The following is a 72,089-nucleotide window of genomic DNA, read 5'->3' as shown; positions in this document are numbered from 1 at the left end:
GGAGAATCCCAGGGATGGGGGAGCTTGGTGGGCTGCTGTCTATGGGGTCGCACAAGAGTCGGACACGACTGAAGCGACTTAGTAGCAGCAGCAGCAGCAACAGCTAATGATTTTAAACATTATTTTGTGTGTTTTTTGTGTTTATTTGCCATTCTTATGTCCTCTTCGGTGCATTGTCTGTTTGGTCCTTTGCTTGCTTTTTAATTTAGCTGTTAATTTTCTTATTGTTGAGTTTTGAGGGTTCTTCATATATGCTGTGTGTTTTGGATCTTAGTTGGATGTGTAATTTACAAATACTTCATTGTGAATATCTGTTCGTCTTTTCATTATCTTAATAAGCTTTCTCAGAATAAACGTTTTAAATTATGATAAGATAAAATGTAGCACCTTTTTTCCTTATGATTTCTCTTTTAAATTTTACTTATTTATTGATGTGGACCATTTTTAAAGTCTTTATTGAATTTGTTACAATAATGCTTTTTGTTTTTGTTTTTTTGGCCATGAGGAATGAGGAATCTTAGCTCCACAACCAGAGATTGAACCCACACCCCCTGCATTGGAAGGCAAAATCTTAACCACTGGACCGCCAGGGAAGTCCCCCTTACAATTTCTTATTGTTCATGCTTTTGGTGTAATGTCTAAGAATTCTTCATGTGTACACAAGTCATGAAATTTTCTGTTTTCTTCTAAAAATATTATAGCTTTATGTTCTACACTTAAAAATATGATCCATTTTTCCTTTATTTTTTCTTTCAGTTTTATTGAGATATAATTGACATACAGCATTATATAAGTTTAAGGTATATTAATCATAAGATTTATTTACATACATCCTGTAATGATTACTATAGTATAATAAGTTTAGTGAACATTCATCATGTCATATAGATACAAAATAAAAGAAATAGAAAACAAATTTTTTCTTTTGAGGAAAACACTAAGGATTTACTTCTTAACTCTCATATATAAAGTCGTTATAATACAATATATAACTGTATTAATCATGTTGTATATTGCATCCCTGCTGCTGCTGCTACTGCTGCTGCTAAGTCGCTTCAGTCGTGTCCGACTCTGTGCGACCCCATAGAGGGCAGCCCACCAGGCCCCGCCCTCCCTGGGATTCTCCAGGCAAAAACACTGGAGTGAGTTGCCATTTCCTCCTCCAATGCATGAAAGTGAAAAGTGAAAGTGAAGTCACTCAGTCGTGTCCGACTCTTAGCGACCCCATGGACTGCAGCCTACCAGGCGCCTCCATCCATGGGATTTTCCAGGCAAGAGTACTGGAGTGGGGTGCCATTGCCTTCTCCGATTACATCCCTAGTACTTATTAATCTTATAACTGGAAGTTGGTAAGTGTTGACTGCATTTATCCCATCCCCTCTGTTCCCACCCTTGCCTCTGATAGCCACAAATCTGATCTTTTTCTATGAATTTGTTTGTGTTTGAGGTATATTAGACCAACAGCACTATGTTAGTTTCTGGTGTGCAATACAGTGATTCAGTGTTTCTATACATTTCAAAATGATCGCCACAATAAGTCTACCATCTGTCACAATACAAAGATATATATTTATTGACTATATTCCCTACACTGTGCATTTCATACCCATGATTCATTTACTTAGTAACTGGAAGTTTGTACCTCTTGTTCTTGTTTAGTGGCTAAGTCGTTTCTGACTCTTTGAGGACCCATGGAATGCAGCACACCAGGCTTCCCTGTCCTTCACTGTCTCCCCAAATTTGCTCAAACTCATGTCTATTAAGTCAATGATGCCATCTGACCATCTCATTCTCTGTCGCCCCCTTCTCCTCCTGCTCTTTTTTCCTGTGGCTCCTCTTTTCCAATGACTCGGCTTTTTGCATCAGGTGGCCAAAGTACTGGAGCTTCAGCTTCAGCATCAGTCCGTCCAATGAATATTCAGGGTTGATTTCCTTTAGGATTGACTGGTTTGATCTCCTTGATGTCCAAGGGACTCTCAAGACTCTTCTCCAGCACCATAGTTTGTAAGCATCAATTCTTCAGTACTCAACCTTCATGGAACAACTCTCACATCCATACATGACAACTGGAAAAACCATAGCTTTGACTATGCAGATCTTTGTTGGCAAAGTGATATCTCTGCTTTTTAATACACTGTCTAGGTTTGTCATAGCCTTTCTTCCAAGGAGATATCATCTTTTAATTTCATGGTGGCAGTCACCATCTACAGTGATTTTGAAGTGCAAGGAAAGAAAATCTGCCACTGTTTCCATTTTTTTCCCCATCTATTTGGCATGAAGTGATGGGACTGGATGCCATGATCTTTTTGAATACTGAGTTTTAAGCCAGCTTTTTAACTCTCCTCTTTCACCTTCATCAAGAGGCTCTTTATTTCCTCCTCGCTTTCTGCCATTGGGGTGATATCATCTGCATATCTGACATTCTTGGTATTTCTCCCAGCAATCTTGATTCCAGCTTATGATTCATCCAGCCCTGCATTCTGCATGATGCAGTCTGCATGTAAGTTAAATAAGCAGGGTGACAATATATAGCCTTGACAAAATCCTTTCCCAATTCGAGACACTCTGTTGTTCCCCAGTTCTAACTGTTGCTTCTTGACCTGCATACAGGCTTCTTAGGAGGCAGATAATGTGGGTCTGGTATTCCCATCTCTTTAAGTATTTTCTACAGATTTTTTGTGATCTACACAGTCGAAGGCTTTAACGTTGTCATTGATGTAGAAGTAGATGTTTTTCTGGAATTCTCTTGCTTTCTCTACAATCCAACGGATGTTGGCAATTTGATCTCTTGTTCCTCTACCTTTTCTAAATCTAGCTTGTACATCTGGAAGTTCTTGGTTCATGTGCTGTTGAAGCCTAGCTTGTGGGATTTTGAGCATTACTTTGCTAGCATGTGAAATGAGCGCAATTGTACTGTAGTTTGAACATTCTTTGGCATTGCCCTTCTTTGAGACTGGAATGAAAACTGACCTTTTCCAGTTCTGTGGCAATTGCTGAGTTTTCCAAATTTGCTGGCATATTGAGTGCAGAACTTTAACAGCATTATCTTTTAGGATTTGAAATAGTTCGGGTGGAATTCCATCACCTCCACTAGCTTTGTTTGTAGTATTGCTTCCAAAGGCCTACGTGACTTTACACTCCAGGATGTCTGGCTCTAGGTGAATAATCCCACCATCGTGGTTATTGGGGTAATTTAGACTTTTTTTTTGTATAGTTTACCTCTTCTTAGTCTCTTCTACTTCTGTTAGGTCCTTGCTGTTTTTGTCCTTTATTGTGCCCATATTTGGTTCCCTTTATCTTCCTCATCTATTTCTTTCATCCCTTACTCCTCTCTCTTCTGGAAACCATTTGTTTGTTTTCTGTGTAAATAGCTCTCTTTTGTTGTATTTCTTCACTTGTTTTTAGATTCCACATATGAGTGAAATCATATGCTATTTTTCTTTCTCTGTCTTATTTATTTCACTTAACATAAAACCCTCCAAGTCAATCCATGTTGTCACAAATGGCAGAATGTGATTATTTTTTATGGCTGAGTACTATTCTGTCATAGGTATATACCACTCTTCTTTATCCATTCATCCATAGATGGGCATTTAAGTTGTTTCAATATCTTGGCTGTTTTAAATGATGTTACCATGAACATAAGGGTTGATATGTATTTTTTAATTAGTATTTTTGTTTTTTTGGATAAATAGCTTGGACTGGAACTTCTGGATCATATAGTAATTCTATTTTTAATTTTTAAAGAAGCCTCCACACTGTTTTTCATAGTGGCTGCCTGAATTTACATTCTAAGCAACAGCACATGAGGGTTCTTTTTTCTCCACATCCTTGCCAATACTTGTTTCTTGTATTTTTTATAATAGTCATTGTGACAGGTGTGAGGAGATATTGCACTGTGGTTTTCATTTGCATTTCCCTGATGATTAGTGATGATGACCATATTTTCATTCGCCTGTTGGCCACCCGAAAAATGTCTGTCCAGGTCCTATGCCCATTTTTCAGTAGGGTTGTTTTTTTTCCTCTTTTATTTTGAGGTATATGAGTTCTTTGTATATTTTAGATATTAACCCATTGTCAGATATATCATTTGCAAATATTTTCTTCCATTCATTAGGCAACCTTTTAGTTTTGTGGATAGCTTGGTTCACTGTACAAAAGAGTTTTAGTTTGATGTAGCCCTACTTGTTTATTTTTACTTTTGTTTCCCTTGCCTAAGGAGACATAGTGAAAAACAATATTACTAGGACCAATGTCAAAGAGCATACTACCTATATTTTCTTCTAGAATTTTTATGATTTCAGGTATTACATTTATGTATTTAACCCATTTTGAGTTTATTTTTATATGGTGTGAGAAAGTACTCTAATATGATTCTTTTACATGTAGCTGTCAAATTTTCCCAACAACATTTATTGAAGTAGCAGTCTTGTCTCCACTGTATATTCTTGCCTCACTTGCCATAGACTAATTGACCAAATAAGAGTGCATTCATTTCTGGACTCTATTCTGTTCTTGTTCCAGTACTATACTGCTTTGATTACTGTAGCTTTATAGTACAGTTTGAAACCAAGGAGCTTGGTACCTCCAGTTTTGTTCTGAACCTTTCTAAAGATTGTTTTGGCTATTCAGGGTCTTTTGTGTTTCTATACAAATTTTAGAATTATTTGCTCTAGTTGTGTGAAAAATGCCATTGGTATTTTGACAGGGATTGCATTGAATCTGTACATTGCTTTGGGTAGTATGGTCACATTAACAATATTAATTATTCCAATCTGTGAGCAGGGTATATCTTTCCATTCATTTGTGTTGTCTTTAATTTCTTTCATCAGTGTTTTATAGTTTTCCAACTACAGATCTTTCACCTCTTTAACTAATTTATCTTGGCTGTCTTATTCCTTTTGATGTGATTGTAAATGAGATAGTTTTCTTAATTTCCTTTGCAATAGTTTGCTGTTAGTGTATACAAATGTGACAGATTTATATAGATTAAATCTCTTACCCTGAGACTTTAGTGAACTCTTTGATGAGTTCTGGTAATTTTTTTGATGGTGTCCTTAGGATATTTTAAATATAGCATCATGTCATCTACAAATAGTGACAGTTTTAGTTCTTCCTTTCCAACAGAGATCACTCTTATTTATTTTTCTTGTCTGACTGCTGTGGCTAGAACTTGTAACACCATGTTGAATAAATGTGGTGAGAGTGGGCATCCTTGTCTTGCTCTTCATCTTAGAGAAAATGCTTTTCACTATAGTGGGCTTATCATATATGGCTTTTATTGTGCTGAGGTATATTTCCTTTATACCCACTTTGTTGAGAGTCTAAAGCTTTTTCTGCATCTATTGAAATATTTAGATAATTATATGGTTTTTATTATTTAATTTGTTATTGTGCTGTATCACACTGATTGACTGGTGATTGAACCACTTGAGCATCCCTATTGTTAATAGCACTTGGCCACAGTGTACGATCCTTTTTAATGTATTGTTGAATTTGGTTTATAATATTTTATTGAGTATTTCTGCATCTATGTTCATCAATGATATTGGCATATAATTTTCTTTTTTTGTGGTGTCTTTGTCTGGCTTTGGTATCAGAGTGATGCTGGCCTTGTAGATTGAATTTGGAAATGTTCCTTTCACTGCAACCTTTTTTGGAATGGTTTGAGAAGGATTGATATTAATGCTCCTTTAAATGTGTGATAGAATTCACCTGAGAAACTATCTGGTTCTGGACTTTTGTTTGTTGGGAGTTTTGTTTTGTTTTTTTTTTTTTTTTTAATAGTGATTCAATTAACTTACTGGTAACTGGTCTGTTCATATATTTTACTTCTTCCTGGTTCAGTCTTGGGAAATAGTGCATTTCTAGGAATTCATTCATTTATTCTATGTTGTCTATTCCATTTTATTGGCATGTAGCTGTTCATAGTAATCTTTTATGATCCTTTGTATTTCTGTGGTGTTGATTGTGACTTCTAGTTTTTTTATTTCTGATTTCATTGATTTGGGCCCTCTCCCTCTTTTCTGATGAGTTTAGCTAAAGGTTTATCTATTGTGTTTATCTTTTCAAAAAACTCTTAGTTTCATTGCTGTTTTCTACTTTTTTTGTGTGTGTCTACTTCATTTATTTCTGCTCTGAATGTTTATGATTTCTTTCCTTCTACCAACTTTAGGTTTTGTTTGTTCTTCTTCTCATTCCTCTAGGTATAAGGTTGTTTACTTGAGTTTTTTCTTGTTTCTTGAGGTAGACTTTTATTGCTATAAACTTGCCTGTTTAGAACTGCTTTTGATGCATCCCTTAGAATTTAGATCATTGTGTTTTAGTTTTCATTTGTCTCTAGGTACCTTTTGATTTCCTCTTTGATTATTTTAGTGATCCATTGGTTGTTTGGTAACATATTATTTAGCCACCATGTATTTGTGGTGTTTTTTTTTTTTTATTGTAGTTGATTTCTGGTTTCACAGTGTTGTGGTCCAAAAAGATGCTTGATATGATTTCAAATTCCTTAATTTAGTGAGACTTGTTTTCTGGCCTAGCATGTGTTCTATCCTGGACAATGTTTCATGTGCACTTAAAAGGAATGTATTCTGATACTTTTGGATGGAATGTTCTCAGTTCAGTTCAGTTCAGTCGCTCAGGCATGTCCGACTCTTTGTGAATGTTCTTTGTATATCTATTCAATCCATCAATATGATCTAATGTGTCACTTAAGGTTAGTGTTTCCTTATTGATTTTTTGCCTAATCTGTCCTTGATATAAGTGAAGTGCTAAATTCTTCTACTATTATTGTGTTACTGTCAACTTCTCCCTGGGTATTTGTTAATATTTGCTTTATGTATTCAGGTGCCCCTGTTGGGTGCATATCTATCTACAATTGTTACATTTTTTTCAGGATTGATTCCTTGATCATCATGCAATTAATGTCTTTCTTTTGTTACAGTCTTTGTTTTACAGTTGATTTGGTCTAATATGAGTGTGGCAACCCCAGATTTCATTTCCATTTGCATGGAATATATTTTTCCATCCCCTCACTTTCAGTTTGCATGTGTCTTTGGATCTGAGGTGAATCTCTTATAAGACAGCATATATGTGGTTCTTGTTTTTGTATCCATTCAGCCATTTAATATTTTTTATCGGAGCATTTAGTCCATTTCCATTTAAAGTAATTATTGATAGATATGTACCTAGTGCCATTTTGCTCATTGTTTTAGGGTTGCTTCTATAGTTCTTTTTCTGTTCATTTTTTCTTCTTTTGCTTTTTTCCTTTTTGATTTAATGATCATTGTTAGTGCTATGTTAGGATTCCAATCTCTTTTCTTGTGTATCTATATAGATTTTTTTTTGGTTTGTGATTACCATAAGGCTTATACATAGTAATATATATATATATATATATATATAAAACTATTTTAAGTTGTTGATCTCTTAAGTTCAAATGCATTTTAACAACTGTGCATCTTTATCTCCCTATGTTCAATGTTTTTGACATCATATTTTACAACCTTTTTGATTCACGTCTCTCTTAATCACTTGTTGCAAATAAAGATAATTTTACTCTTTTTTTCTTTTAATCTTATACTAGTTTTTTAATTGATTGGTCTACTACCTTTACTGTATATTTGCCTTTATCAGTGAGATTTTTTTTCCTTTTCGTATTTCCATGTTGTGGCCTTTTCTGCTTAGAGAAGTCCCTTTAGCCTTTCTTATAAAACCAGTTTCAGGGTGCTGAACTCTTTTAGCTTTTACTTATTTATAAGACTCTATCTTGCCTTCAAATCTGAATAGTAGCCTTGCCTGATAGAATATTCTTGGTTGTAGGTTTTTTCCTTTCATCACTTTAAATGTATTGCACCACTCCTTTCTGACCTACAGAGTTTCTGTTGAAAAGTCAGCTGATAATCTTATGGGAGTTCCCTTGTATGTGCTTAGTTGCTTTTGCCTTACTGCTTTTAAGATTCTCTTTAAATCTTGCCATTTTATTTATGTTTTTGTTATTTTTTTAAACTTTTTTTCTTTTTAAAGTTAATTTTTACTGGAGTATAATTGATTTACCATGTTATATTAGTTTCAGGTATATAGTAAAGTGAGTCAGTTATACATATACCTATACCCACTCTTTTTTAGATTTGTTTCCCACATAGACCATTACAGAGTACTGAGTAGAGTTGTCTGTGTTATGCAGTAGGTCTTTATTACTTATATATTTTATATATTGTAGTGTACATCAGTGTGTATATATATATATATACACACACACATACATATATGTCAATATATATATGTCAATCCCCATTTCCCAATTTATTCCCCCTTACACCCTGGTAACCATAAGTTTTTTCTCTATCTGTAACTTTCTGTTTTATAGATAAGTTCATTTGTACCCCTTTTTAGACTCCACCTTTAAGTGATATCATATGTTATTTGTCTTTCTCTGTCTGACTTTCTTTACTCAGGATGACAATCTCTAGGTCATTCAATGAAGTTTTGCCATTTTAATTACAATGTATCTTGGTGTGGAGTTCTTTGGGTTCATCTTGTTTGAAATTCTCTATGCTTTATGGACCTGAATGTCTCTTTAATTTCCCAGGTTAAAGAAGTTTTCAGTTGTGTGCTGAGCTTAGTCACTCAGTTGTGTCTGACTCTTTGCGACCCCATGGACTTTAGTCCTCCAGGCTCCTCTGTCCATGGGGATTCTCCAGGCAAGAATACTTGGAGTGGGTTGCCGTGCCCTCCTCCAGGGGATCTTCCCAACCCAGGGATCGAACCCAGGTCTCCAGCATTGCAGGCAGATTCTTTACCATCTGAGCCACCAGGAAGCCATCTTCAAATATGTTCTCTGTCCCTTTCTCTCTCTCTCTCTTCCTCCATCTGGGGCCCAAACAATGTGAACATTAATATGCTTGATGTTGCCCTAAGTATCTCTTCAACTATCTTAAGTTTTAAAATTCTTTTTTCTGTTCAGCTTGAATGATTTCCACTACTCTGTTTTCCAGCCCACTGATCCATTCCTCTGTATCATCTAGTCCACTGTTGATTCTTTCTGGTTTATTTTTTATTTCAGCTATATTCTTCAGCTCTGTTTAGTTCTTCCTTATGTTTTCTAACTCTGTTAAACTTCTCATTGTGTTCATCCATTCTTCTTCTGAGTTCTTTGAGCATCTTTATTGTTGTTGCCTTGAATTTTTTATCAGGTAGACTGCTTATCTCCACTTCATTTAGTTTTTCTGAGGTTTTATCTTGTTCCTTAATTTGGACATATTCCTCTGTATCTTCACTTTGCCTGATTCTCTGTTTTTATTTCTATGTATTATACAGATCATTAATGTTTCCTGATTTAGGAGAAGTGGCCTTATATAGGAGTCATCCTATGGGAGCCCAGCAGCTATATGGTCTAGTGTTGTGCTGTATGTGGGCTCTGTGGGCCCTTCTTTTGTGGTGAGGTTGATTACTGTGGGCATACTGGTAGGCCCTGCCTTCCAGGGAGGCTGTGGGCTGCTGATGGATGAAGCTGGGCCCTGGAGTGGCTGACAGTTGCCCAGGGAATCCTGATCCTGGTATTGGGCAGGTCGTCACAGGGTGGCTCACTGTGGGGCCCAGGAGTCCCTGATCCGGTGCCCACCCACTGGAGATAGCCAGGTCATGGTGCTAGTGCCAGCCCATTGGTAGGTGGAGTCAGATTCCAAAGCAGCTGGCTAAAGGACCTGGGGTTCCCAGAGCTGGTGTACCCAACCACTGGTAAGTGAGGTTGGGTCCCAGCGCTAATGCTAGCCTACTGTTGTAAGAGGCTGGTCCTGGAGTGCCTGGCAAACTCAGGGTGTCCTACAGCAGCTTACATGCTCATGGGTGGGGCTGTGTCCCCATGCAACTAGCTGCTTGGCCTGGGGGTCCCAAAGACTAGTGTCAACGAGTTGGTGGGTGGGTCCAGGTCTCAGCACTATTAAGCTAGAGGGAGGACTCCAAAATGGCACTTGCCAGCACTAGTGTCCATGTTGTAGAATGAGCTCCCCCAGATAGCTGCCACCAGCATCTATGTTCCCAGAGTGAGTACCAGTTATCTCTTGCCTCTCCAGGAGGTTGTCCAAGGTCAGCAAGTGGGTCTGACTCAGCCTTCTTTCTTTTTTCTCACTAGTTTACCTTTGGTTTTTAATATGTACTTATTTTTTAATTAAATTATATTATGTATGTTAACATTCACCAGGTTTTTCATTGTTACTTTTCTTTTTAAATTGATTTTATTGAAGTACTGTTGATTTACAATGTTGTGTTAATTTCTGCCGTACAGCAAAGTGGTTCAGTTATACATATACATTCTTTTTCATATTCTTTCCCAGTATGGTTTATCACAGGATATTGAATATAATTCCCTGTGCTACACTGTATGTAGAACTTGTGGTTTCCCCATTCGTATACAATAGCTTGCATTGGCTAATCCCAAACATCCATCCATCCCTCCCTCAACTCCCTTGGCAACCATAAGTCCATTCTCTATGTCTGTGAGTCTGTTTCTTTTTCTGCTTTGTAGTTAAGTTCATTTGTGTTAGATTACACATATGAGTAATATCGTATGGTATTTGTATGTCTATGTCTGACTTCCTTCACTTGATATGATAATCTCTAGGTTCATCCATGTTGCTGCACATGGCATTACTTCATTCTTTTTATGGCTGCATAATATTCCATTGTGTGTATGTACCGCATTTTCTTTATCCATACATCTGTCAATGGACATTTATGTTATTTCCGTGTCTTGGCTATTGTGAGTAGTGCTGCTATGAACAGAGGGGTGCATGTATCTTTTTGAGTTACACTTTTGTCTGGATGTATGCCCAAGAGTAGGATTGCCAGATTATATGGCAACTGTATTTTTAGTTTTCTGAGGAACCTCCATACTGCTTTCCATAGTGGTTGCACCAATTTCATTCCCACCAGCAGAGTAGCAGAGTTCCATTTTCTCCACACCCTCTCCAACATTTGTTAATTTTAATGATGGCCATTCTGACTGTTGTGAGGTGGTACCTCATTGTAGTTTTGATATGCATTTCTCTAATAATTAGTGATGCTGAGCATCTTTTCCTGTGTGACCCAGGCTCCTTTCTAATTACTGCTTTTGTCTTGGGTCCCGGAGTATGTAGAATTTTGTGAGTGCCCTTTAAGAGTGGAGTGTCTGTTTCCTACAGCTGTTTGGCTTTCCTGATATCAAGCCTCACTAAACTTCAAAGCCAAGCATTTTGGGGGCTTATCTTCCTGAGGCAGGACCCCTGAGCTGGTTGGCCCAATGTGGCACTCAAACCCATTGCTCATGAAGAGAACCTTTGCAATCATGATTATCCTCCTGTTTCTGGGTTGCCTACCAGGGGGTGTGGGTCTTGACTATACTGTATCTCTACCCTTCCTGTCCATCTTGTTGTGATTCTTTCTTTATGTCTTTATTTGTAGAAGATCTTTTCTGCTAGTCTTCAGGTCATTCTCACTGATACTTGTTCTGTAACTAGTTGTAATTTCTGTGCATCCATGGGAGGAGGTGAGCTCAGGGTCTTTCTCTGCCATCTTGGACACTTCCTCTCTATTATCCATTTTGAGTTAAGTTTTCTAGAAGCTGTGAGTTATAGGCTCAGAATATTATTATCTTTGCAAATGGATAGCTAAATGTTGCAATGCCATTTTTTGAAATGACTATGCCTTATTCAAAGAGCTTATTTTCTATCTATGGCAAAAATCAGTTGACAGTATTTGTTTGAGTCTATTTCTGGAAATATGCTTATTCTGAGATGGCAGAGTAGAAGGATGTGCACTCATCTTCTCCTGCTCAAACACCAAAATTGCAACTAGCTGCTGAACAACCGTCAACAGGAAGATGTTGGAACATGCCCCCCCCCCAAAAAAAAGATACCCCACATCCAAGGACAAAGGAGAAGCCGCGATGAGATGAGAAGAGGGGCACAATCACGTTAAAATCAAACCCCATACCTGCCAGAGACTCTTGAAGGGCACAAACAAAACCTTGTGGGCACCAAGACCCATGGGAAAGGAGCAGCGATTCACACAAGAGACTGAGCCAGACCTGCCTATGAGTGTTTGATGGTCTCCTGCAGAGGTGTGGGTCAGCAGTGGCCTTCCGTGGGGAGAGGGGAACTAGCAGTAGCCATCCTGGGAGGCACAATGTGTGGCACAAGTCCTCTTGGAGGTGGTTACCATTAGCCCTACCATAGAGCCTATAACCCCACCATAGAGGACCAGGTGGGCAAACCACAAACTGGAGAACAATTATACTGAAGAAGTTTTCATACTGTTGTGAAGGTTCTAGGCCCCACATCAGATTTCCGAACCTGGGGATCCAGCAAAGGGATTGGGAATCCCAGGGAATCTGACTTTGAATGTCCACAAGATTTGATTACAGAACTTCCACAGGACTAGGGAAACAGAGACACTTGGAGGGCACAAACAAAATCCTGTGTGTACCAGGATGCAGGAGAAAGGAGCAGTGACCCCACAAGAGACTAAGCCAGACTTGCCTGTGAGTGTTTGGGAGTCTCCAGCAGAGGCATGGATTAGGAGTGGCCTGCCACCGGGTCAGGGCCACTGGCAGCAGCAGTCCTGGGAGGTGTGGCATGTTGCCATAAGTCTTCTCGGAGGAGGTCACCATTAGCCCTACCACTGAGTGTACAGCCCTGCCATAGTGACCACAGACTCCAGGACTTGGCCACTTTAGGCCAAACTAAAAGGAGGTGGCACAGCCTCACCCATCAGAAGAAAATTGGATTAAAGTTTTACTGAGCATGGCCCAGCCCACCAGAGCAAAACCCAGTTTTCCCCACAGCAAATTTCTCCCATCAGGAAGCTTGCACTAATCTCCTATCATCACCCTTCAGAGGGCAAACAGAAGAAGCAAGAATTGCAATCCCATGGCCTCTAGAATGAAAACCACAATCACAGAAAACTAACCAAATGACCACATGGATCACAGACTTGTCTAACCTAATGAAACTATGAGCCATGCAGTATAGGGCCACCCAAGATGGACGGGTAATGGTGGAGACTTCTGACAAAACATGGTCCACTAGAGAAGGGAATGGCAAACCACTTTGGCATTCTTGCCTTGAGAACTCCAGGAACAATATGAAAAAGCAAAAATATAAGACACTGAAAGATGAATTGCCGAGGTCAGTAGATATCTAATATGCTACTGGAGAAGAGCGAAGAAATAGCTGTAAAGGAATGAAGAGGCTGAGCCAAAGAGAAAATTATGCCCAGTTGTGGGTGGTGTTGAAAGTAAATTCTGATGCCATAAAGAACAGTATTGCATAGGAATCCAGAAAGTTACGTTCATGATTCAGGGTAAATTGGGAGTGGTCAGACAGGAGATGGCAAGAGTGAACATCAACATTTTAGGAATCAGTGAACTAAAATGGATGGGAATGGGAAAATTAGTTTAATTAATTAATTAATTAAATTCAGGTGACCATTATATCTACTACTGTGGGCAAGAACCCCTTAGAAGAAATGGAGTAACTCTCATAGTTAACAAAAGAGTTCAAAATGCAGTACTTGGGTGCAATCTCAAAAATGACAGAATGATCTCGGTTGGTTTCCAGGGCAAAACATTCAATGTCACGGCAATCTAAGTCTATGCCCCAACTACTAATGCTGAAGATACTGAGGTTGAAGAGTTCTATGAAGACCTACAATATCTTCTAAAACTAACACCAAAAATAAATAAATCCTTTACATCATAGGGGACTGGAATGCAAAACTAGGAAGTCAAGAGATGCCTGGAGTAACAGGCAAATTTGTCCTTGGAGTAAAATGAAGCAGGGCAAAGGCTACCAGAGTTTTGCCAAAGGAACACACTGGTCACAGCAATCACCCTCGTCCAACAACACCAGTGACAACCGTAAATATGGACATCACCAAGTGGTCAATATCTAAATCAGATTGGTTATATTTTTTGCAGCCAAAGATGGAGAAGCTGAATACAGTCAGCAAAAACAAGACCAGGACCTGACTGTGGCTCAGATCATGAACTCCTTATTGCAAAATTCAGGATTAAATTGAAGAAAGTAGGGAAAGCCACTAGGCCATTCAGTGAAAGTGAAAGTCTCTCAGTCATGTCAGACTCCTTTGCGACCCCATGGACTGTACAATCTATGGAATTCTCTAGGCCAGAATACTGGAGTGAAGTATGAAGCCTTTCCTTTCTCCAGGGGATCTTCCCTACCCAGGGATCGAACCCAGGTCTCCCACAATGCAGGCGGATTCTTTGCCAACTGAGCTATCAGGGAAGACCAAGGCCATTCAGGTATGCTCTAAATCAAATTTCATGATTATACAGTGGGACTGATAAATAGATTCAATGGATTAGATCTGATAGCAGAATGCCTGAAGAACTATGGGCCAAGGTAAAGGCAAAATAGTTGTCTGAGGAGGCCTTACAAATAACTGAGAAAAGAAGAGAAATGAAAGGCAAAGGAGAATAGGAAAGATATACCTGTTTGAATGCAGAGTTCCAGGGAATAGCAAGGGGAGATAAGAAAGCCTTCCTAAGTGAACAATGTGAAGAAATAGAGGGAAACAATAGAATGGGAAAGACTAGCGATCTCTTCAAGAAAATTGGAGATACCAAGGGATCATCTCATGCAAAGATGGGCACAATAAAGGACTGAAATGGTATGGACCTAACAGAAGCAAAAGAGGTTAAGAAGTGGCAAGAATACACAAAAGAAGTGTACACAAAAGGCCTTAATGACCTGGATAACCATGATGGTGTGGTCACTCACCTAGAGCCAGACATCCTGGTGTGTGAAGGCAAGTGGGCCTTAGGAAGTATTACTACAAACAAAGCTAGTGGAGGTGATGGAATTCCATCTGAACTACTTCAAATCCTAAAAGATGATGCTGTTAAAGTGCTGCACTCAGTATGCCAGCAAATTTAGAGAACTGAACAGTGGCCACAGGACTGGAAAAGGTCAGTTTCCATTCCAATCTCAAGGAAGGTCAATGCCAAAGAATGTTCAAAGTACTGTACAATTGTGCCCATTTCATATGCTAGCAAGGCGATGCTAAAAATCCTTCAAGCTAGGCTTCAGCAGTACATGAACTGAGAACCACCAGATGTACAAGCTGGATTTAGAAATGCAGAGTAACCACAGATCAAATTGCCAACATTCTGCTGAATCATAGAAAAAGCAAGGAATTTCAGAAAAACATCTACTTCTGCTTTATTGACTATGCCAAAGCCTTTGACTATGTAGGTCACAAAAAACTGTGGAAAATTCTTAAAGAAATGGAAATACCACACCACTTTACCTTCCTCTTGAGAAGCCTGTATGAAGGTCAAGAAGCAACAGTTAGAACCAGACATGAAACAATGACATGGTTCAAAATTGGGAAAAGAGTACACCAAGGCTATATATTGTCATCCTGCTTATTTAACTTATATGCAGAGTACATCATGCAAAATGCTAGGCTGAATGAAGCTCAAGCTGAAATCAAGATTGCTGGGAAAAATATCAACAACCTCAAATATGCAGATGATTCCACTTTAATGGCAGAAGCAAAGAGGAACTAAAGAGGCTCTTGATGAAGGTGAAATAGGAGAGTGAAAAAGTTGGTTTAAATCTCAACATTCAAAAACTAAGATCATGGCATCTGGTCCCATCACTTCATGGGTAATGGTTGGGGGAAAAATGAAAACATGGACAGACTTTATTTTCTTGGGCTCTAAAATCACTGAGGAAGGTGACTGCAGTCATGAAAGTAAAAGACGCTTGCTCCTTGGAAGAAAAGCTATGACAAACCCAAAGAGCATATTAAAATGCAGAGACATCACTTTTCCAACAAAGGTCAGAATAGTCAAAACTATGGTTTTTCCAGTAGTCATATATGGATGTGAGTGTTGGGCCATAAAGAAGGCTGAGCTGCAAAGAATCGATGCTTTCAAACTGTGGTGCTGGAGAAGACACGTGAGAGTCCCTTGGACAGCAAGGTGGTCAATCCTAAAGGAAATCAACCCTGAAAATTCTTTTTGGAATGACTGATTCTGAAGGCCCAATACTTTGGCCACCTGATGCAAAGAGCCGACTCATTGGAAAAGACCCTGATGCTGGGAAATATTGAGGGCAAGAGGAGGAGGGGAGGACAGAGGATAAGATGGTTGGATGGCATCACCAACTCAATGGACATGAGTTTGAGCAAACCCTGGGAGATAGTGAAGGACAGAGAAGCTTGGTATGCTGCAGTCCATGAGGTCAAAAGAGCCAGACATGACTAAGCAACTGAACAATAACAACATGGTAAGGATTTGGCATATTGATTTCCAGAGTGGCCATACAATTCTGCATTCCCTCTATAAATACATAGAAGTTCCAGTTTCTCTCCAAACACAGTTTTACTTGGTATCATCAGTATTTTTGTATTTAGTCATTCAAATGAGGTTACAGTAGTATCTCATTGTGGTTTTTTATGTTTTTTTTTTTTTTACAATGCTGTGTTGGTGTCTGCCATACAACAACATGAATCATCCATAATTATACATACATCTCATTCCTCCCTAGCCTCCCTCCTCTCCTCTCCTCCCATCCCATCCATCCAGGTCATCACAGAGCATCAGACTGGGCTCCCTATGCCTCACAGCAACTTCTCACCAGCTGGTCATCTTACACCTGATAGTGCATATATATTGACACCACTTTCTCCATTCTTCCCACTCTCTCCCTCCCCTACTGTGTCCACAATTCCATTCTCTACATCTGTGTCTCCTTTCTTTCCCTGCAAATAGGTTCATCAATACCAGTTTTTCTAGATACCATAAGTATGCATTGCTATTTCAAATACTGTATTTGTTTTTCTCTTTCTGATTTACTTCACTCTGTATAAGAGACTCTATGTGCATCCACCTCACTAGAACTGACCCCATCCTTTTTATGGCTGAGTAATATTCCATTGCACCACATATTCTTTATCCGTTCATCTGTCAATGGACATCTAGGTCGCCTCCATGTCCTGGCTATTGTAAATAGTGCTGCAATGAACACTGGGGGTACATGTGCCTTTCAACTATGGTTTTCTCAGGGTATACAGCCAGTAGTGGGGTTGCTGGGTCATATGGTAGGTTTATTCCTAGCTTTTTAAGGGATCTCCATACTGTTCTTCATAATGGCTGTATCAGTTTACATTCCCACCAACAGTGCAAGAGGCTGCCCTTTTTTTCCATACCCTGCAACATTTACTGTTTGCAGATTTTTTTCATGATGGTCATTCTGACTGGTGTGAGGTAATACCTCATTTCAGTTTTGATTTGCATTTCTCTAATAATTAAGGATGTTGAATGTCTTTTCATGTATATATTGGCCATCTGTATGTCTTCTTTGGAGAAATGTCTGTTTAGGCCTTCTGCCCATTTTTTACTGGAACGTTTGTTTTCCTAATATTGAGCTGTTTGAGCTGCTTCCACATTCTGGAGATTAATCCTTTGTCAGTTGTTTCATTTTCAATTATTTTCTCCCATTCTGAGTGTTGTCTTTTCACCTTGTTTATTGTTTCCTTTGCTGTGCAAAAGCTTTTAGGGTTAATTAGGTCCTGTTTGTTTATTTTTGCTTTTATTTCCATTAGTCTAGGAGGTGGATCAAGAGGATCTTGCTGTGATGTATGTCAAAGAGGGTAGTGCCTATGTTTTCCTCTAAGAGCTTATAGTTTCTGGCCTTACATTTATGTCTTTAATCCATCTTGAGTTTATTTTTGTGTATGGTGTTAGGAAGTGTTCTACTTTCATTCTTTTGCATGTAGCTGTTCAGTTTCCCCAGCACCACTTATTGAAAGGCTGTCTTTTTTCCATTGTATATTCTTGCTTCCTTTGTCAAAGATAAGGTGATCAAAGGTGCATGGGTTTATCTCGGCTTTCTATCTTGTTCCATTGGTCTATTTTTATGCTTTTGTGCCAGTACCAGATTGTCTCAATGACTGTAGCTTTGTAGTATATTCTGATATCAGGAAAGTTGATTCCTCCAGCTCCATTTTTCTTTCTCAAAATTGCCCTGGCTGTTCGGAGTCTTTTGCATTTCCATGTAAGTTGTTAAATGTTTTCTTTTAGTTCTATGAAAAATATTGTTGGTGGTGTGATAGGGATTGCTTTGAATCTGTAGATTGCCTTGGGTAGTATAGTCATTTTCACAATCTTGATTCTTCCAATCCAAAAACATGTTATATCTCTCCATCTGTTTGTGTTGTTTTTTATTTCTTTCATCTGTATCCTATAGTTCTCTGCATACACGTATTTTGTCTTTTTAGGTAGGTTTATTCCTAGATATTTTATTCATTTTGTTGCAGTGATGACTGGAATTGTTTTCTTAATTTCTCTGTCTGATTTTTCATTGTTAGAGTATAGGAATGCAAAGGATTTCTGTGTATTAATTTTATATCCTGCGACTTTACTTTCTGATCTGGATTCCTTTTATTTATTTTTCTTCTCTGATTGTCATGGCTAGGGCTTCCAAAACTATGTTGAATAATAGTGGTGAGAGTGGGCACCCTTGTCTTGGTCCTGATCTTAGAGAAAATGCTTTCAGGTTTTCACCATTGAGAATAATGATTGATGTGTGTTTGTCATTTATGGGCTTTGTTATGTTGAGTGAGATTGGTTCTTTCTATGCCTTCTTTCGGAGAAGGCAATGGCACCCCACTCCAGTACTCCTGCCTGGAAAATCCCATGGACAGAGGAGCCTGGTAGGCTGCAGTCCATGGGGTCGCTAAGGGTCAGACACGACTAAGCGACTTCACTTTCACTTTTCACTTTAATGCATTGGAGAAAGAAATGGCAACCCACTCCAGTGTTCTTGCCTGGAGAATCCCAGGGACGGGGGAGCCTGGTGGGCTGCCGTCTATGGGGTCACACAGAGTCGGACAAGACTGAAGTGACTTAGCAGCAGCAGCAGCAGCATGCCTTCTTTCTGGAGAGTTTTTTTTTTTTTTTTTAATCATAACTAGGTGTTGAAGTTTGTCAAAAGCTGTCTCTGCATCCATTAAGATGATGGTTATTGTCTTTTTATCTTATGGTTTTTATCTTTCATTTTGTTGATATGGTGTGTCACATTGATTGATTTGCATATATCAAAGAATCCTTGCATCCCCAGGATAAATCCCACTTGATCATAGTGTATGATCCTTTTAATGTGTTGTTGGAATCTGTTTGCTAGAATTTTGCTGAGGATTTTGCATTTACGCTCATCAGTGATAATGGCCTATAAGTTTATTTTTTCATGGTATCTTTGTCTGTTTTTTGTATCAGGGTGATGGTGGCCTCATAGAATGAGTTTGGGAGTTTTCCTTCCTCTGCAATTTTCTGGAAGAGTTTGAGCAGGACAGGGGTTAGCTTTTCTCTAAGCTTTTCATAGAATTTGCCTGTGAAATCATCTGGCCCTGGGCTTTTGTTTGTTGGAAGATTTTTATAATCACAGTTTCAATTTTGGAGCTTGTGATTAGTCTGTTCATGATCCCTATTTCTTCCTCGTTCAGTTTTGGAAGGTTATACCTTTCTAAAAACTTGTCCATTTCTTCCAAGTTGTCCATTTTATTGGCATATCAGTTCAGTTCAGTTGCTCAGCTGTGTCCAACTCTTTTGTGACCCCATGGACTGCAACACACCAGGCTTCCCTGTCCATCACCAACTCCCAGAGCTTGCTCAAACATTTGTCCAGTGGTGCAAGTGGGGTGTTAAAGTTCCCTACTATTATTGTGTTACTATCAATTTTCCCTTTTACGGTTGTTAACATTTGCCTTATGTATTGAAATGCTCCTTTGTTGGGTGCATAAATATTTATAATTGTTATATTTTCTTTTTGGATTGATCCCTTGATCGTTATATAGTGTCCTTCCTCATCTCTTGTAACAGTTTTATTTTAAAGTCTGTTTTGCCTGGTATGAGTATTGCTACTCTTGCTTTCTTTTTATTCCCATTTGCATGTGATATCTTTTTCCATCCCCTGACTTTCAGTCTGTAGGTGTCCTTAGGTCTGAAGTGGGTCTCTTGTGGGCAGCATATACATGGGTCTTGTTTCTATATTCATTCAGCCAGTCTTGTGTTGGGGCATTTAATCCATTTACATTTAAGGTAGTTGTTGATATATACGTTCCTATTGTCATTTTCTTAGTCATTTAGGGTTTGCTTTTGTAGGTTTGTTTCTTCTCTTGTGTTTACTGCTAAAGATGTTACTTAAGCATTTATTGTAAGGCTTGTTTGGTGGTATGAAATTCGTTTATCTTTTGTTTGTCTATACAGTTTTTTATTTCACTGTTAAATCTGAATGAGATCCTTGCTGGGTAGAGTAATCTTGGTTGTAGGTTTTTCCCTTTCATCACTTTAAATATATTTTGCCATTCCCTTCTGGCTTGCAGAATTTCTGCTGAAAAAATCAGCTGTTAGCCTTATGGAGATTACTTTATGTTATTTTTTTGCTTTTCACTTGCTGCTTTTTAATACTTTTTCTTTGTGTTTGTTAGTTTGATTAATGTGTCTGGGTGTATTTCTCTTTCAGTTTATCCTGTATGGGACTCTCTGGGGTTCCTGGACTTGGGTGGTTATTTCCTTTCCCATGTTAGGGAAGTTTTTTACTATAATCTCCTCAACTATTTTCTCATGCTCTTTCTTCTTCTTCTGGGACCCCTATAATTGAAATGTTGATGCATTTACTATTGTCCCAGAGGTCTCTGAGACTATCCTCAATTCTTTTCTTTTCTTTTTTTTTTTTCTTTATTCTTCTCCTTGGCATTATTTCTATCACTCTGTCTTCCATCTCTACATGGCATGGCTCATAGAAAGATTGAAGGCAGGAGGAGAAGGGGAGGACCGAGGATGAGAAGGTTGGATGGCATCACCGACTCAATGGACATGAGTTTGAGCAAACTCCGGGAGATGGTGAAGGACAAGGAAGCCTGGCATGCTACAGCCCGTGGAGTCGCGAAGAGTCAGGCATGACTGAGCAACTGAACAACAACCACAATCTTCCAGATCACTTTTTCATTCTTCTGCCTCAGTTATTCTACTATCAGTTCCTTCTAGAGTATTTTTAATTTCAGTGATTGTTTCATTAATCACCATTTGTTTATTCTTTATTTCTTCTAGGTCTTTGTTAAATGTTTCTTGTATTTTTTCCATTCTGTTTTTGATATCTTGAAACTTCTTTTCTATCATTACTCTAAATTCTTTTTCAGATAGGTTGCCTATTTCCTCTTTATTTACTTGGTCTTGTAGTTTTTTGTTGTTGTTTTTTTTTTTACCTGTTCCTTCATCTGTAAAATTTTTTTTAGTCATTTCATTTTTTTTTAATGGATGAGACTATGTTCCTGTCTCACTAGTTATTTGACCTGAGGTTTCCAGCAGTGATGTTTGCAGGCAGTTGAATAGAACCAGATCTTGGTGTTGAGATGTGGACCTCTGGGATACCTCACTCCAATTAATATTCCCTGGAACCTGATGTTCTCTGTTGTTCCAGCAGTTTGGACTCAGCACTCCTGCCTCAGGGGCTCAGGCCTGATCACTAGCCCGTGAACCAAGATCCCACAAGCCGTGGGGTGTGGAAAAAGAAAAAAAGAGAGAAAAAGAAAAGAAAACAAAGGCAGAACAATAACAAAGAAAAAGAAAAAAAAAAAAACCTGAAGGGTAAAACCGGACTCCAATAGCCAAGAGAGAAAAGAAAAAATATATATATTGTTATGGTTTTAATTTGTATTTTACTAATAGCTAATGATGTTGAACATCTTTTCATGTACTCATATCTTCTTTAGTGAAGTACTTGTACATGCCCTTTAAGCATTTTTTAAAATGAGAAATTTGTTTTCTTATAGTGGAGTTTTGTGTATTCTTAGTATATTCTGTATATAGTTTAATTTACAGATATTGTCCCCCCATTCTAAAGCTTCCTTTTCATTCTTTTAACAGAGTCTTTCTTAGAGCAAAGGAGCATAATTTGATGAAATCCAACATAACGAACTTTTCCTCATGTTTCTTACAGATTAGCCTTTTTGTGTTATTTCTAAGAATTCTTTACATAACTTCAGGTCATGATGATTTTCCCTTACATTTTCTTCTAATATATATATATATATATATATATATATATATATATATATATTTTTTTTTACATTCTGATCCATAATCTATTATGAGTTTCATTTTGAATGAGGTACAATATTTAGGTTCAGGCTCCTTTTTTTTCATACAAATATTCAAATGTTGCAATACCATTTGTGAAAAGACTATGCTTTCTACATTGAATTTATCTTGCACCTTTATAAAAAATTAGTTGGCATGAGTAACATTATCGAAAATGCTGAAATAGATACCTCCAATGGCCAATCCCTCTGAAGAAAGATTTTAAAAATCAAGCAAAAGTGTGAGAATCAACTTTGTTAGAGTTATTTAAAACAGTCAAAGTTTACACCAAGCAAGCAAATGCTGAAACAATAAAAAGACAACTTAAAAGTAGTAGGAAACCTTTGTGGCATTTCTAGCTGTCCTTGCCTTGTGTCCTTCCCTGGCTCAGTAGCAGTCTTGAAGACTGCAGCCCACATTTTCAGTATGGGACTCTTATACTTGGCTCCAAAGGGAGAAGAGCAGACGTATTCTCAAAGAATTCTATTTGTTCTGGTCTGTATGCAGGCTACCTGCAAGACAGATGTACCTTATTCATAACTAGCTCAGGGTATCCACAGCCACCTGGGGCAACAGATTATGGTAGAGGCATTTGATAGAGTGCTAAAAGTCAGAGGCACAAAGCTGGGAACAGAAGAAATTGGGGCATTCAAAAGCATTCAAGTTTACTGGGGAATTTAGAAAGTCATTGCATGTCCAGGGCAGAATGCATGCTTAGAAAAGTCCTTCAGTTCAGTTCAGTTCAGTTCAGGCCCTCAGTCGTGTCCGACTCTTTGTGACCCCATGAATCACAGCATGCCAGGCCACCCTGTCCATCAGCAACTCCCAGAGTTTACCCAAACTCATGTCCATCGAGTCCATGATGCCATCCAGCCATCTCATCCTCTGTCGTCCCCTTCTCCTCCTGCCCCCAATCCCTCCCAGCATCAGGGTCTTTTCCAATGAGTCAATTCTTCACATGAGGTGGCCAAAGTATTGGAGTTTCAGCTTTAACATCAGTCCTTCCAATGAACACCCAGGACTGATCTCCTTTAGGAGAGAAAAGTCCTTAGAATATCCTAAGCTTTTACCTCTGGCTGATGCATAGGCTCAGCATAAGCAGGAAGTGAAAGTTAAAATAGAGCTTTATGTGACCTGGCCAAGCATTGTGGGAGTGCCTCAGAGCAGAGCCAATGAGAGTTTTTTGCCGTTATTTTTCTTCCTTCCTTCCTTTCTTTTCTCCTCTTCCTCCTTTCCCTCTTCCTTCTTCCCCTTTCTCCTTCTTCTCCTTCTCTTTCCCTTCTCTGTGTGTGTGTCTCCCTTCCCTCCTCTCTGTTTCTCTCTCACCTTCTTCCCCTTCCCTCCTTCCATCATGGCACTGAAGGATATATTCCGTCCAAACACTAGCTTAGCACAATCTACAGTGACAGAGACCACACATGACAAAGAATACAGACTTTACAAAAATAGTTTAGAAGTCACTAAGTAAACAAGCAGCTATATAACATCAAGGGGGAAAAACCCTCAGAAATGTAAGAATATGATTTCTGGACTTGCCACATTATAATATTCAAAGTGTCCAAAAGTTTTTAATAAAAGTATTAAGTATACAAAGAAACAAGAAAAAATTATGGCTAATTCACAGAAGAAATCAACAGAAACCATCCTTAAAGAAGCACAGACACTGGGTCTATTAGACAAAGATTTTAAATCAATTGTCTTAAATATGGTCAAGGAGCTAAAGAAAACCAGGAGAACAATGTATGAGAAATAAATAATATTAATAAAGAGTCAAACACAAAAAGGAGCCAAAGCAGAACTTTGGAACTGAAAGTGCAATAATTGAAATGAAAAACTCACTGGAGGGCTTCAATAGTAGTTTTGAGTAGGCAGAAGAAAGAATCACTGAACTCGAAGACTGATTAAATAAAATTATCCAGTCTAAAGAGAAGAGTTTTAAAAAAAAAGACACCTGAAAAAGAACAAAATCTAAGAGACCTGTGGAATGCCATAAAACATGCCAACACACACATAGTGGGAATACCATAAGGAAAGGAGAAAGAAAAGGGGGCAAAAAGAATATTCAGAGAAATAATAGTTCAGGAGGTGATCACAATGGCAGAGCAGGAGGACACAGAACTCACCACCACCCCCATGAACACTTCAAAAATACATCCACATGTGGAACAATTCTCACTGAAAACTAACTGGAAACTGGCAGAAAGACTCCAGTTCAACCAAGGAAGATCCCTGGCAGTGGACTCAGAGGAAAAGGGAGAATGCATGGATGGAGACCTGCCTTAGTAAGGAGTGAGCAATAAGAGCCCAGCCTGGGTACCCCAGTCCTGAGGTCTTACACAGGGGAAATGAGCTCCTTTAACTGGTTGGATGACTTCTGGTACTAATGGTTGGGCTGTGGGAAAACTGGACTCCACTCACGAGGAGCATGTGTGCTGGCTTGCACCTGAGGTAGGGTGGAGAGGGCAGAGAGAGCGCTGCTCTAGGGGTTACTGGGTTTCCTACAACGCTTCAGCACATACTTCAGCCTGAGCTGAGTGAACACTCCAGCCCTGTGTACTCCACATCACAGGCAGCACTGGATCTAGGGCTGCCACGACCAAGGAAAAAACTCAACCGAGGAGAAAACTCAAGGAAAGGTGACCTTGTCCCAGGTAGGAACCTGAGGTGGCAATTGCCATTGTCGACACTTATTCAAGAAGCTCTGATGGCAGCTGCTCCACTGCAGCTCATGCACTGATACATGCTGAGAGCCCATGACATCCTCACCCGCACTGTAGTGTTGCTCCACAACAAGGCAGGGGAGGCAGAGACTGGTGGCAGTGATCGGCTGTGAGGGACAAAGGGGACTTGCACCCCAAACTGTAACTGAGCAGAGCAAGAGAAACAATTGTGGATGCCTGCAAAAATAGGCAGTGCATAGGAGACAGATCATATCTCTGTCTGTAGCCAACATGAACTGCTGCTAAGTCATGTCAGTCGTGTCTGACTCTGTGCGACCCCATAGATGGCAGCCCAGCAGGCTCCCCCGTCCCTGGGATTCTCCAGGCAAGAACACTGGAGTGGGTTGCTATTTCCTTCTCCAATGCATGAAAGTGAAAAGTGAAAGTGAAGTTGCTCAATCGTGTCCGACTCTTAGTGACCCCATGGACTGCAGCCTACCAGGCTCCCCTGTCCATGCGATTTTCCAGGCAAGAGTACTGGAGTGGGGTGCCATTGCCTTCTCCAGCCAACATGAACTAAGAGCATGTAAGAGCCCCACTTCACTTCAGCACTATCCCCTCTGGGGCAAGGTTCTTGGTGTTGGGGGAGGGAAAAGCACACACCTAAAGGAAACAAATTCAGCTCAGGCCTGATCCTCAGGGCTTCTGCTCCAGGAACTTGGAATCAGGTTACACCTGCAATGGGGCAATGATAGCCACTGAGAAGAGGGCACGGCCCACCTCACACCCAGCTCCAGCTCTAGTCTGTGCATCTCTAGCTCCATCCCCCTACCATGGTTATAGTTGCCAGCACACCCCAAGGAAAGATGTGATTTTTATCTAGGTCACATGCAGCTCTCCCACCAAAGGCATTGAGCACATGTGTCTGTACAGGGATAGTCTCACATAAGAACACCCTTTCCACACCACAACGGGCAACTGTTTTACCTAAATTCATAGAGGCAATGAAAGTCAAACACAATGAAAAAGCAAAGGAACAACTCTCAATTGAAAGACAAGAGAAAACCTCTGAAAAAAAATGAAAGAAATAATTTACCAATAAAGAACGTTAAAAATTGGTAACAAAAATGTTAACTGAATTAGGGGAAAGAATGGGTGAATATAGTGAAAGTTTTAACAAAGAATTAGAAAATATAAAAAAGACAATCAGAAATGAAGAATTCAATAGCTGAAATTAAAAAAAAAAATACTAGGACTGAACAGCAGACTAGGTCACACAGAAGAATTCATAAGTGATCTGAAAGACAGAATAATGGAAATCACCCAATCGGAACAATAAAAGGACAAACAATTTTTAAAAATGAAAGTAGTTTAAGAGATCTCTGGAATACCATTAAGCATACCAACATTAGCACTGTAGAGGTCCCAGAAGGACAAGAGAGAGGGGAAGTTAAAAATGTATTTGAGGAAATTATGGCTAAAAAATTCCCAAACCTGAAGAAGGAAGCAGATATCCAAGTACAGGACTAACAGAGGGTCCCAAACAAAACGAACCCAAACACCCACAACAAGATAATTGTTCTAGTACCGTTTCAAATAGGAGTGGCAAGAGTGGAACATCCTTGGAAATTCCTTGGCTGTCCAGTGGTTAGGACTCAACACTTTCACTGCTGAGGCCCAGATTTAATCCCTGGTTGGGGAACTAAGATCCCACAAGCTGTACAATGCAGTCAAAAATGATGATAATAAAATAAAACAGAATAGACATTCTTAAAGCATTTAGTTTGCTTACAATTAAGTATGATATTAGATGTAAGTGTTTTATAGATGCCCTTATTCAGGCTGACGAACTTCAGTTCTATTCTTAGTTTGCTGAGAGTTTTTGTCTTAAGTGGATATTGATTGAGAGAGTTGCACTGACATAGATATACATATATATATACTGCTGCTGCTAAGTCACTTCAGTCGTGTCTGACTCTGTGTGACCCCATAGACGGCAGCCCACCAGGCTCCCCTGTCCCTGGGATTCTCCAGGCAAGAACACTGGAGTGGGTTGCCATTTCCTTCTCCAATGCATGAAAGTGAAAGTGAAGTCGCTCAGTTGTTTCTGACTCCTATCGACCCCATGGACTGCAGCCTACCAGGCTCCTCTGCCCATGGGATTTACCAGGCAAGAGTACTGGAGTGGGTTGCCATTGCCTTCTCCTTCTCTCTACATATAGTACCATGTATAAAATAGACAGCTAGTAGGAAGCTGCTGTATAACACAGGGAGCTCAGCTCAGTGCTCTGTGATGACCTAGAGGAGTGGGACTGGGGGGTTGTGATAGAGACTCAAGAGGGAGGGGAATAGCTGATTCATATTGTTGAACAGCAGAAACCAACAAATACTGTAAAGTGATTATCCACTAATTTTAAAAAATGGATGTTGAATTTTGTTGAAGATTTCTGCATCAGTTGACATGATTGTGTTTTCTTTATTGACAGTTAATATGATGTATGAAATTGATTTTTTTAAATTGATTTTTGAACACTGAACAATTCCTGAGTTCCTGGGATAAACTACACATAAGCTATATTGTTCTTTTTAGACATTGCTATTGTGGTTGTTCAGTCACCAAGTCATGTCCAACTCTTTGCAACCCCAAGAACAGCAGCATACCAGGCTTCCCTGTCCTTCACTATCTCCCAGAATTTACTCACACCCATGTCCATTGAATCGGTGATGCCATCAAACCATCTCATCCTCTGTCAACCCCCTTCTCCTCTTGCCCTCAATCTTTCTCAGCATCAGGGTCTTTTCCAATGAGTCAGCTCTTCACATCAGGTGGCCAAAGTATTGGACCTTCAGCTTCAGCATCAGTCCTCCCAAAGAATATTCAGGGTTGATTTCCTTTAGGATTGACTGGTTGGATCTCCTTGCTGTCTAAGGGATTCTCAAGAGTCTTCTCTGGCACCACAGTTTGAAAGCATCAATTCTTTGACACTCAGTCTTCTTTATAGCCCAGTTCTCACATCCATACACGACTACTGGAAAAAACATAGCTTTGACTATACTGACCTTTGTTGGCAAAGTGGTATCTCTGCTTTTTAATATGCTGTCTAGGTTTGTCATAGTTTTTCTTCTAAGGAGCAAGCATCTTTTAATTTCGTGGCTGCAGTCACAGTCCGCAATGATTTTGGAGCTCAAGAAATAAAATCTGTTGCTGTTTCCACTTTTTTCCCATCTGTTTGCCATGAAGCGGTGAGACCAGATGCCATGATCTTAGCTGTTTGAATGTTGAATTTTAAGCCAGCCTTTTCACTCTCCTCTTTCACCTTCATCAAGAGCCTCTTTAGTTCCTCTTCACTTTCTGCCATTAAAGTGGTATTATCTGCTTATCTGAGGCTGTTGTTATTCCCTCCAGCAGTCTTGATTCCAGTTTGTGAGTCATCCAGGCTGGCATTTCACATAATGTACTCTCCATATAAGTTAAATAAGCAGGGTGACAATATACAGCCTTGACATACTCTTTTCCCAATTTTGAGCCAACTCTTGTTCCATGTCCAGTTCTAACTGTTGCTTCTTGACCTGCATACAGGCTTCTCAGGAGGCAGGTAATGTGGGTCTGGTATTCCCATCTCTTTAAGAATTTTCCACAGTTGTTTATGATCCACACAGTCAAAAGCTTTAGTGTAGTCAGTGAAGCAGATGTGTTTTTTTGGAATTCCCTTGCTTTTTATATGATCCAGCAGATGTTGGCAATTTGATCTCTGATTCCTCTGCCTTTTCTTAATCTAGCTTGTACATCTGGGAGTTCTTGGTCCATGTACTGCTGAAACCTAGCTTGAAGGATTTGGAGCATAATCTTGCTAGCATATGAAATGAGTGCAATTGTACAGTAGCTTGTACATTCTCTCCCATTGCCTTTCTTTGGGATTGGGATGAAAACTGACCTTTGCCAGTCCTGTGGCCACTGCTGAATTCTCCAAATTTTCTGGCATGTTGAGTTCAGCACTTTAATAGCATCATCTTTTAGGATTTAAAATAGATGAATAGGTGAAATCCCATCACCTCCACTAGCTTTGTTTGTAGTAATGCTTCCTAAGACCACTTGACTTCACATTTCAGGATGTCTGGCTCTAGGTGGGTGACCACACCATCGTGGTCATCTGGGTCATTGAGACCTTCTGTGTACAGTTCTGTGTATTCTTGACACCTCTTTGTAATCTCTTCTACTTCTTTTAGGTCCTTTCAGTTTATTAAAAATACCAACAGATGGATACTAAACAACACGATTCTGAATAACCAATAAATCATGGAAGAAATCAAAAAGGAAATTGAAATATGCATAGAAACAAATGAAAATGAAAACACAACAATGCAAAACCTATGTAAAAACGGTGCTAAGGGGAAGGTACATAGCGATACAAGCTTGCCTCAAGAAACAGGAGAAAAATCAAATAAATAACCTAATTTTACACATACAACAGCTAGAAAAAGAAGAAATGAAGAACCTGAGGGTTAGTAGAAGGAAAGAAATTATAAAAATTAGAGCAGAAATAAGTGAAAAAGAAACAAAGGAGACCATAGCAAAAATCAACCAAACTAAAAGCTGGTTTTTTAAGATAAATAAAATAGACAAACCATTAGCCAGACTTATCGAGAAAAAAAAGAGAGAAGAATCAAATCAACAAAATCAGAAATGAAGATGGAGAAATCACAACAGACAACACTGAAATATAAAGGATCATAAGAGACTACTGTCAGCAACTATATGCCAATAAAATGAACAACTTGGAAGAAATGAGTGAAGTTTTTGAAAAGTATAACTTTCCAAAACTGAACCAGGAAAAAATAGAAAATCTTGACGAACCCATCACAAGCACAGAAATCAACACTGTAATCAAAAATCTTCCAACAAACAAAAGCCCAGGATCAGATGGCTTCACAGGTGAATTCTACCAAAAACTTAGAGAAGAGCTAACACCTATCCTCTTCAAACTCTTCCAGAAAATTACAGAGGAAGGTAAACTCCAAAACTCATTCTATGAGGCCACCATCACCCTAATAATAAAACCAGACAAAGATGCCACGCACAAAAAGAAAAATACAGGCCAATAACACTGATGAACATAGATGCAAAAATCCTTAACAAAATTCTAACAAACAGAATCCAACAGCATATCATACATCATGACCAAGTGAGTTTTATCCCAGGAATGTAAGGATTCTTCAATATTCGCAAATCAATCAGTGTGATACCCCACATTAACAAATTGAAAGATAAAAAACATACGATTATCTCAATAGATGCAGAGAAAGCCTTTGACAAAATTCAACGCCCATCTATGACAAAAACTCTCCAGAAAGCAAGCATAGAGGAACATCAGTTCAGTACAGTTCAGTCGCTCAGTCATGTCCAAGTCTTTGCAACCCCATGGACTGCAGCAGGCCGGTCTTCCCTGTCCATCACCAACTCCTGGAGTTTACTCAAACTCATGTCCATTGAGTAGGTGATGCCATCCAACCATCTCATCCTCTGTCATCCCCTTCTCCTTCCACCTTCAATCTTTCCCAGCATCAGGGTCTTTTCAAATGAGTCAGTTCTTCATATTGGGTGGCCAAAGTATTGGAGTTTCAGCTTCAGCATCAGTCCTTCCAATGAATATTCAGGACTGATCTCCTTTAGGATGGACTGGTTGGATCTCCTTGCAGTCCAAGGGACTATATGAGTCTTCTCCAACACCACAGTTCCAAAGCATCAATTCTTCAGTGCTCAGCTTTCTTTATAGTCCAACTCTCACATCAATACATGACTACTGGAAAAACCATAGCTTTGACTATACTAACCTTTGTTGGCAAAGTAATGTTTCAGCTTTTTAATACACTGTGTAGGTTGGTCATAACTTTATAGAGGTCATAGAAGAACATACCTCAACATAATAAAAGCCATATATGATAAACCCACAGCAAACATTATCCTCAGTGGTGAAAAATTGAAAGCATTTCCCCTAAAGTCAAGAACAAGACAAGGGTGCCCACTCTCACCACTACTATTCAACATAGTTTTGGAAGTTTTAGCCACAGCAATCAGAGAGGGAAAAAAGAAATAAAAGAAATCCAGATTGGAAAAGAAGAAATAAAACTCTCACTGTTTGCAAATGACATGATCCTCTACATAGAAAACCCTAAAGACACCGCCAGAAAATTACTAGAGCTGATCAATGAATATAGTAAGTTTGCAGGATATAAAATTAATACACAGAAATCCCTTGCATTCCTATACACTAGCAATGAGAAAACAGAGAAATTAAGGAAACAATTCCATTCACCATTGTGATGAAAAAAATAAAATACTTAGGAATAAATCTACCTAAAGAAACAAAAGACCTATATATAGAAAACTATAAAGCACTGGTAAAAGAAATCAAAGATGACACAAATAGATGGAGGAGTATACCATGTTTATGGATAGGAAGAATCCGTCTTTGAGGAAGCCTGGGAGATGCAGCTTTTTAGCTTACATGTATTGCGGGCCCCAACAAAATCATACTTTGTTAACAAGGAAGAAGGAAAGAAAAGATCTCATGGGGGCAACTCTAACTAGTTGCGGCAAAAAAGAATTTATCCCCTGTGGAACTGTTAGAAGGGCTATAGAAGAAGCTCTAGGCAAAGCTCTCAGAAACACTGCTGCTTAATTGGTCTCAATAACCTCAGAAACACTGCATCTATTGCCATCCATGGCAGGGAAACCATGACCTCTGCCCAGCACGTTCCTCATGTCACTTGCAAAATAAAAGCCTTCCATGAAAGCACCTTATTGGTGAGAACCATATCACAGGCTTGCAAGGGATGTTGGGAAATGTAGTTTAAGAAAATTATCTAAAGGAGATGGGATTCATAGTAAGTGGTAAGTAAGCATATTTCATTGATTCTAAGACAGGCTTTTTTTTTTTTTTTTTTTTTTACATTTTCATGTTTCTAAAATGAGCATACTTTTGACAGTGCTGCTGTTGGTGCTTTGCCAGTTTTATGAGGTAGTTGTTGTTATTTATACATACATTAAACCCTCTTAGAAAGTATATTGACAGGGTGCAGACAGGGTTATCAGTAGTTTGGAAGGAAATCCTAGGTCCAACACTGAAGCACTCTTTATAAATGCTGTTGCACCAAAGAATTGCATGGGGTGCAAAACTAGCAACACATATTTCTGAGTTGAAAAGGGACTAATAAAATTCTATACTAAATAGAAAGAACATCTAGAAATGTTATAATTTATTTTGTTTTTCTGTGTATTTCTAAGAGATTTACACCTAAATAAATGTAAATTATATGTTTCAATAAGAACAAAATAAGAACATCTAAATGATAAGGGGGAAAAAATGTATTGACTCAGTTGCACCACTCCCAGGAATTAAGCCTGAGGAAATAGTTTAAATGAAAAAAATATATATCTGTAAATAAAGAAGTTTGCTCACAGCATTGTTGCTTATAAGGGTAAAAACCCTGATAGCAACTTACATTTTCATCACAAAAGCTACTAATATCTGTTGAAACTTTACTATGTGCTAGGCCCTCTACATATATTATGTAATTTAATTCTCACAACAGCCATGTGAGGTAGACACTAATCTTATCCCTATTTTAGGTACAAGGCACAAACATGTGATAACCTGTCCAAGGTCAAGCATCTAGTAGGTGGTGAAATCAGGACTTAAACTCTGGTCTGTGGGTTTATATAGATACAAATCTGTGTTATGTAACTATTAGAAAAGGAAGTATGTTGCAATAAAAATATATATATATCGCACTGTTCTAAGCAAGAACCCAAGAAATCTGCAAGTATCTAAAAATGTTGTATTAAAATATGAATGTCCAAGATGGGTTTCTGGCAACCAGTGGATTAATGGCTCTGAATCTTTTTTGGGGGGGGGGGGCAGGTATGGGCCCTGTGTTAGTATTTGAGTTGCCAGAACTAAATACCACAGGCTGGATGGCTTAAACAAAAGACATTTAGTTTCTCATAGTTCGGGATACTAGAAGTCCAAGATCAAGGTGCCAGCAAGTTCAATTCCTGGTGAAGGCACTCCTCTTGTTTCCCAGTTGGCCACCTTCCCTCTGTTTCCTCACATGACATTTCCTCTGTGTGTGTATGGACAAAGACAGAGAGAGAGAGAGATCTGGTACCTTTTCCTCTTATAAGGATACCAGATCCTATGGAATTAGGGCCCCACTCTTACAACCTTGTGTGTTGTGCTTGGTGGCTCAGTCATGTCCGACTCTTGGCAACCCCATGAACTGTGGCACACCAGAATCCTCCGTCCATGGGAATTCTCCAGGCAAAAATACTGGAGTGGGTTGCCATGCCCTCTTCCAGGGTATCTTCCCAACACGGCGATTGAACCCAGGTGTCCCACATTGCAGGCAGATTCTTTACCATCCAGACACCAGGGAAGCCCAAGAATATAAGAGTGGGTAGCATATCCCTTCTCCAGGGGAATTTCCCCACCCAGGAATCAAACTAGGGTCTCCTGAACTGCAGGCAAATTCTTTACCAGCTCCCTCAATTAATCCTAATTACCTCTCTAAGGCTCCATCTCCAAACTCAGTCACACTGAGGGTTAGGGCTTTAAGATAGGAATGTGGAGACAACACAATTCAGTCCTTAGTAGGACTCCTTTGAGAATCTATTGAAAGCTCTATACACCCTCCCAAGAAGCTGTATACATTGCCTCCCACAACTTTGCACAGAATTTCAGAAAGTTCTTGGAATCCAGGTTGAGAACCACAGTTCTAGTTCACCTTCCACTTTTCCCAAAAGAAAAACAGATGTTCAGAAAGGGGAAGTGCTTTTCGTCAGGTTAGGAGAGAGACAGGTCTCCTGATTCCTCATCAAGTGCTTGCCCTACCTTACTCTGCCTTGTGTTGGGCCTGTTAGGTCAACAATCCACAGTGACCCCAAAACACTAGAGATTCTGTGGATGCAGTGAAGGGGAGTGCTTCACCTGGGACGCTCAAGTGAGTGAACAAGGCTCTAGCTATAACTGACAGTAAATGGGACCGATTTCATTGTTTCAAATTAGGAGGTTGGGAAGAAGCTGCCCCAGCTTCAACATACATCCACAAGAGTTCTGAGTGTGAGGCGATGGAGGTGCTTCTGTCCTAACAAACAGCCAAGTGGGGACTGAACAGGTAGAGTTGAACTGCCTGCTGGCCTTGACATGGCACTGTCCTTCTACTCTCAGATTCCTCATTTGTACACCCCTCAGGAGTAGACAATGGCACCCCACTCCAGTACTCTTGCCTGGAAAACCCCATGGATGGAGGAGCCTGGTAGGCTGCAGTCCATGGGGTCGCTAAGTCGGACACGACTGAGCAACTTCACTTTCACTTTTCACTTCCATGCTTTGGAGAAGGTAATGGCAACCCACTCCAGTGTTCTTGCCTGGAGAATCCCAGGGACGGGGGAGCCTGGTGGGCTGCCATCTGTGGGGTCACACAGAGTCAGACACGACTGAAGTGACTTAACAGCAGTAGCAGCAGCAGGAGTAGACCTGTTAGATTTCTACATGAGATTATCTAGCTCTAATATTCTGTACATCTGTGATTCTGAGGCAGGAACCACGTGGGAAAAATCAGCTGAGGCATTTGGATCTTAGAATCATGGGCAAAACATTTTTTTTTCAAAATGTCTTCTGATGGTGTCTAAGAATTAGCAATAAAGCACATGTAGTTTAAAGACATGAAAAATCCCTAAGAAGAATCTGAGAAGAACCTTTACATAGTCACTTAAAGTAAAGTCTCAACATACATTTCCTCATTCTCTGCTTCAGGCCCATGCTTAAAAAGGGAGGCAAATTATAATAGCTGGAATTATAAACAACAAGGTTAGAAGATGGAATCGTATTTATAATGGGAAACGTCATTTTGAGTAGAGCAGTGGCCCCAGAAAATGATTTTTGTTTCATTTCTTCAATCAATGAGCATTTAAAAAACAAGACATTCTTCCTAATGACCCTATCAATGCCACAAACCAGTGTGGAGCCTTCACTTGGGCCACAAGACTAGAAACAAAAGCAGGGGCACTCACTGCGGGGTGGAGGCTAACATTTCAGGAAAATTCTTCCAGCTTTGCTCCCTACAAAGAACAAGGGAAGGGCTTGAAGGGCTGTGCACACCCACCTACTGCCTCTCTTCCAGTAGAAGGTGGGAGCACACCCAGTCTAGCACATCAATGGTCTCAGTTTCTGTCTGACGAAGAAAATAGCTGCTTCTGCGGGGAGCAGGGGTGAAGGCTGGTGTTGAGATAGAAGTGTCAAACGTGCAAGGGAGATGCAGCCCATCCAACCACCAGTACCATCACCACCACCACCTTTATTGGCACAAATAAGCCCCTCAGTCTCAGGGGTTAATAGACTAATCACAAAGAACAGGAGGAACTCCAAAAGCATGGCATCTGGCCCTTCCCAACAAACAGCCTTAGACGATACTGCCCTCGCCTGGTCAAATCGGTGTATTACAATGCAGGGACATCGCTCCGGATTTTTGGCCTTCATTTCTTTTTCTCAGGTTTTTGGCACTCCATCTATGAGAAGAAGTGGATGGGGAGGAGGAGAACTCTCTGAGAAATTTTGACCAAATAGATCACTTCTGTGTGATTCAGCACAAATTGACAATTAAATGCTGAATGATAATGTACTACTCAAATATGGAATATGTATTAAAAATTGAAATTGACATTATAGTTATCCAAGCATCACTTTATTATTTTTAGTAAAAAGCTTTGAGCTGTTGAAAATAAAGCTATTAATCTAAATGAAATAAGATTACTAATATCAATTAGATATGTTATATACAAAGAAAGTAATTTTGGTTCTACTTCTGGTTAGAACATAATCACAATATGCTTACACTGGGATGTTATCCTTAGCATTATATTTTTCTCCAATTATGCTGAAATGTAACATAGAGATAAAGTCACAATATATAGGTGGAGTTTAATAATTGATTATCAAGTGTATACCCCCAAGTCACAGAAAGGGATAGTGTTGGCTTCCCCCAAGACTCCTGAAGTTTTTCCTGTCTTATCTTAGCCCCATTCCTTATTCAAGAATAGGCACACTCTTCCTTATGTGCCATCCTTTCTTCCCTTTTCCTCTAAATTTTATAGAGTATATATATATTCAGTTCAGTTCAGTCGCTCAGTCATGTCCAACCCTTTGCGACCCCATGAATTGCAGCACGCCAGGCCTCCCTGTCCATCACCAACTCCCAGAGTTCACGCAAACAAACTCACGCCCATCGAGGCAGTGATGCCATACAGCCATCTCATCCTCTGTCGTCCCCTTCTCCTCCTGCCCCCAATCCCTCCCAGCATCAGAATCTTTTCCAATGAGTCAACTCTTCGCATGAGGTGGCCAAAGTACTGGAGTTTCAGCTTTAGCATCATTCCTTCCAAAGAACAACCAGGACCGATCTCCTTTAAAGAATGGACTGGATGGATCTCCTTGCAGTCCAAAGGACTCTCAAGAGTCTTCTCCAACACCACAGTTCAAAACCATCAATTCTTTGGCACTCAGCTTTCTTCACAGTCCAACTCTCACATCCATACATGACCACTGGAAAAACCATAGCCCTGACTAGACGGACCTTTGTTGGCAAAGTAATGTCTCTGCTTTTCAATATGCTGTCTAGGTTGGTCATAACTTTTCTTCCAAGGAGTAAGCCTCTTTTAATTTCATGGCTGCAGTCACCATCTGCAGTGATTTTGGAGCCCAAAAAAATAAAGTCTGACACTGTTTCCACTGTTTCCCCATCTATTTCCCATGAAGTGATGGAACCAGATGCCATGAACTTAGTTTTCTGAATGTTGAGCTTTAAGCCAACTTTTTCACTCACCTCTTTCACTTTCATCAAGAAGCTCTTTAGTTCTTCTTTGCTTTCTGCCATAATGGTGGTGTCATCTGCATATCTGAGGTTATTGATATTTCTCCTGGCAATCTTGATTCCAGCTTGTGCTTCATCCAGCCCAGCGTTTCTCATGATGTACTCTGCATAGAAGTAAAATAAGCAGGGTGACAATATACAGCCTTGACGTACTCCTTTTCCCATTTGGAACCAGTCTGTTGTTCCATGTCCAGTTCTAACTGTTGCTTCCTGACCTGCATACAGATTTCTCAAGAAACAGGTCAGGTGGTCTGGTATTCCCATCTCTTGAAGAATTTTCCACAGTTTATTGTGATCCACACAGTCAAAGGCTTTGGCGTAGTCAATAAAGCAGAAATAGATGTTTTTCTGGAACTCTCTTGCTTTTTCAATGATCCAGCTGATGTTGGCAATTTGACCTCTGGTTCCTCTGCCTTTTCTAAATCCAGCTTGAGCATCCGGAAGTTCATGGTTCACGTATTGCTGAAGCCTGGCTTGGAGAATTTTGAGCATTACTTTACTAGCGTGTGAGATGAGGGCAATTGTGCGGTAGTTTGAGCATTCTTTGGCATTGCCTTTCTTTGGGATTGGAATGAAAACGGACATTTTCCAGTCCTGTGGCCACTGCTGAGTTTTCCAAATTTGCTGGCATATTGAGTGCAGCACTTTCACAGCATCATCTTTCAGGATTTGAAATAGCTCAACTGGAATTCCATCACCTCCACTAGCTTTGTTCATAGAGATGCTTTCTAAGGCCCACTTGACTTCACATTCCAGGATGTCTGGCTCTAGGTGAGTGATCACACCATTGTGATTATCTGTGAAGATCTTTTTTGTACAATTCTTCTGTGTATTCTTGCCACCATCTTCTGCTTCTGTTAGGTCCATACCATTTCTGTCCTTTATTGAGCCCATCTTTGCATGAAATGTTCCTTTGGTATCTCTAATTTTCTTGAAGAGATCTCTAGTCTTTCCCATTCCAATGTTTTCCTCTATTTCTTTGCACTGATCACTGAGGAAGGCTTACTTATCTCTCCTTGCTATTCTTTGGAACTCAAGGAGGATACATTGTTGTTATATAATCCTTAGTACAGAGTTTAAGCTCAGTTGCTTTCTTGTGTAATCATCAGTTCCAGGTTTAAAGAAAAAAAAACGTTTTATGTGACTAAGACTAAAAAATGTAGAGGAAAAAAAAGACATTTGTCCTTTCCTCCTACTTGAGAATTCCAGACCCCTATCACCTCTTTGAGAGCCCCACGCCCCTCTTTCCTCCTCAGGTACCCCAGACTTCTTATCAACCTACCTAGAAATCAACTCTCTCATTTCCCCCTTTTCTTTTAGAAGAATTATGTTGCCAAGGGAAAGGGGTGTCATTTTCATTCCATAACTACTTCCTGCTGTTGAGGGGCAACATCCCTAAATTGTTAAGGCAACATATTCTCCTAACCCTCATATTGAGGGTCTCTGATCCAGGGGCCCCAAATAGTAGTTGGAGGAGGCTGTGGTACTCAAAGAAACCTAGACAAACCTTTGTAACTTAGAAGCTTTCATACAGTTAGAAATAAATCCAGTTACACAGTTACAGATACAGGGAGAAAACAATAAAAACAACAATTAGAATTATTACAATTTAGATAGTTTTCCACCATGGAGATGTAGTTAACGTTTCCCAAAGTGAGGTGACTGAGGCTTCACGAGAATCCATAGCCTGAATCATCCTGTTCATGTGTTTAGTAAAGTGAGTAACATGAGTATTCTTATCTGGTATATATGTACAACATTGGTTATAAATAATAGCACAAGTTCCTCCTTGTGTGGCTGTTAGAATATCTAAGGCCAATCTGTTTTGTAAAACCACCTTTCTAATTTATATTTGTTCAGCATTAAGGGCTGAAATAGCTTTTTGAGAGTCTTGCAAAGCCTACTGAGTGAAGTTAGAGCATCAACTCATAGCATAACATCTGTAGTTCCCAGAGAGGGAATGAATATTGCAGCCATATAAGCATACCAGTGAAATACAGACCTTGCCTAGTGAGTTTTATGGTGTGGCAGATTAGCAGGCTTCTCTGCAAGCTCTGAAAATATGAAGCTATGAGTAAAAGATAAACCATGAGTAAAAGAGATAGGGTGCATCTCCCTATCCAGCCAGGGAGAAGCCACGTGCATAGGTAGGAGCCACATATCCAGTAGGTCTCATTTGGAGCACACCAGCATGACTGAGGGATCCAGTCCCAATGAGTTCCTGGCCAGGCAAAAGGAGGACCTGAACTGGAATTGGAAAACACAGGAATGATTACATTGCATATTTCTTGAAGCAAAAATCCCAACTGTTTCCAATCATTATAATTAAGTTGTCAGCTAACTTCTGGGGATGGCTCTATTTATTCCCAGCATATGGGAGAATTAGATAGTAGATGTTCCTTTTCAGGAGTTAGCTATATGACCTCATACCATATTTGATAAACATCAGGTAGGAAACCACCAGATCTAGACCCATTTAGCTTCTTAAGTGCAGCAAAATAGTCATTAAACCAAGATAATGTATAATCAAGGTTGAAAGTCACATTATGTCCATGGTTAAGGTATAAAGTATTATACCAATCCATTTTAGGATTGCTAGATGTCATCAGATTAAAGAGAGGCATCACATGTGATTGTTGTTGTTGGAGATATTGACAGAATTAAAGAAAGTCTTTCCCTTGAAATAGAGAAACCCACCATTGGAAGCCTTCAACTGGTAAAGAGGGAGTGCTCCTCAGACCCAGCAATTAGACCGATTGTGGAATGCAGCATAAGAATGAGCCCAGGACAGGAAGGCATTGTCTTGAGGGTCAAACAGCAGACTCAGGACTTTTGGAGTCAGCAGAAGCAGGCTCACATATATTATCAGGCCCATCTGAAAAGTAAAAGGTGAAAGCATAGAGGATAAAGACATAAAATGACATTGTTTAGTTTTGGTCTGGGTGCCACTTTTTAACTCGAGTGTGGTGCACCCAAGAATCAATTCCTGGCACCTTGACAGCTGTGGGAGAAGAAAGAATAAGCTGGTAAGGGCCTTCCCAGAGGAGCTCAAGAGATTGCCCTCCAGATCCCAATGTCTTTATTGGGACCTCAGTGCCTTGCTCAAACTGCAGCTTGTTTGACTCAGAGGCTGGGTCGGGAGTCACCTCCTGGAGTTTCCATAATGCCTCTTGAAAGGGTGAAAGCTGAGTCACATTAGTTAATTCTAAGGCTTCGGGGTCTATAACAATGTCTATGCATAAGAAAGGTCTTCCATAGATACATTCAAAGGGGGAAGGTCCTTTTTAGGGGCAGTCCAAACCCTCATTAAAGCTATCGTAGAACTTCAAGACAATTGTCCTGAATCTTTTGAGTTAATTTATGCAGATATCTCAATAATGTCATTAGCCTTTCCTACCTTTCTTGAAGACTGGGTCTCCAGGAACAGTGTAAGTGATATTCTATTCCTAGAGCTTTTGACACCCCTTGAGCCACAGCAGCTTTAAAGGCAGAGCCATTGTTGCTCTGGAGGCTCCACAGCAGCCCAAACCTGGGAATAATTTCATGAATTAAAATTTTTATAATTTCCTTAGCCTGTTCACTATGGCAGGGAAATGCCTCAATCCACCAAGTAAGTGTCTACCCAGACCTGTTAGCAAGAAAATCCATTTGTTTTTGGCATATGAGTAAAATCAATTTCTCAGTCCTCTCTAGGATACTTTCCACTTCGTTGTAAACCTGTTTTTGCTAACTTTTCAGTCTTTGGGTTATTTTTCTGACAAACCTCACATGTCTTGATAATGTTCTTTAAAGGTTTCATTAGATTTTTACCCTCAAATAGGTGAGAAGCCATCTGGTAAGTGCTCTCAACACCTAAATGAAAACTCTGGTGTAAACCCTTAAGAATTTTCCATTGAGCATTTTCAGGAATTATTAATTGTCCATCTTCAGACTATAACCATCCTTTATCAGTAATTTTGGCTCCTCTTTTCTCATATCTTTCTAATTCTTCTTCAGTATATTCTGTTTTTTCCTGTTTAGCAGGACCTTTCCAGACTAGGGGCAATTGTAGGAGAGGGAGTTCCTAAAGCACTGCTTTTCCAGCTTGGGAATCAGCCAACTGATTTCCCTAGGCTATGGCTACATTACTCCTGTCCCTGCTGTGCCCTTTGAAATGTATAACAGCTAATTATTCAGGACAATATAAAGCAGTTAAAAGTCTCTCAATCTCTTTGAAATGTTTAATAGGTTCTCCCGTTGCTGTTTTAAATTGTCTCTCTTTCCACATTGCAGCATGAGCATGGAAAGTCAAATAAGCACACTTAGAATCAGGGTATATATTTACACACTGCCCTTTGCTTAACTCTAAGGCTTGGGTCAAAGCAACAAGCTCAGCCAATTGGGCACTTGTACCAGGGGGAAGAGACTTTGCCTCTAAAACCTGTTCAGATGTAACCATAGTGTAACCTGCTTTCTGCTTCCCATCCTGAACAAAAGAACTGCCATCTGTAAATATATCCATGCTAGAATTGTCTAATGGGGCATCCATTAAATCTTCCCAAGCTGCATAGTTTAAAGTTAGGAATTGGGAACAATCATGATCGGGTGTTTCATCTTCCTTTTCAGGAAGGAAAGTGGCAGGATTTAAGTTTCCACAAACTTTAAGCTTAGTTATTGGCCCTTCGAACAACAATGACTGATATTTAAGAAGCCAACTGTCTCTCATCCAAATATTAACTTTAGAGTTTAAGATTCCACTCATATCATGAGAAGTCAGTACAGTAAGATTTCGCCCATTAATAAGCTTGAGAGCTTCAGGTGCTAATAAAGCAATTTCAGCAATTACTCTTAGACAATGTGGCCACCCACGTGCCACAATGTTCAATTCTCTGCTCAGGTATCCTACAGGTTGTTGGTGAAGCCCCCGGGGTTGGCCATATTATAGAGGGAAAAAAAAAAGACGTTTGTCCTTTCCTTCTCCTTGAGAATTCCAGACCCCTCTCTCCTCCTCAGGGACTCTGGACTTCTTATCAACCTACCTAGAAATTGACTCTCAAAATTGTCAAACTGAGTGAAGGAAGTTAGAGAAAGACAAATATCATATGATATTCCTTATATGCTGAATCTAAAAAAGGAAAGATGCAACTGAACCTATTTACAAAACAGGAACAGACTCGCACAGAATGAACTTATGGTTACCAAGGGGGAAGAGTGTGGAGGAGGATAGTTAGGGAATTGTGGATTGACGTGTACATGCTACTATATTTAAAATGGATAACCAATAAGGTCCTACTGTATAGCACAGGGATCTCTGTTCAATATTATGTAATAATCTAAATGGGAAAAGAATTTGAAAAAAGAATGGAAACATATATATGTATAACTGAATCTCTTTACTGTATACCTGAAAATAACACAACATTGTTAACCAACTATACTCAAGCATAAAGTTACAAGTTTTTTAAAATTATAACATAATTTGTTAATGGATACACAATATAAAAAGAGGTAAATTGTGCTATCAAAAATATCAAAAAGGTGATAAAAGGATGGAGCTTTTGTAAGCAAACAAAGATAACTGGCTATTAGCATATACTAGATTGTTATGACGGAGAAGGCAATGGCACCCCACTCCAGTACTCTTGCCTGGAGAATCCCATGGATGGAGGAGCCTGGTAGGCTGCAATCCATGGGGTCGCTAAGAGTCAGACACGACTGAACGACTTCACTTTCACTTTTCACTTTTGTGCATTGGAGAAGGAAATGGCAGCCCACTCCAGTCTTCTTGCCTGGAGAATCCCATGGACGGGGGAGCCTGGTGGGCTGCCGTCTATGGGGTCGCACAGAGTCAGACACGACTGAAGCGACTTAGCAGCAGCAGCAGCAGACTGTTATGAGAGGCTTTATGTAAACATCATAATAATCACAAAGCAGAAATCTAAAATAAGTTCACAAAATATTTAAAAAGGAGAAAACAGAGCATGCCATCACAGAAAATTACCATTTACAAAAGTAGGCAGAAACAGAGGGGAAAGAAAACAACGGCAAATACTACACAACCAGAAAGCAATCCATAAGACTGTATAAGTAAGACCCTAAATATAAATAATTACTCTAAATGGGCTGAGTTCACCAACCAAAAGGGACAAAATTGTCTGGATGGATAAAAAAGCAAAACTCAACTATATGGTGCCTATAAGAGACTCGCTTCAGCTTTAAGGACACACATAGGGACACACATAAGGGACATGCATTCCCTTGGTTACTATCATCAAAGGCTTCCCCGGGTGAATATTGTTAAAGCTTCTATACAAGGAGTGATATTTTTTATTCCAACTGAAGGAATAAATTTTGTGGCCAAATAATAATACTATTGGAGAACTGATTGAACTCAGCATGCCCACATTAAAGGCAGACTGATAGCGGCTGCTTTCAGGGTAACTGTAGGCAACATTGAGCCTAAAGGAAACCTACTGTACACCTTCCTAACCAACCCAGGGAGATCCAAGGCCAAAACTTTGTTCCATACACCTACTGGATCCAGTTAGGAGCTATCCAATATATTTCCCAGCTGGTGAAAAACACACTTCAGAAACTGAAACATACATACACCCAAAGGCTATCAAATATTAGACAGGATTCATCAGGGGTTTTAATAAATTTACAAACGTGTATCCAACAGCATCATCCTGCAACTTGCAGTATGAAGTCAGGAGGATGCTTTTGAAATCGATGATAATGGCCTGATCCATTCTTCTGGACTGCCACACTTGTATCTACTGGATGCTACACCATGTTGCATTGATCCCTTTGCTTACTGATGAGAATTGGGAGTGTTCTCAGTTTTTCCCATCACCAACGCCACTGCGCATGTGTTTTTGTACACCACAAGTACCCGGCAGTGGACTTCCTGGAACAGAGAAAAAAATGGCTTTATTATTTTTTCAAGATTTAAGACCTTTGGCTCAAAGCAGGGACTCTGGAATCATATTGCTTGATTTCAATTCTGCCACTGATCTGCATGGGCCAAATGCCCTTGGACCAGTGGCTGAACCTCTCAGAACCTGTTTCCTCACCTGTAAGAGGCTGGTAATCATTGGTACTGTAGTCCTAGGAGTGTCACAAGGAAGCATTACTATTTACGTACAGCACTTAGAAGAGTGCAGGGCACGGGGTCCCGGCTGTAAAAGTTGCTTTTCATAGATTCTGCCAAATTACCTCCCAAATGGATCTCTTGCACCACTGTCACAGGGCTTTTCACCTAACCTTTCCCATTCCCATAATGGTTAAGCTTTTGGAAGCTTGTCGTCCTAGAGTGTAAAACCCAATTTGTAGTTTTAGTTCACATCTCCAAGATCAGCAGTGGTGAGCATCTTTGTCGGTGTAACTGGACACTGAGACTCTCTCTTCTTTCAATTGCCTCAGAGTGGCGAAAGAGCTGAGGAAGTGAGGTCAACCCCAGTCTGTCCCCAAAATCCGCCTGCCAAGAGCATCTGATGGAGGAGTTGAGGCAGAGATCTTACAAAACAAAAATATTACCCCTTTGCCCCCTGGCCACATATGGAGAAGTACCCCGACCACTGATCACTGACTGCGGGATTCCTCTGCCCATTCTCCCATTGGGTCATAAGGCCTGTGGTGGAAGGAAGGCTGGCAAATGTTTTTAGCACATTCTAGGTGCCCAGCGCCTCCATCCTGATGTTTCAGCCTCACCTTCCAGGAGACCAGGGCCCTCAGTACCTTCCTGCTTCCAGCTCTACCCACTTTGTACAGAGTCAGGGCTCAGAGCTGTGGCTCTAATCAGAAAGGGAATACAGGACAGCAGGAGGCTTGAAAGAGTTACTCGCACAATCACCTTCACTCGCCAATTCGCCGACTGGCCTGTTGGACCTTGGCTTGGCAGCAAACCAGAGAAAGCCCTCGTAACCCATTGGTTACGCCTCGAGGGGCGGGGCCAACAAGTCGTACCCTGGTTGGAGGGAACCGGACCAATGACGAGGCTGCAGCACGGGTGTCCCAGGCACGCCGAAAGCCTGGCACCACTTGCAGCAGTCTTGTGTGTGGGATACCTGTGCTGCTTGACCGCTTGCTCAAGATGCTGCCATCCTCACCTGCCCTGACTGCCACCACCACCACCACCGTAACCTGGTTGATGAATCGTTGCCAGCCCAGGTCCAGGGGCCACCCAGATCATGACATGAGCTCCCTGGATGATGAGGTGTCTTTTTAGGGAGCGGGTTTCCGCCCAGAGAGCAGGGAGCCGACCCCTGCCCCTCAGGCCAGCTCTACAGCCCTGGGGGAACCTGGACCAGGCCCCGAATCGAGGGCACCACAAAGTGATGAGTGTGAGGATGGGGATGGGTTCCCAAACCCTGAGGGCTTCAAGTCAGAGCAGGAGGTGCTGGAAGCTAAAGAGCCGGTGCTGTGGGGCCACGAAGGCCAACCTGGCTCCCTGGCCACAGACAAGGGTGATGGCCCTGCAACTGGCTGACAAGTCTGGTGGCAGCCATCCTGCAGCAGCTGAGTGACCTGGACGTACTGGGCATCTGCACATACCTGTCCCCAGAAAGCTATGCAGTCACTGAAGTGCCCATCTTGTGGGCCGACCTCAAGGGAGGTCCCAGCAATCTATGCATGGCTGCCGAGAGCTGTGGGGAAGGGGTGCCTGTTGCAGCCTTCCCTCTCCAGGTGGGTGAGCCCAATGTGGGCCAGGCCTGGGGGACCCTAGGAGAGGCACTAAGAGTAGGTTGATCATGGCTGATCACCAGGGCTCCCCACTCCACGTGGAAGGCCTGTATGGGCTGCTGTCTGACCTCAAGTCTTCTGATGAGTTCAGTGAGATAGACCTGATGAGGGTGAACATTTACCCCAAAAAAGGAGGCCAGGTCAAGTTCAACAGCCAGGAGGATTCCAAGGACACACCCAGACATTCGAATGTCCAAGGCGGGGAGAACTCCTTAACATGCCAGGCACTTTCCTGTCCTCGGCTCTGCAAGGATTCACTTCAGTGTGGAAAGGCAGGACAGGCAGGGCAATGGAGATTTGGACATCTCTCCCCCTAAGAAAATGCAGAGCGTGTTCTGGGGGAAGGGGGGCATCCAGCCCACCTACCCGGGAGTACCAGTAGCATCAGCTACTGCAGCTGCTGCTACAGGTAGCCGCCGTGGGCCACTCCTAGGAGGAAGGGGGCCCAGGAGAAGAAATCCCTCGAGGGAGTCTCCAAACCTGCCCTGGGGAGAACCTTCCCTTCCTGGGAGCAGCGAATCTTGGCTACTCCACTGGAACCAGCCACCTTGCCCCCAGTCCCCGGGATTCTGCTGCTTGGGAGCTCCAAGAGGTATACCTTGGTCCCTTGTGGAGCCCAAGAGTCCAAGCACACCAGCACTGGGAAGAAATCTGAGGCCAGGCAGGCGCGAGAGGCGGTGATGGCAATGGCTGTGATGGGACAAGACAAAAACCCAAATAGAGAGCCAGTCCCAAAGGGCCAAGTGAGTAGGCCAGGCCCCTCCTCACTGCATATTCTTCCCCCTCCCACCTTCCCCAGGACACACTTCTTCACCTGTACTCCCTCTGTCCATCCCTCAAGGGTCGTCGTTGGGAGCCCCTTGGTAAGTGGGTCATTAGGATGCCAGATTGGGGTCCTTTTACAAGGGACGATCATTAAGGTAGCACTTTGGGTGTGCTGAGCTTGGTCCTCCACCCTTGACCTGTTCCCAGCCTACTCCGTGAGGCTGGGGCTGGAGTGGGAGGGAGGGCTGGTAGCCAAATTAGGTCAAGGGGACCCCTTAAAAGCTTCACAGAGTTTCGATATTTAGTCGCAGCACTCCTGAATCCTGTTTCCTGGCTGTTCCGCAAACCTTTGCAGGGGGCAGGGGATTTCTCAGTGCCACACTGTTGTCCTCAGCTCAGCTCTGCCTGCTGGCCTGGGGCTGACTGATGGAGAAAGTGCTAAAGAGATTAACATTGCAATTTTCTTCCCAAATCCCTGCCTCAGCCTGGTCCCAAATCACAGGTTCTCACACACACAGAGACATAGACATACAAATGCACTGGTATACACACACACACACACACACACATACATACACACACACCCCCTTAGTCCAGATTGGTGAAAAAACTTTCTTTTAACTGCCCACTCGCGGACATGGCCATCTCGTCCATGGGTGCACTGTGGAGAACCCAGCAGTGCTGACCTCAACATCATAGGCCCCCAGGATCCAGGAAACTCAGAGCCCTTGGCCATGAACCAGAAAGAAGTCATGCCCAGAGGGCCTGGCCCCTCATGTGAGTGTCCTGGGTTTTGATATGGGGGAAGGGGACCAGGGGTGAGGGCAGAAACCTCTCTCTCTCTCTATCTCTGTATGTTGGGGGCTCAGCCTTGTTCTCAGGCCGCTTCTTCCATGGGAAATAGGGTGTCAACAGCCCTGGCCCCATCATCCTCTGTGTGGGATTTGTTCAGCAGGGTTGATCAGTGGCAGTGCCCCAACAGCTACTCCGGCTGTAGACCTGCAGCATAAAAGCCTTTTTCTGTGAAGTGCTGTTCACCCACCTTGCTCTCCCAGGTGCTGGCTGTGGCTGCCTCTCTGAGAAGCTCAAACCCAGAACCTCAGTCATTGGGGACCATCATGGTGAAAATGCTGCCCCTGGGGAACAGGGGAGGCAGGCCCAGAGAGAAGGTTTGGGCTGCCAAGCTGTGCAAGGGAGGATTGTTGCCAGCAGATTGAGGTGCTGCCTCACCTCACGTTAGACCCTGCTTGGCCCTCCTGGGAGGGCCTCCCTCCTCACTGGGAGCCTGGGAAGCTGGATTGTGTGTCCTTTCCCTTTCAGGTGAACAGAAACAAACTGACCATTCCCCAAGACCAAAAAGGCAGCAGCAGCCACCGGTACCCAGGCTGTCTTTGGGCAATACTTCCTCTTGCTCCTGAAATGCATGCCGAAACCCCAGGGTGGAATCTGGATCCAAGATCAACTGACGTGTGGGGCCCCCCTCCCTTGTCCCCATCCCACATCCCTATGTGGGAGCCCACCTCCTTTCCACTGAGGAAGTCTTTCCTTTGCTAGTCTAGACAACTGGCTTTGGGATGGAGGGCCCAGGAGAGAGAAGGTGGAGGAGAGGGGAGGCGGGTGTATACTAACCATTTCTCTTCCTCCTGTGTCTGCTGGCCTAGTGTCTGGTGCTACAGAGAGAAATAGACGACCTTAAGGAGCAACTTGGTATGAGGAACCAGGGACAGAGAGCAGCGGGTTCTTAGTGCAGAAGCAAGGTGGGCACTTTGGGTGGGGTGGGCTGCAGGTACAGGGGGCCTCACACAAATCAGCATTCCTGTGGGGAGAACCAAGCAAGCCTGCCCCTGGAGCCTGCTGTTCAGCTGGGTGTGCGGATAAGTAGCAAAGTACTGTGTGCACTGTGTGCACACTTTGCCAGCCAGACAAGCCCTAGAGAGCTCCTTTTGATAGTACTTGTAGAGATGCCTTGTTGAACCTTCTCTAACTGCTGCTTTGTGTGGCCTCTGAGGTTCTTGTTGGATTGGTTATTTGCTAGACAATTTTTTAGTTTGAGAGCTGCAGACACATTTTGGTTCCTTTTATGAAACGGCTCCACATTTAACTCAGGAGATGGAGAGTTCTTTGCATCGGGGCTGAGGGGGGGTGGGTTTCAGGTTGCAGGGCTAGGTGGTTCCCCCAGAGACAGGGGGACAGACTTCTATATCCCTCTGTCTGATGCGCCTGCTTATGCCTCTCCCTATTGCAGCCTCCATGCAGCTCCTGGCTGACAAGTTCCAAATGCTTTGAAGTGAGTGTTACGCACTTCATACCCCTTCCCACAGTCCTGGCTGTTGAGCAGGGCTGTGGGCTGGCCCTGGCTTGAGGCTATTCCCTGACAGCTGTTTCACAGGTTGAGCCCAGCATCTTCCTGCAAGAGGAGCAGATATTCCCTCCTGGGCTGGCGGGCTGTGGCTAAATGTTGCCTCCTGTTCTGTCTCCACCACAGCATTCTCTGCCCCTTGTTTTGCCCCCTCTCTGCCCCAGTCTCACAGCAGTTTTTGATTAAAGGACTTCTCGTGTTCTGTGTTCTCTCCTTTCTCTGGGGGATAAGGGTTGGGAGAATGGGGTGAGGTCTGGTGGGAAGCTGCTCCATATCAGAGCGTTTTCCAGAACAGTACCTCTGGAATCTGTGGTGGGGACTCTGGGTCAGCCTCTGCTACCATCTGGGCCATCAGGCCAGTGGAGCACCCCTGGTCTGGGTTCTGTGTGGGCTCTGTCTGGCCACATTGGTATGTTCTCCCTTTCCCCTGAAGGCCCTCTTCTAGTTCTCTAAACACCCTTCTCTGGGGTTTGGCGGTTCCCATCCATCACTGCCAGTCTGCCTCTGTGTCAGAAGGAACTCATGACTTCCTTACAGAGCTTCAATCATTCACCCTCCCCTCACTGAACTCATTGTCCATCTTACCCTGACTACTCTGCTTTCTTGTGAGCACCCTCGAACCCTCCCCTGGCTTGCCATTGGTGACCTTGCCTGCACGTGTAGTTCAGCAGGTGGTAACAGGCACAGGTGTGCTCATCTTCCCCCTTCCCAGGCCCTGTCCTTTCAGTGGAGTCCCTACTGCCCCTAACCCCAGCTGGTGCCACCTTGCTTGCTGGAAGCTGCACACTGTCCTCCTGTCCTATTTAGCCCTCACCCCTGAGACTCAGGCACCAGTAATTCTGCTTCTTCTTCCTTGGATTCTTTAAAGGGCTTGAGGATGAAGCCTGGACCCAGTGAGATGGACAGCAGAAGGGAAGGTACAGGGAATACAGGCGAAATACTAGTCTCCAGGCAGGGGGTCGGGAGAGGCATCTGGTGCCAACCCAAGGCAGAGTGCACCCTGGCAGCTAGAGATGGATGGTGCAGTCTTTTGAGTTTTCACATCCTTCCTGCCCTAGCCAGCTGATCACCCTTGCCTCCAGCCTGAGCCTCTGTATACCATTGAGTGGAAATTGGCCCATTGTGCTCTATGGCAAGTGTGGTTAGTAGGTCTCTGTTCTTGCAAGGTCCCCGTCAAATACTGTTCCACCAGACCCATGACACAGAACTTCCAACAAATGATATTTCCCAGAGTATCCCGTCTCAGTATCCCAGACTATCCCTTTAGGGCACATGACAATAAGCCTGAACTCCATGTTCAACTTCACCCTCACTGGAGTTTGGGGAGCACTTCCTTTCCCTCAGCCAGCACTCCAGGACTGTGCCAGCCTGAGAATCAGAGGGACATATCTCTGTTCGAGTGAAGTGACTTCTGCCTGACACCCTTCCTGAAAGACCAGGGTTTTATTACAGAAAAGGGAGTATGATGGTAAGTAGCACATTCAAAGTTGGTACCGGGGCATCTCTGTGTGAATAAAAGTTTTCAGGGATAATGCCCTTGAGGCATAAAGATGTGATTCGGGGAGTAATGGAAGTAGAGACTGCTCCAGATTCTGTAAGGCACTGAGTGAGCCTAAAAAAGGGTTGGATCCCCATTATTCAAGGGGTGTTGTCACATTCCCAAAATGTAGGAGGGTGATGATGCAGGAGGCACAAAACCTCAGGACTCTCAAAGTGCTGGAGTCGCTGGAGGAGGCTCTGGATCCTACCTTGCCATTCTATGATATCTGCCAACTGCTGAGGGTGTGGATGAATGAAAATGGGAAGGGTGGCTCTGGAGAGTACCAGGGATACTGCTGCTCATCTTAGAAACAGGAGACGACCCAACATGAGTTACCTGAGGCAGGGGCAAGGTGGGTGCCATGAGGAAGCAAAGTTAGGAGTGACTGCACCTGGGCAATGGGGTGCACGTCCCCCATATTCTCACATTGACTCCCTTCTGGGGTTCTTGGCATGAGGTCAGGTGGACAGACCACGTGTGGGTTGGGACAGTCACAGACTCAGGGTCAGAGTAGAACATTGGTGGAACTTCCTCCTTCCACTCAGACTCCTCCCTGGACAAGGTGGTCTGGATCATTTAATAATACAACTCTGACCCTGACCGTGATCCAGTGGTTAATTCCTGGCAATGTAGAACATCTCACGGTTGTCTGAGTAAATTTGGCAGAGGCCTTCCAGCTGAGGTTTCTGCCCACTGAGACATGTAGGTAAGCTGTGCCTGGGGAGAAGTCAAGCACCACCCTTGGGCAGAGAGGGACACGAGGCTGTGGTCACCAGGGTGAGGAAGTGGAGAAGCTCATGGAAGCGGAGGTGGGAGGGTGTGAGCACAACCCTTTGTTCACTTTTTACCAGGCTCCCTTCCCTCCTCTGAGTACACAGTTCAGACCAGCTACCTCACTATAAACATATACATCACAGGCCTTGCCTCAGCCCCAAGCCTTCCACTTCCAGTGGGAAATCTGTGGCAGGGCCCGAGGCATAGGTGAAAGAAATACATCCTGGTCCCAGGGGTAGGAGGAATGCCGAAGCCTGGCCTCATTCATTGCACCTCTATTGCCTTTCTGCCTCATGCCTTTCCCTTCTCCAGCCTGGGAGACAGTGGCAGCTGCCTTGGAGAGCCCTAGGCCCTATCCTGCCTGGTTCTGCTGCCTGTCCAACTCCTGGGAAGTTGTTCCTTCCCCATCACATCCCCACCTCACCAGCACCAGCCCCAGGTCTACCGCTCTCTCTGGACTCTTGAGCGAGACCGGAACAAGCAGAGAAGGTAGAGTAGATGAGCCCTGAAGAGGGCGCTGGCTGTGATGAGCACAGTAATCATGCCCAAAGATGTCCAAGTCCTAATCCCAGCAGTTGGCTTATATGTTCCTTTGCATGATAGCAGTGAGTTAAGCTTGCAGATGCAATAAAGACTGCTACTCAGCTGACTTAAGGTGGGGAGACTCTCACTTCCAATAGGCAGGTCCGGCCGGGCACTTTGGGGCTGCCGGGGTTGCCATGTGGACTGTCCCTGTGTGACCCAGGGAGCAGCGTTTGAAGGACTACAGTGTGCTTGTCGTACCTGTGCTTGTGCAATGCTGACGTCCTGATGAGTACCACTCAGATGCAGATGGAGGACTTTTACAAAGAAGATTCACTTTGTTTTAAAAGATTTATCATTTCTATTTCATAAAATAACCCATGCAAACATAGAAGAGAAATTACATTGAATTAAATATGAGTTAAACAGACAATACATATACACATTATAGAGAAGGTAAGCCCTCAATTTGACAAATATGTAGGTAACAATCAACCCATGTCACTATACCCAGGTTACATAAGGTACATTGCACATTCAAGAGCCACCTATATATCCTTTTCCCTGAAGGAATCCTCATGGATAAGTCTGCCTACTGCCTAATTCCATTTTCTTTACATCCTTGAGGAGGCTGAACTATAGGGAGATAAGACAGATTGGGGGTTGCCAGCATCTGGATATTGAGATACGGGGTTAAACAACAGAAAAGCATGAAGCAATTTTGCAGGTGATGAAAACGTTTTGTGTTTCAAGTGAAGGTGGTTCCATGAGAGGATGTGTTTATACAGGCTCAGAGATGTTGTAAGTAAACTGTATTATTGAGATACAAATACCCTTTTCAACAACACAAGAAACGACTTTACACATGGTCTCACCAAATGGTCGATACCGAAATCAAATTGATCACATTCTTTGCAGCTGAAGATGAAGAATTTATTTATAGTCAGAAAAAACAAGACCTGGAGTTGACTGTGGCTCAGATCATCAGATTCTTATAGCAAAATTTAGGCTTAACCTAAAGAAAGTGGTGAAAACCTCTAGACCAGCCTGGTATGACTTAGATCAAATCCACTATGATAATGGGGCAGAGGTAACAAATAGATTCAAGGGATTAGAATTTGTAAACAATCTGTTTGAAGAACTATGGACCAAGGTCTGTAATACTGTAAAGAATCTGAGAAGAAATGGATATATGTAGATATATAACTGAATCACTGTGCTGTACACCTGAACCTAACACAACATTGCAAATCAACTGTACTCTAATTAAAAATAAAAATTAAATTAAAAGAAATATTTTTAAAAGTACATTATGAATACATATTGACACTACTTATTTTTTTTTCTAAACATGATTTTCTCCCACAAACCTTATTCCTGATAAGGAATGTTTTGTCACCTTAAATTTAACCAAGTTTGTATTCCCAACACTCTACCCCTGTAACCAAAACGGAGTATGCTGGGCCGATTGACTGTATGAACCTGTTGTTTCAACTTCTAGTGTTAATCAGTGCTGCACTGTCCACCGTATTCTTTAAGGTCTTGGGAGTGACTCTCGATCTTACAACCCAGCACCCAGCACTTAATCCGAATAAGCCCAGACATCACTGTTACTCATTGGCAACCCAGATCTCTGACTTGATAATTCAGAGGAACGTATTTCAACACATACTGATGTCTCTAGGATGTGACTGGATCAGACACAACACAGCCCTACAGGAATAAGCCCTACAGGAATAACCCTTCACCGAGGTTCCAAGGAACAATTCATGTTCAAGGATGTGGCCTTAGAATTCACTCAGGAGGAGTGGGAATGCCTGGACCCTGCTCAGAGGGCCTTGTACAAGGATGTGATGTGGGAGACTTATAGGAACCTGGTCTCTGTGGAGATTTCTCATATACATGTGATCAAGAAATTACAACTGAAAGCAGACACTGATAGAAGTCAAGTATTCCAAAAGGTGAAATTGCCTAGATATGGAAGAAATGAAAAGAGACATTGTTACCTCAGAATCATTAAGGAAAATATATATAACTTTGCGTCTCACCAGAAAAATGAGGTAAGAAGTTATAAAGGAATGTTTATGGGTTTCCCTGGTGGTTCGGCTGTTAAAGAGTCCACCTGCAATGCGGGAGACCTGGGTTTGGTCCCTGGGTTGGGAAGATCCACTGAAGAAGGGAAGGGCTACCCACTCCAGTATTCTGGCCTGGAGAATCCCATGGACTGTATAGTCCATGGGGTGGCAAAAAGCTGGACATGACTGAGCGACTTTCACTCACTGTATTCCTGGGAAGAATCTATTCATGGCATATTATGTATTTTCCTTTTTCATATCCTGTAGGATTCAGTTTGCTGATATTCTTTTTCTGGTTCTTGCTTCTATGCCCTGAGCATTAAATTTTGATGAAGTCCAATTTATCAAGCTTTTTTTTTTTATGAATCATGTTTCTGGTGGTGTATCTAAGAAATTATTGCCTAACTCATGCTTACAAAGATTTTTCTCCTATGATTTCTTTTAACAGGCTTATAGTTTTAGGTTTTACATTTGAGTCTCTGATTCATTTGGCATCAAGTTTTGTGTGTGGTATGAAGCAAGGGTCTATGTTTGTGTTTTTTCATGATGATATCCAGTTGTAATAACACCACATGTTGAAAAGACTATCCTTTCCTCATTGAATTGAAAATTATTGACCATAAATATAAGGATTTATTTCTGAACTCTCAATTCTGTTCCAATGATTTATTCCTATGCTAGTATCACACCAACTTGATTATCTGTATTTTTATAGTAAGTTTTAAAATCAGAAAGTGGATGTCTTCCAGTTTATTCTCCTTTAAGATAGTTTTGGATGTTCTGATTTTTTTTTTGCATTTCCATATGAATTTTTGGATCAGCCTGTGCATTTCTACAGAGAAAGCCTGTTAGACTTTCAATACAGATTGCATTGACTCTATATATCAATTTGGGGAGAATATTGAGCCTAAATATTGAGTCTTACAATCATGAACTTTCTATTTACTTAGATCATCTTTAATTTCCTTCAGCAAACATCAATTTGTGTTTCTCAATGCTTAAGTATTATATTTGGTTTATTAAATATATGCATAAGCATTTAATTCTTTTTGATGCTATTGTAACTAGAATTAAATGTTTCTTACATTTTTTGATTTTTTGTTATAGGTGTAGAGCAACATGTGTGTCAGTCACTCAGTCAGGTCCAGCTCTCTGTCCATGGAATTCTCCAGGCAAGAATACTGGAGTGGGTTGCCATTCCCTTCTTCAAGGGATCTTCCTGACCCAGGGATCGAACCTGGGTCTCCTACATTGCAGGCAGATTCTTTACCATCTGAGCCACCAGGAAAGCCCTGTATATAGCAATAAGATTTATTTTATGTATTAATCTTACATTCTGCAACCTGTTGAACCTGTTTATTAGTTCTACCATTAGATCCATTCTTGTGGATTCCTTAGGATTTTCTGCATGATATCAAGTCATCTGAGAATAAAAAAATTATTCTTTCCTTTCCTATCTGGATGACTTTTAGTCCTTCTTCTTCCCTGTTTGAACTAGCTCAAAATTCCAGTGCAATGATGATTAAAAATAGTGAGCATGTCTTTGTTGCTAACCTTTAGGGAAAAGTATGCAGTCTTTCACCACTAAATACGATGTTAGCTGTAGGTTTTTCATAGATATTCTTTATCATGTGGAAGAAGTTTCTTTATATTCCTAGTTTTTGTTGTTTTCACCGTGGGAGGTGGTAGGATTTTTGTCAAACGCTGTTTATGTGCCAGTTAATATGATCAAGTTTCTTCTTTTAATGTAGTATATTATATAAATTAATTTTTAGATGTTAAATCAACCTTGAATTTCTAGAATTAATCCCACTTGGTTATGATTATTATCCATTTTATATGTTTCTGAATTCAGTTTGTTAATATTTTCTTGAGGATTATTTCATATTTATTCACAAGAAAGGTTGATATGCAATATTCTTTATTTTGGATGACTTTGTGTGTCTACAACATCAGGGTAATTGTGCTCGTCTTAGCCAATCACTAGCGATACTATTGGCTAGAAATACCTGGACTCCAAGGTGAGCCGCCACAGATATTTCCCCTTTCAGAATCAATGTCTGGCTACAGTCCACAGGGATGCAAAGAGTCAGACACGATTGAATGACTGAGCATGCATGCACGTTGTGGTTGAACTAGCCTTCATGGTTCTTATTATAATTGTAAAATGCTTTTCAGCATTAACCATCAGAAAACTTTTAAAGGACAAAGTTTATTACTCACAAGCCCTGGAGGGTATGTGGCATGCCTAGGACCACACAGAAAGGTAATGAGTGGAGAAAGAGAGCTGGGACCTGGGGTTATATTTTTATCAGGGTCAAGAATAGGGGACTTAGTGTTTCTCAGATTTACTCTTTATTAATGAATTTTAAAACATAAGAATGGGAATTAAAGGACAAGAAAGGAAGAACAAGCAGCCAAAAGCTCAGTTATCCAAGTCAATTGAAGATCTCTAAAACAAAAAACAAAGGAAACTTCAGGGATATGGTAACCTGGCTCTTTACCTAGTCGTGTAACTGGCTATTTGTTGTTGCTGTTGTTTTTGATCTAGCTGTCTTTCAAGTGGTGCCTCAGCAATCAAAAGCTTAACGTCAGGCAATTGTATTACAATTTTAAAAAAACTGCCACAAGCACACATTATAGTAATATTGTCCTACTAGAGCTCATCCGAAAGTATCTATTCCTCCTCTATTTTCTGGAAGAGTTTTTCAGTTCAGTTGCTCAGTCATGTCTGACTCTTTGCAACCCCATGGACTGCAGCAGGGCGGTCTTACCTGTCCATCACCAAGTCCTGAAGCTTTCTCAGACTCATGTCCATTGAGTTGGTGATGCCATCCAACCATCTTATCCTCTGCTGTTGGAAGAGTTTTTGGATTGTTGCTATTATTTTCATCAGAAATGTTTGACGTTTAATAGTGATGTCATCTGATGACAGGAGCATCATTGTGGGAAAATTTTTAATTATTAATTTGACTTATTTTCTATCTTTTATTCAGTCTGTTTTGAAGTCACATCTTTCTACAAATTTTTTCATTGCATGCATGTGTCTGATTTGTTGGTATAAATTTTTTATACTATTTTCTTATAATTCTGAAAATTCACATATACTCAGTGGTGATGTCTCTCTTTTCAGTCCTGACTTTAATTACTTAGGAATCCCCCCTTTTTTTTTCCATCAGTCTGCCTAAGGTTTGTGATTTGTTATCTTTTTAAAACACCAACTTTTGGTTTCATTGTGTTGTCCAAAATATTAATCAATAGTCAAAGTAAGAAAGAAATAAAGAATTTAACAGAGCCAACTTAAAGGATTATAACTTGGCAGACAGTGTTTCAGAAAACTCTAAGGACTGTACCACCCATTTAAGGCAAAACAGTTATATAAGTTTTTGAGACAAACTAGTATAGTGATACCTTACATAGTTCCAAGTATGAGAATAGTGGGTATTAATGACCTATTACAGGATTGAGAAAGGAAAGCAGTCTTCTTGGAGATTACATTGATTGTGCCAAGAGGATTTCCTTTTGTTGAGTGTGTAGGCATTTCTGTATCTTCTAAGGGGATCTAGTCAATGTATAATATGGGTGCACAAATCACACTAAAGTGGAGGGTGAAGTGGCTCAAATGGGCAGAGAAATTTTATGTTTAAAAGTCTTTTGTCCTAACTTGAAAATAAATTTATTTCATCAATTGCCCTTCTGATCATTAACCTTTCAATAGAAAGCATTAGGTGATCGAGTATTTGGTCCCGTGATTCTAGGGTGGTTTTTTACCTGCCCGGGTCCATCATTTCCCTCCCTCCTGAATCCTAACACCTGGAATCCTTCTTTCATTTTAGGAAGTGGTAAAGAATTTGCCAACACTGCATGAGATGTGGGTTCTATCCCTGAGTTAGGAAGATCTCCTGGAAAAGGAAATGGCAACCCAGTCCAGTATTCTTGCTGGGAAAATCCCATGGATATAGGAGCTTAGTGGGCTACAGTCCATGGGGTCTCAGAAAGGTGGACATGATTTAGTGAATAAACCAAGAACACCAATAGTAAGATAAACTGGCAGACAATAAATGTCAACTCCAAGTTGTCCAATAGGACCTACCCCAATTTTACCTTGTGTGTGTGTTGTACATGTGAATTATTTTAAAGAGAACTACAGACGTGATCAATAGTTTCAAGTTGTTTGTTGTTGTTCTTAGTTGTTGTTTAGTTGCTAAGTCATGTCCAGCACTTTGAGACACCATGAACTAAGGGCACCAGCCTTTTCTGTCCATTGGATTTTCCAGGCAAGAATACCAGACTGAGTTGCCATTTCCTTCTCCAGGATATCTTCCAGACCCAGTAACTGAACCCAAGTATTCTGCATTGGCAGGCTATCTATTTACCACTGAGCCAACAGGGAAGTACTACAAGTTGTTTAGATATCCTTATCTTACTAGGAGCAGGTGATACACAGTGCAAAAAACAAGACACTATCACTTTGTAAGATACACAAACTGTAATCAAAGTTGCCAATAGGAGGAACAATATCATTAGTAAAGATTTAAACAAGTACTCTCTTGAACCAACCATTTTCCTCGCATTTCCCTTAAACTGGGAAGAGGATCATTCAGACTGGAAATTTAACTTTTCATATACATCATAAAGGGGGTTACATTAGAAGACTCATCAGGTATAAAAATACAGCATTCACTATGTATTATAGTACAAGGTCCCCCTTGGGAAGCTGTTGGAATATTGAGGGCCATGCATTCTGCAGGACTGCTTTTCTCATCATGGAAATTTCTGAATTGAGCAACCTAATGGCTTGGTTACTATCATTAAAGGCTTCCTGGGTGAATTTTCTTAAAGCTTCTATATGAATTTTGTTAAAGCTTGTATATGGAATATCTTCTATTCCAGCTGAAGGAAAAAGTATTGTGGCCAAATAATCATACCATTGGAGAACTGATTGAACCCAGCATGCCCTCATTGAAGGCAGACTGACAGCGGCTGCTTTCAGGGTACCTGTAGGCAACATTGAGCCTAAAAGAAACCTACTGTACACCTTCCTAACCAACCCGGGGAGATCCAAGGCCAAAACTTTGTTCCATACACCTACTGGATCCAGTTAGGAGCTATCCAATATATTTCCCAGCTGGTGAAAAACACACTTCAGAACCTGAAACATACATACACCCAAAGGCTAGGAAACATTAGATAGGATTCATCTGGGGTTTTAATAAATTTACAAATGTGTATCCAACAGCATCATCCTGCAACTTGCAGTATGAAGTCAGGAGGATGCTTTTGAAATCGATGATAATGGCCTGATCCATTCTTTTGGACTGCCACACTTGTATCTACTGGATGCTACACCATGTTGCATTGATCCCTTTTTTTACTGATGAGAATTGGGAGTGTTCTCAGTTTTTCCCATCACCAATGCCATTGTGCATGTGTTTTTGTACACTACAAGTACCAGGGTGTCTCCGGAAGATGTACCTGGCAGCAGACTTTCTGGAACAGAGAAAAAAATAGCTTTTTTTTTTTTTTTCAAGATTTGAGACCTTTGGCTCAAAGCAAGGACTCTGGAGTCATATTGCTTGGTTTCAATTCTGCCAGTGATCTGCACGAGCCAAATGCCCTTGGGCCAGTGGCTGAACCTCTCAGAACCTGTTTCCTCACCTGTAAGAGGCTGGTAATCATTGGTACTGTAGTCCTAGGAGTGTCACAAGGAAGCATTACTATTTATGTACAGCACTTAGAAGAGTGCCAGGCCCAGGGTCCCTGCTGTATAAGTTGCTTTTCATAGATTCTGCCAAATTACCTCCCAAATGGATCTCTGTGCAAGACGGTGGTGCACACTGTCACGGGGGTTTGCTTCTAACCTCTGCCTCTCTCAGAATGGTTAAGCTCTTGGAAGCTTGCTGTCCTAGAGTGTGAAACCCGATTCATGGTTTTAGTTTACATCTGCAGGATCAGCAGTGGTGAGCATCTTTGCAGGTGTAACTGGACACTGAGACTCTATTCTTTGAATTGCCTCAGATTGCGGAAAGAGCTGAGGGAGTGAGGTCAAACCCAGTCTGTCCCCCAAATCTGCCTGCCAAGAACGTTTGATGGAAGTAGATGAGGCAGATTGCTTGCAGAACAAAAATAGGATCCTTTTGCCCTCTGGCCACGTATGGAGAAGTATGCCGACCACTGATCACCAGCTGTGGGATTCCTCAGCCCATTCTCTCATTGGGTCGTAAGGCCTGTGGTGGAAGGGAGGCTGGCAAATGCTTTCAGCACGTTCTAACTGCTCAGTGTCTCCATTCTGATGTTTCATCCTCATCTCCCAGGAGACTAGGGCCCTCAGGACCCTCCTGCTTCCTGCTCCACCCACTTTGTACAGAGTCAGGGCTCAGAGCTGTGACTCTAATCAGAAAGGGAAGGCAGGACAGGAGGAGGTGGGACGAGAGGCTTGACAGAGGTACTCATACCACCATCACCTTTACCTGCCAACTCATCAACTGCCCTGATGACCCTTGGGCTTGGCAGCAAACAGGAGGAGGCCTTTGGCCTATTGGTTACTCCTTGAGGGGGCAGGCAAACAAGGCACGCGCTGGTTGGTAGGAACCAGACCAATAAGGAGGCCATGGCGCCGGTGTCCCAGGCTTGCTGAAAGCCTGGCACCGTTGGCCACAATCTTGTGCGGGAGGTGCCTGTGGTGCTTGAACGCTTGCTGCAGTCGCTGCTGGCCTCACCTTCTGTGACGTCCTCCACCACTGCCACCGCAACTCGGTTAATAAATCACCTCCACCCCAGGTCCGGGGGCCACCCATATCACTACCCGAGCTCCCCAGATGATGAGGTGTCAGTTTGGGGAGCGGGTTTCAGCCCAGAGAGCAGGGAGCTGACCCGCGTCCCTCAGGCCTGCTCCACAGCCCCGCAGGGACTTGGACTGGGCTCCGAGGTGAGGACACCGTGAAGCAGCGAGGGTGAGAGTGGAGATGGGTACCCAAACTCAGGGATTCAACTCAGAGCGGGAGGTGCTGGAAGCAGGGTGGGGGCGGGGGGGCAGTGCTGTGGGGCTGCAAAGACCGGCTTGGCTCCCTGGCCGACGACAAACGGGATGCCCTGCAGCTGGCTGACGAGTCAGTGGCGGCCATCCTGTGGCAACTGAGCAACCTGGACGTACTGGGCTTCAGCAGATACCTGTCCCTGGAAAGCTATGTAATCACCGATAAGACCTCCTTGTGGACCGACCTCGAGGCGGGTCCCCTAGAGTTGTAGGGAAGTGGTGCTGGCTGCGGCCGGCCCTCTCCAGGTCGGTGGGGCCGAGGCGGGCCGGGCCTGGGGGAACCCTAAGAGAGGCACTAAGAGTACATTGAACATGGCTGCGGATCACCAGCGGCCACCCTCGGAAGGCCCGTTTGGGCTGCTGTCTGACTCCGAGTCCTCTGATGAGTTCATTGAATGAGAGCTGATGAGGGTGAGCATTTATCCCAAAGAAGGAGGCCAGGCCAAGCTCAACAGCCTCAAAGGTCCCAGGAACACGCCCAAACACTCGACTGTCTGAGGCAGGGAGAATCTCCTTCACTTGCCAGGGCCATTCCTGTCCTCCGCTCTGCGAGGATTCACTTCGGTTGTGAAAAGGCAGGACAGGCAGGGCAATGCAGAGCTAAATGAACATCTCTCCACCTAAGAAAATGCAGAGCGAGCTCTGGGGAAGGATGGCCGGCGGCACAGCTATCAGGGAGTACCAGTAGCGGCAGCTACTGCAGCTGCCACTACAGACAGCCTGCCGCGGGGTCGCTCCTAGGAGGAAGGGAGACCGGGAGAAGAAATCCCTCGGGGGCGTCTCCAAATCTTCCCTGGGAGAACCTTCCCTTCCTGGGAGCAGTGAATCGTGGCCACTTCTCTGGAACCGGCCACCTTGCTCCCAGTCTCTGGCATTCCGCTGCTTGGGAGGTCCAAGAGGTATACCTTGGTCCCTTTGGGAACCAAAGAGTCCAAGCACACGGGCGCTGTGGCAAAATCTGTGGCCTGGAGGGCAAGGGAGGCCGTGTCAGTGATGGTGATTGTGGGAGAAAACAACAAGCCAATAGAGACCCATTCACAAAGGACCAAGTGAGTAGGCCAGGCCCCTCCTCTCTCCCCACTCTTGCCCCTCCCACCCTCCCCAGGACACACTTCTTCACCCGTGCTCCCTCTGTCCATCCCTCAGGGGTCATCATTGGGTGCCCTTGGTCAGTGGGTCATTAGGATTCCAGATTGGGGTCCTTTTACTAGGGGCAAACGTTAAAGTAGCACTTGAGGTGTGCTGGGCTGCGTTCTCCACCCTCGGCCTGTTTCCAGTCTCTGTGAGTCTGGGACTAGAGAGGAAGGGAGGGCTGGTAGCTTAATTATGCCAAGGGGACCCCTTAAAAGCTTCATAGAGCTTCAGTGTTTAGATGAATCACTTTCCTGAATCCTACTTCCTAGCTGTTCCCCAAATCTCCTTTCAGGGGCCCGGGCTTTCTCAGTGCTCCACTGTTGTCCCCAGCTCAGCTCTGCCTGCTGGCCTGGGGCTGACTGATGGAGAAAGTGCTGAAGATATCAGCCTTTCAATTCTCTTCCCATTCCCCTGCCTCAGCCCAGTCCCAAATCACACCTGCTCACACACACACAGACATAGACATATAAATGCACTGGTACACTCATACATACATATATATATATATACACACACATCATTAGTCCAGATTGGTGAAAAATCTTTCTTTTAGCTGCCCACTCACTGGGCATGGCCATCTTCTCCATGGGCACATCTTGGAGAACCCAGCAGTGATGACCTCCACATCAGAGACCCCCAGGATCCAGGAAACTCAGAGCCCTTGGCCCTGAACCTGGGAGAAGTCATGCCCAGAGGACCTGAACCCTCAGATGAGTGTCCTGGGTTTTGATATGGGTGGAGTGGACCAGGGGTGAGGGCAGAAACCTCTCTCTCTCTCTTTCTCTCCTAGGGGCTCAGCCTTGCTCCTAGGCAGCTTATTCCATGGGAAACAGGATGTCAACAGGGCTGGCCCCATCATCCTCTGTGTGGGATTTGTTTGGCAGAGGTGATCAGTGGCAGTGCCCCAACAGCTACTCTGGCTGTAAACTTGCAGGTTAATAGCCTTTTCTGTGAAGTGCTATTCATCCACATTGCTCTCCCAGGTGCTGGCTGTGGCTGCCGCTCTGAGAGGCTCAAACCCAGAACCACAGTCTTTGGGGACTGCAGTGGTGAAAATGCTGTCCTTGGGGAACAGGGGAGGCAGGCCCATAGAGAAGGTTTGGGCTGCTGGGCAGAGCAGAGGAGGCCTGTTGCCAGCAGAGGAGGGTGCTGCCTCACCTCACGTTAGAGCCTGGTTGGCCCTTTCCACCTCACTGGAAGCCTGGGAAGCTGGATTGGGTGCCCTTTCCCTCTCAGGTGACCAGGAACCAACTGACCATTCCCCAAGACTGGAAAGGCAGCAGCAGCCACTGGGAATGCTGGACTGTCTTCGGGTAATGCTTCCTCTGGCTCCTGAAATGCACACCCAATCCTCATGGTGGAATCTGGATCCAAGTTCAACTGAAATGTGTGGGCCTCCCCGCCTTGTCCCCATCCCACACCCGTCAGAAGGAGCCCACCTCCTTTCCACTGAAGAAAGTCTTTCCCTTGCCATTCTAGACATCTGGCTTTGGGATGCATGGCCCTGGGGAGAGGAGAAAAAGGAGGCGACAGGAGGGCAGTGTATACTAACCTTTTCTCTTCCTCCCATGTCTACTGGCCTAGTGTCTGGTGCTACAGAGAGAAATAGACGACCTTAAGGAGCAATACGGCATCAGGAACCAGGGACAGAGAGCAACAGGTTCTTAGTGCAGAAGCGGGGTGGGCCCTTGGGGTGGGGTGGGCTGCAGGTGCAGGGGACATCGTAGGGATCAGCATTCCTGTGGGGAGGAGAACCTAGCAAACCTGTCCCCGGAGTGTGCGGTGCATGATCAGCTGGGCACGCAGACAAGTAGCAAAGTACTGTGTGGACTGCGCCCACACTCTGCCAGCCATTCGAGTCCTAGAGAGCTCCTCCTGATAGGACTTGGATAGATGCCATGTTGATTTTTCCCTTTAACTGCTGCTTGGTGTGGCCTCTAAGGTTCTTGTTAGATTGTTTGTTTGTGAGACAATTTTTGAACTTGAGAGCTGCTGGCACATTTTGGTTTGTTTTAGGAAATAGCTCCACATTTAACTCAGGTGGTGGGTGGTGATCAGACCCAGAGCTCTTTGCACGGGGGCTAGTGGGGTGGGTTTCAGGTTGTAGGGCTAGGTGGTTCCCCACAGGGACAAGGGGACAGGCTATTATATCATTTTGTCTGGAGCACCTTCTTATGCCTCTCCCTGTTGCAGCCGCCATGCAGCACCTGGCTGGCAAGTTCCAGATGCTTTGAAGTGAGTTTTACACACACCGTACTCCTTCCCACAATCCTGGCTGTTGAGCAGGGCTGTGGGCTGGCCCTGGCTTGAGGCTCTTCCCTGACTCTGCTGTTTCACAGGTTTAGCCCAGCATCTTTCTGCAAGAGGAGCAGATGTTACCTCCGGGGCTGGTGAGCTGTGGCCAAGCTTGTTGCCTTCTGTTCTGCCTCCACCAGGGCATACTCTGCCCCTTGTTTTGCCCCCTCTCTGCCCCAGTCTCACAGAAGTTTTTGATTAAAGGACTTCTCATAGTCTGTGTTCTGTCCTCTCTCTGGGGGGTAGGGGTTGGGGGAGTGGGGCAAGGCCTGGTGGGGAGCCACTCCATATCAGAGCCTGTTCCAGAACAGTACCTCTGGCATCCTGTGGTGGGGACTCTGGGTCAGCCCCTGCTACCATCCAGGCCATCAGGGCAGCGGAGTGGTCCTGGTCTGGGTTCACTGAGGGCCTTGTCTGGCCACATTGGCACATCCTCCCATTCCCCTAAGGCCCTCTTCTAGTTCTCTAAACACCCTCCTCTGGGATTTGCTGGTTCCCATCCATCGCTGACATTCTGCCTCCCCGTGTGAAGGAACTCATGACCCCCTTACAGAGCTCCAACCCATCCTCCTTCCTGCACTGGACTCATTGTCCTACTTACCCTGACCACTCTCCTTTCCTGTTGGAGCACCCTCGATCCCTCCCTAACTTGCCATTGGTGACCTTGCCTGCACGTGTAGTTCAGCAGGTGGAAACAGGCACAGGTGTGCTCATCTCTCCCTTCCCAGGCTCTGCCCTCTCATTGGAGTCCCTACTGCCTGTACCGCACTCCCCCCACCCCCACCCCAGTCCCACCTTGCACGCTGGAACCTGCACACAATCCTCCTCTCCTCTTTAGCCCTCACCCCTGAGACTCAGGCACCAATAGTTTCTCTTCTCCTTCTTTGGATTCAATAAAGGGCTTGGGATGAAGCCTGGACCCAGTGAGCTGGGGAGCAGGAGGGAAGGTACAGGGAACACCGGAGACAGGCTAGTCTCTGGGCTGGAGGTCAGGAGATGCATCTGTTTGGTGCCAACCTGGGTCAGAGTGCACCCTGGCAGCTAGAGATGGATGGTACAGTCCTTTGTGTTTTCACATCCTTCCTGCCCTAGCCAGCTGACCACCCTCACCTCCAGCCTGAGCCTCTCTATACTCTTGAGTGCAAATGGGCCCATCATGCTCTATGGCAAGTGTGGTTAGTAGGTCTCTGTTCTTGCAAGGTCCCCGTCAAATACTGTTCCACCAGACCCATGACACAGAACTTCCAACAAATGATATTTCCCAGAGTATCCCAGCTCAGTATCCCAGACTACCTCTTTAGGGCACATGACAATGAGTCTGAACTCTGTGTTCAATTTCTCCCTCACTGGAATTTGGGGAGCACTTCCTTTCCCTCAGCCAGCACTCCAGGACTGTGCCAGCCTGAGACTCAGAGAGAAAGATCTGTGTTTGAGTGAAGTGAGGGTAGGTTCTGCCAGACACCATTCCTGAAAGACCAGGGTTTTATTACACAAAATGGGGCATGATGGTAGGTAGCACATTCAAAGTTGGTACCTGGACATCTCTCTGTGTGAATAAAAGTCAGCAAGGATAATGCCCTTGAGGCAGAAGGATGTGATTCAGGGAGTAAAGAAAGTAGAGACTGGTCCAGGTTCTGTAAAGCATTGAGTGAGCCGAAGCAAGGGTTGGATCCCCATTATTCAAGACGTATTGTCACATTCCCAAAATGTAGGAGGGAGATGATGCAGGAGGCACCAAACCTCAGGACAGGGTGTTGGGACTCTCAAAGTGTTGGAGTCACTGGAGGAGGCTCTGGATCCTACCTTGCCATTCTATGATATCTGTCAACTGCTGAGGGTGTGGATGAATGGAAATGGGAAGAGTGGCTCTGGAGAGTACCAGGGATACTGCTGCTCATCTTAGAAACAGGGAACCGCCCAACATGAGTTACCTGAGGCAGGGGCAAGATGGGTGCTATGAGGAAGCGAAGTTAGGAGTGACTGCACCTGGGCAATGGGGTGCACGTCCCCCATATTCTCACATTGATTCCCTCCCAGGCCTCTTGGCAGGAGGTCAGGTGGACAGACTATGTGTGGGTTGGAACAGTCAGAGACCCCAGGGTCAGAGTAGAGTATTGGTGGGACTTCCTCCTTCTACTCAGACACACCCCCCACCCCAGACCAATTGGCCTTGATCACTTAGATTACAGCTGTGACCCTGACCCTGATCCAGTGGTTATTGCCTGGTGGTGTAGCACATCTCGCTGTTGTTCGAGTGAGTAAAATTGAAAGAGACCTTCCAGCTGAACTTTCTGCCCACCGAGACATGTAGGTAAGTTGTGCCCAGGGAGAAGGCCAGCACCAGCATCAGCACCACCCTTGGGCAGAGAGGGGCCTGGGACTGTGGTCACCAGGGTGAGGAAGTGGAGAAGCTCATGGAAGGGGAGGTGGGAGGGCATGAGCACAACCCCTCATTCACTTTTTACCAGGCTCCCTTCCCTCCTCTGAGCCCACAGTTCAGACCAAGTACCTCACTATAATGTTGCTGGAAACATATACATCACAGGCCGTGGCTCAGCCCCAAGCCATCCACTTCCAGTGGGAAATCTGTGGCAGGGCCTGACCATAGGCTAAAGAAATACATCTGTGCCCCAGAGGGTAGGAGGAAGGCCGAAGCCCAGTCTCATTCAGTGCACCCCTGTCGCCTTTGCCCCTCATGCCTGTTCTCCAGCCTGGGAGACAGCGGCAGCTGCCTTGGAGAGCCCTAGGCCCTATCCTGCCTGGTTCTGCTGCCTAGCCAACTCCAGGGAAGATGCTTCCTCCCCGTCACACCCCCAGCCCACCAGCACCAGCCCCAGGTCTACTGCTTTCTCTGGACTCTTGAGGGAGACTGGCACAAACAAAGAATTTAGAGTAGATGAGCCCTGAAGACAGCGCTGGCTTGGGTGGGCACAGTAATCATGCCCCAAAATGTCCGACTCCTAATCCTTGCAGTTGGCTTATATATTCCTTTGTATGATAGCAGTTGGTTAAGCTTGCAGATGCAATAAAGGCTGCTACTCAGCTGACTTAAAGTGAGGAGACTCTCACCTCCAATGGGCAGGTCCGGCCGGGCACTATGGGGCTGCCGGGGTTGCCATGTGGGCTGTCCCTGTGTGACCCAGGGAGCAGCGTTTGAAGGACTACAGTGTGCTTGTCGTACCTGTGCTTGTGCGATGTTGATGTCCTGGTAAGTACTGCTCAGATGCAGATGGAGGACTTTTACAAAGAAGATGCACTTTCTTTTCCAAGATTTACCATTTCTATTTCATAAAACAACCCTTGCAAACATAGAAGAGAAATTGCATTGAATTAAATATGAGTTAAACAGACAATACATATACACATTATGGAGAGTGCAAGCCTTCAATCTGACGAACAGGTAGGTAACGATCAACCCATGGCACTATACTCAGGTGCCATGTACATTGCACATCCAGGAGTCACCTATATATCCCTTTCCCTCACAGAATCCTCAAGGATAGGTCTATCTACTGCCTATTCCATTTACTTCACTTTCTTGAGGGGGCCAAACTATATAGAGAGAAAACAGATTGAGTGTTGCCTGCATCTGGGGATTGACATAAGGGGTTAAACTACAAAAACCCAGAAGCAATTTTGCAGGTGATGAAAAAGTTTTTCGTTTCGATTGTGGTGATGGTACCATAAGAGGATGTGCTTAGAGTGGCTCAGAGACCTTGTAAGGAAGTTGTATCTTAATAATTCCATATTATTGAGATACTAATACCCTTTTTCAACAGCACATGAGACAGTTTTACGCATGGTCATCACCAAATGGTCACTACCAAAATCAAATTGATTACAGTCTTTGTAACTGAAGATGGAGAATCCGTATATAGTCAGAAAAAACAAGACCTGGAGTTGACTGTGGCTCGGATCATCAGATTCACATAGCAAAATTCAAGCTTAACCTACAAATGTGGTGAAAACTTCTAGACCAGTCAGGTATGACTTAGTCAAATCCACTGTGATAATGCAGCAGAGGCGACAAATAGATTCAAGGGATTAGAACTTGTAAACAGTGTGTCTGAAGAACGATGGACTGAGGTCTGTTATACTGTACAGGAGGCTGTGCACAAAACCATCAAAATGAAAAAGGAAAGCAAGAAGGCAAAGTGGCAGGAGGCCTTACAAATAGCTAAAGAAAGAAGAGAAGCAAAGATCAAGGGAGAAAGAGACAGGTATACCAAACTAAACGCAGATTTCCAAAGAACAGCACGGAGAGACAAGAAGGCCTTCTTCAACAAACAGTATTTAAAACTAGAGGAAACAACAGAAGAGGAAATACTAGAGATCTCTTCAGGAAAACTGGAGATATCAAGGGAATATTTTTCCCAAAGATGGGCACAACAAAGGACAGAAACGGAAGAGACCTAGTAGATGCTGAAAAGATCAAGAAGATATGGAAAGAATACACAGAAGAACTGACCAAAAAAGATCTTAATGTACTGGATTACTGCGATGGTGTGGTCACCACCCAGAGCCACCTATTCTGGAGAGTGACGTCAAGTGGGCCTTAGGAAGCACTGCTCTTAATAAAGCTAGTGGATGCAACAGAATTCCAGTAGAACTTCTCAAAACCCTAAAAGATGATGACATCAAAGTACTGCATCCAATATGTTAGCAAACCTGGAAGACCTACCAGTGGCCACAGGACTGGAAAAAGTCAGTTCACATCCCAATTCCCAAGAAGAGTAGTATCAAAGAATGTGCTAACCATTGGACAATTGCACTCGTCTGCCATGCCTAGAGCCAGACATCCTGGAATGTGAAGTCAAGTGGGCCTTAGAAAGCATCACTACGAACAAAGCCAGTGGAGGTGATGGAATTCCAGTTGAGCTATTTCAAATCCTGAAAGATGATGCTGTGAAAGTGCTGCACTCAATATGCCAGCAAATTTGGAAAACTCAGCAGTGGCCACAGAACTGGAAAAGGTGCGTTTTCATTCCAATCCTAAAAAAAGGCAATGCCAAAGAATGCTCAAACTACCACACAATTGCACTCATCTCACACGCTAGTAAAGTAATGCTCAAAATTCTCCAAGCCAGGCTTCAGCAATACGTGAACCATGAACTTGTGGATGTTCAAGCTGGTTTTAGAAAAGGCAGAGGAACCAGAGGTCAAATTGCCAACATCCGCTGGATCATCGAAAAAGCAAGAGAGTTCCAGAAAAACATCTATTTCTGCTTTATTGACTATGCCAAAGCCTTTGACTATGTGGATCACAATAAACTGTGGAAAACTCTTCAAGAGATGGGAATACCAGACCACCTGACCTGCCTCTTGAGAAACCTGTATGCAGGACAGGAAACAACAGTTAGAACTGGACTTGGAACAACAGACTGGTTCCAAATAGGACAAGGAGTACGTCAAGGCTGTATATTGTCACCCTGCTTATTTAACTTATATTCAGAGTACATCATGAGAAACACTGGGCTGGAAGAAGCACAAGCTGGAATCATGATTGCTGGGAGAAATATCAATAACCTCAGATACGCAGATGACACCACCATTATGGCAGAAAGTGAAGAGGAGCTCAAAAGCCTCTTGATGAAAGTGAAAGAGGAGAGTGAAAAAGTTGGCTTAAAGCTCAACATTCAGAAAACGAAGATCATGGCATCTGGTCCCATCACTTCCTGGCAAATAGATGAGGAAACAGTGGAAACAGTGTCAGACTTTATTTCCGGGGGCTCCAAAATCACTGCAGATGGTGACTGCAGCCATGAAATTAAAAGGCGCTTACTCCTTGGAGGAAAAGTTATGACCAACCTAGATAGCATATTGAAAACCGGAGGCATTACTTTGCCAACAAAGGTCCATCTAGTCAAGGCTATGGTTTTTCCAGTGGTCATGTATGGATGTGAGAGTTGGACTGTGAAGAAAGCTGAGCATCGAGGAATTGATGGTTTTGAACTATGGTGTTGGAAAAGACTCTTGAGAGTCCCTTGGACTGCAAGGAGATCCAACCAGTCCATTCTGAAGGAGATCAGCCCTGGGATTTCTTTGGAAGGAATGATGCTAAAGCTGAAACTCCAGTACTTTGGCCACCTCATGTGAAGAGTTGACTCACTGGAAAAGACTCTGATGCTGGGAGGGATTGGGGGCAGGAGGACAAGGGGACGACAGAGGATGAGATGGCTGGATGGCATCACTGACTCGATGGACGTGAGTCTGAGTGAACTCCGGGAGTTGGCGATGGACAGGGACACCTGGCGTGCTGCGATTCATGGGATTGCAAAGAGTCGGACACGACTGAGCCACTGAACTGAACTGAACTGCCATGCTAGTAAGGAAATGCTTAAAATCTGGCATGCTAGCCTTCAGCATTATGTGAACCAAGAACATCCAGATGTCCAGGTTGGGTTTAGAAAAGGAAGAGCAACCAGAGATCAAACTGCCAACATTCGCTGGATCATAGGGAAACCAAGGGAATTCCAGGAAACCATCTACCTCTGGTTCATCAACTACGCCAAAGCCTGTGTCTGTGTGGATCATAAAAAGCTGTGGAAAGCTCTTCAAGAGATGGGAATACCAGGCCATCTTACCTGTCTCCTGAGAAACCTGTATGTGGGTCAAGAAGAAACACACACTGTATGGAACAACTGACTGGTTCAGCACTGAGAAAGGGGTACGACAGGGCTGTCTGCTGTCACCCTGTTTGTTTACTCTATATGCTGAGCACATCATGAGAAATGCCGGGCTGGATGATTTGCCAGCTGGAATCAAGATAAGCAGGAGAAACCTCAACAACCTCAGATACACAGATGATACCACTCTAATGGCAGAAAGGGAAGAGGAACTAAAGAGCCTCTTGATGAGGGTGAAGGAGGAGAGTGGGAAAAGCCGGCTTAAAACTAAATATTGAAAAAAAAAATGATCATGGTATCCCACCCCATTGCTTCATGGCAAATAGAGGCGGGAAGGTAGAAATGGTGACAGATTTCCTCTTCTTGGGCTCTAAAATCACTGCGGATGGTCACTGAAGCCATGAAGTCAGAAGACGTTTGCTTCTTGGCAGGAAAGCTATGACAAACCTAGACGGTGTGTTGAGAATCAGAGACATTACTCTGCCGACAAAGATCCATATAGTCAAGGCTATGGTCTTCCCAGTGGGCATGTACGGTTGTGAGACTGGAGCGTAAAGAAGGTGGAGCACCAAAGAACTGATGCCTTTGAACTGTGGTGCTGGAGAAGACTCCTGAGAGGCCCTTGGACAGCAAGGAAATCAAACCAGTCAATCTTAAGGGGAACCAACTCTGAATCCTCATTGGGAAGGACTGATGCTGAGCTGAAAGTCCAGTATTTTGGTCATCTGATGTGAACAGCTTGACTCATTGGAAAAGTCCCTGATGGTGGGAAAGACTGAGGACAGAAGGAGAAGAGGGCATCAGAGGGTGGGATGGCTGGATGGCATCACCCATGCAATGGACATGAACTTAGGCAAACTTCAGGAGATGGTGAGGGACACGGAGGCCTGGCAAGCTGCAGCCCATGGGGTCGCCAAGAGTCAGACACGACTGGGCGACTGAACAGCAACAACAAACCCATATCATTAAACAATGGTAAAAAGTAGAAATCAACTGCAGCAAAAAAAAAAAAAAAAAAAAAAAAAACTGTAGTGTAGGAAAAAAAACAAACATGTGGAGGCTAAGTCACTGAAGAAATCAAAGAGTAAATCATAATATACCTATAGAGTAATGAAAGGGAAAACACAAAGCCTGGGGGATGCAGCAAAAGCAGTTAAGAGAGAATTTTATAGCAATACCATCTTACCTCAGGAAACAAGAAAAACCTCAAATAAACAACCTAATCTTACACCTAAAGCAATGAGTGAAAAAAGAACAAATAAAATGGAAAGTTAACAGAAGGGAAGAAATCCAAGATCAGAGCAGAGATACATGTAACAGAGATTAAGAAAGCAATAGATGAGGTCAATGAAACTACTTTGGCCACCTGATGTGAAGAATTGACTCATTGGAAAAGACCATGATGCTGGGAAAGATTGAAGGTGAGAGGAGAAGGGGATGACAGAGGATGAGATGATTGGAGAACATCACTGACACGACAGACATGAGATTGAGTAAGCTCCAGGAG

At 42.9% G+C, this 72,089-nt stretch overlaps 3 pseudogenes; 2 read left to right on the top strand and 1 right to left on the bottom strand.

Moving 5' to 3' along the window:
* Positions 1-38,229: 38,229 nt before the first annotated feature.
* Positions 38,230-39,607, bottom strand: LOC123331689 (annotated as a pseudogene).
* Positions 39,608-43,741: 4,134 nt separating this feature from the next.
* On the top strand, positions 43,742-48,507 carry LOC112577756 (annotated as a pseudogene).
* Positions 48,508-50,111: 1,604 nt separating this feature from the next.
* Positions 50,112-63,895, top strand: LOC123331688 (annotated as a pseudogene).
* Positions 63,896-72,089: the final 8,194 nt, after the last annotated feature.

Source organism: Bubalus bubalis, chromosome X, assembly GCF_019923935.1.
Source record: "Bubalus bubalis isolate 160015118507 breed Murrah chromosome X, NDDB_SH_1, whole genome shotgun sequence".
Classification (NCBI taxonomy): Eukaryota; Metazoa; Chordata; class Mammalia; order Artiodactyla; family Bovidae; genus Bubalus; species Bubalus bubalis.
The sequence above is the reverse complement of the archived record's forward strand: the minus strand, read 5'-3'. Positions and strand labels throughout refer to the sequence as shown.